Genomic DNA, 72089 nt, shown 5'->3' with positions numbered 1-72089 from the left:
GTGCCGAGATCCTGAGGCCCATTGCTGTGCCATTCATCCGCCGCCATCACTTCATGTTTCAGCATGATAATGCATGGCCTCATGTCACAAGGATCGGTACACAATTCCTAGATGCTGAAGATTTGAGTTCTTCCATGGCCTGCATACTCACCAGACATGTCACCCATTGAGCATGTTTGGGATGCTCTGGATTGATGTGTTTCAATTCCTGCAATTTCCTGCATCCAGCAATTTCGCACAGCCATTGAAGTGGAGTGGTACAATATTCCACAGGCCACAATCAACAGTCTGATCAACTTGATGCGAAGGAGATGTGTCGTGCTGCATAAGGCAAATGGTGGTCACACCAGATACTGAGTGGTTTTCTGATCCACGCCCCTACCTTTTTTTAAGGTACTGTGTCAGTGGCCAACAGATTCATATTTGTATTCCCAGTCATGTGAAATCCATAGATTAGGACCTAATGAATTTATTTAAATTAACTGATTCCTTATATGAACTGTTACTCAGTAAAATCTTTGAAATTGTTGCATGTTGCGTTTGTATTTTTGATAAGTATATATTTGTGTCAAAGACCTTGAATACTGTGGGAAGTATAACTGCTATGTTTGCTGTGCATCATACAGATCACCCACTCTCACCAATGAACACAACACAAGGTCAGTGTGAAATGGCGGAGCAGTACAATAATGTGTGTCGACAAGCTAAAACCTAGTACGATAGCATTAGTTGATAGGACACTAAAGCTGTGAGAAACACACAGCATAACACAGGTGCTCTGATAGTGGTTGGTGGCGTTAGATACAAAAGGGTCAGGTTTGATGGTTTTATGATGTTGACGTTGTGGATGTATAAAGTTTGCATCCTGATTTCTGTGGTGTTTGTGTACTCGCATGTCTTGTCAAACGAAATGTGTCAATATGATGCTGGGAAATGCTTAGGGAGTTAATTAAAGCCAAGTAAACCGTTTTACATCCAGAGCAAGGAGCTACGAACACAGGGCTGAATACTGATCTGGGATATTAATCACATCTCAAACATCCATATAAATCATAAATATTTAGGTAAGTCCTTTAGAAGACTTTACATAAATATATCAAGGCCAAGATTTCAACACTTACTGCATAGTGAGAAGAAAAACTGCTGATGCATTATGGGTCTAAACCAGGCTTAAAACTTGTGAAATTGATACATCTATAACTCAGCAAGTTGGGAAGACAGGTTATTAAGTAAGCTCTCCACTTAGAGAGATTAATTCATTTTTTTCCCTGGCTGCCTTTTATGTACTACATGAACATGTGGCAGAGAACAAGGGTTATGTCCCAAATGGCACCCTATTCCCTTACTAGTGCACTACCTATGACCAGGGTATATCGGGGGCTCTGGTCAAAAGAGGTGAACGATATAGGGAATGAAGGGGAGAGCATCAAGCTTCTAAATTATCCAACAGGACATTCTTTCTCCTGCAAGATATTTTTCCAAGTGATTACACTGTGGGCACCTGTAAAAATAATCTCCAGGTATGTAACAGTGTTAACACCAGGTACATTAGAGAGAATAGAGTGAGGGATGGAAATGATGTTCTTGGACATTGATATTTGCTGTTGTCCTTGGCTGGTGAGAAATAGGCTTCAAGCAAATAGATAATGTAGAATAGAGTAGAAAATGAATGATTGTATTTGAATTATTTGGTCATGGATGTGTATGAAGTTGAAACATCACATGCGTTTGTCTGTGTTGCGTATTTCTTTCATTCATGTTCATAGCAGGCCTTCCAATTGTATGTGTGAATTCTGAATGTTCATGTATCATCTTTTATTATTGCAAGATTTGAAATTCTTGTCTCACACAGTGGAAACTAATATCTCTCTATCATGTGATTTTAGATGCCCACTGTATTTGTGGCATCAGCAATGATATGTTTGAGTGATAGTGATGTTTTCGTGGTTTTTCTTTTTTGTTTATTTTACACAAACACTTTCTGTCCAAACAATTAGCCAATGTCTGTTTGAACTGTATACTTCCTGAAGTTCAAAGTGTACTTTTCGTTGATTTTGATTTCTTCATTTGATTTCAGTAGGCTACTATTCTGAGCTGTATGAGGCATTTTGGAAAATAAAAAAGCATTGGTCTACTGACTAACTATTTGTATTGTTGTGTTGTTGTGGGACTGACATGTTTCTGCAGACTGGTCTCATAGACTAGACTTAACATACTAAACGCAAATCCGGGACACTCAAATTAGTATGATATGTTACTTTTGAAATGCTTACATAAGATAGAACAGTGTTCACCAACCGGTCGCCAAACATTTCTGTAAAAAACTCAATGATAAAGCCTTGCGTTCCTATTTATTATATTCGTTTCGCACTGTTGGCGGTAGGTGCCCTACCTCCGGGAAGGACTATTTCATGTGTCTGAAGGTAGAACGCACAGCAAAGTTAATACTGTGTGATTTCAAAACCATGACTAGAAAGATACTCAAGGAATATAGCAAAGAGCTGCTGTTTTTATGAGTAAGTTCATGACTTATTCAGCACTGTCAACACTGTTCAACCCTTTTATAAGCCATAAAATGTGAGTTCTCCCTCCTTCCACTCACGCTACAACCAACACTGCAACTGCACTGAATGACTATAGCAAAGTGTACCGATAAGCTTGCGTTATTATTAACGGATTGTGTCTATTTTACTTTTGAGTTTTGACATCAGCTGGAAGACTGTGTCCTCTTTTCTCAGTACAGGGAGGAGGGAGAGCGGAGGGACGATGAGTCAGGTGAGAGGTAGCCTCACTGCTGCTCCCTCCCTCCCCTCAGACTGACCATCAGATGCAGGCCATCAAATTAAACTAATTGTTATGCTCACTCAGCTGTGCCTCACAGGTAATACTACAAATTATCTATGATCATATACCTACATTTAAAAAATATATAATAAAAAAATTATATGAGAAGAACAACATTGGCAGGGCAATTCAAGCATAGACAATATGCAGTGATAATGTATTGGGCCTATAGCCTACTGCACAAACCTCATCGCTACAGAACTGTTTTTAATTGGTTAATAGTGCATAGGCTTACGTTTTCTAAGTCATGCTTTAAAAAATCTGAGCGGCAGATCTCTGCTTGCATTTTGTCTTAAAGTGATCTAGACTCAGAAAAGGTTGGTGGCAACTGAGATAGAAGGTTTCTAAACAAGGCAAAAACAAAAGGAGTCTGGTTGGTTGGGGTGGATGGGTGGGTGTATAACGCACTGGGCATATAACATCTAGCAACCCAAAGGTTGTGTGTTTGAATCATCACAGAAAACGTTTGCATTTGATCTAATTAGCAACTAATTAGCTGTATCACAACCGGCTGTGATTGGGAGTCCCGTAGGGCTGCGCACAATTGGCCCAGCGTCGTCTGGGTTTGGCCTGTGTAGGCCGTTATTGTAAATAAGAATTTGTTCTTAACTGACTTGCCTAGTTAAATAAAGGTTAAATAAAAACATTTAGAATAATTAATTAAAAATAAATTACTTTTTAGCTACTTTGTATGTTAGCTAACCCTTCCCCTAACCCCTAGATCTAGCACTAGCCACCTAGCTAACATCAGCCAAAACAAATTGGGATTCGTAACATATCACATGTTTAGCAAATTCGTAACACATTGTACGTGTTGCAAATTCATAAAATATTTTCTACGAATTGCAATTATAACATATTGTATGAATTGTAATCCATAACATATCCTATGAAATGGATGATGGACATCCACAAATGAATACATACCATATGAAATGTTACATATCATACTAAATGGAGTGTCTCAGATTTACAGACAGAATAATACAAAATGTTCTGAGACAACATTGGTTTCTAAGTTACTCCATTTCAATTAATTCCAGTTGTCATCTAGATACCATCAAACATTTGAATGTAGTCACTACATTGTTGTTTTTGTGCTACTGGTAGACCATTTATTTATTTATAGGGGACAATGCACATTAATCAACATCAATATTACAAAAATGTAACATCCGTGACAATGTGCCAGGGTTAGCCAAAAGCTAATTCGCACCCTGTGTCCCTGGGCAGGTAACGGCCTTTACACAACCACTATACAAATACCCACTAAATCAATACAAAATACAAAAACATTGCATCCAATAAAATATAATTCTAACAACAATCATCAACTGTCGTCTTACATATGAGGAACCACAGATAGCTCATGTGTACAGGTTTGGATAAATTTGAGCCATGTTTTCAGTTTAAATGTAAAAATACAATAATCAGTGCAGCTTCTGAAGTCCATGGGCATTGTATTCCAGTATATTGTAGCTCTAACAGAGAAGGCCGACGGGCCGATTTTACTGTGTCGAAAAGGGACAACGCAATCCCCTCTAGTTACTGCCCTTGCTATCCTGGAGGTGCTTTCCTTGAGCATGATGTGCCGGCATATGGGTGAAGGGGCAAGACCATGTAGGACCTTAAAGACAAGGCTTGCATCTACAGTTGAAGTCGGAAGTTTACATACACTTAGGTTGGAGTCATTAAAACCCGTTTTTCAACCACTCCACAAATTTCTTGTTAACAAACTATAGTTTTGGCAGGTCGGTTAGGACATCTACTTTGTGCATGACACAAGTCATTTTTTCCAGTAATTGTTTACAGATAGATTATTTCACTTATAATTCACTGTATCACAATTCCAGTGGGTCAGAAGTTTACATACACTAAGTTGACTGTGCCTTTAAACAGCTTGAAAATTCAAGAAAATTGTGTCATGGCTTTAGAGGCTTCTGATAGGATAATTGACATAATTTGAGTCAATTTGAGGTGTACCTGTAGATGTATTTCAAGGCCTACCTTCAAACTCAGTGCCTCTTTGCTTGACATCGTTGGAAAACCAAAAGAAATCAGCCAAAACCTCTGATTCTTTTTTTAGACCCCCACAAGTCTTGTTCATCCTTGGGAGCAATTTCCAAACGCCTGAAGGTACCACGTTCATCTGTACAAACAATAGTAAGCAAGTATAAACACCATGGGACCACGCAGCCATCATACCGCTCAGGAAGGGGACGCGTTCTGTCTCCTAGAGATGAACGTACTTTGGTGCGAAAAGTGCAAATCAATCACAGAACAACAGCAAAGGACCTTGTGAAGATGCTGGAGGAAACAGGTACAAAAGTATATACATCCACAGTAAAACGATTCCTATTTCGACATAACCTGAAAGGTCGCTCAGCAAGGAAGAAGCCACTGCTCCAAAACCGCCATAAAAAAGCCAGACTACGGTTTGCAACTGCACATAGGGACAAAGTGGCAGCATCATGTTGTGGGGGTGCTTTGCTGCAGGAGGGACTGGTGCACTTCACAAAATAGATGGCATCATGAGGAGGGGAAATAATGTGGATATTGTGGCATACAGCAGGTCAGCCACCAGGGGGAGACTCGTTGAGGCCTGGTGAAAGATGGAGTTTACATCACGAGGTGATCTCTCTCCGGCCAGGACTAATTGGGGCTGATTGTGGTTGGTGAGTCAATCAAGGACTGATTGCTCACCAGCTGTACGTGTCTCATAAAGCTGCCAGAAGGGCAGCACATCAGAGAAGGGACGAAGAAAGGTAACTCCTGTATAGTTGGGTACGGTTCCAGAGATAAAAGGTGGAAGCTCAGTTTTTGTTCCCCACAGGATACAGCAAGACCCGGAGGCCAGAAGACGGTCTCATGGGGAAGATATGGTTTGTCATTCAAATAAACACCCTTGAAACCGAGCTAATCCTACTCTGTCCGTGTCTGATCTGTGTAAACGTTTTGACCAAACCCCCTGGTCTGCCACAATATATTGAAGCAACATCTCAAGACATCAGTCAGGACGTTAAAGCTTGGTTGGAAATGGGTCTTAAAAATGGACAATGACACCAAGCATACTTCCAAAGTTGTGGCAAAATGGCTTAAGGACAACAAAGTTAAGGTATTGGAGTGGCCATCACAAAGGCCAACCCTCAATCCTATAGAACATTTGTGGGCAGAACTGAAAAAGCGTGTGTGAGCAAGGAGGCCTACAAACCTGACTCAGTTACACCAGCTCGGTCAGGAGGAATGGGACAAATTTCACTTAACTTATTGTGGGAAGCTTGTGGAAGGCTACCTGAAACGTTTGACCTAAGTTAAACAATTTAAATGCAATGCTGCCAAATGCTAATTGGGTGTACGTAAACTTCTGACCCGCTGGGAATGTGATGAATGAAATAAAAGCTGAAATAAATAATTCTCTCTACTATTATTCTAACATTTCACATTCTTAAAATAAAGTGGTGATCCTAACTGACCGAAGACAGGGAATTGTTATTCTGATTAAATGTCAGGAATTGTGAAAACGGAGTTTAAATGTATTTGGCTATGGTGTATGTAAACTTCCGACTTCAACTGTACATACTGCTTAAAGCTATTCAGACTAAAAATATTATGTTTGTAAATGATATCACAATGGTGATAACTGTTTAGTTTATCAAAAATGTTAAGTGTTTGTTTGTAGAGTGATTCAATTGGTTTCAGAATAGCAGCTCCTACTTGTGACCAGCATGTGAGGCAATATCTCAGATGTGAGAAAATCATAGCATGCATATATAGTTTGGCGGCCTCCAGAGGAAGGAAAGGTCTTATAAACCTAAGGATGGACAATCCAAACTTGACCGTGTTAACCACCTTCTTCACATGTTTCCTAAATGTCAAGCTGGAGTCCAAAATGATGCCGAGATACATGAAGTTAGACACAACTTTCAGATCCTCTCCATTAACAAGAACAGCTCATTGGGAAGAATCAATGGATTTTGTAGAGAAGCACATACTGTCTTATCGATATTTAAATGCAGGCAAGAATTAGGCAACCATTTAGAAACATGTACCATGGCTTCAGTTAACTTGTTAACAACTAGTTTTCCATTTTTTTTGTGTACATACAGAACTGTATCGCCTGCATGTTAACTTGTGGGCAAGCAGGTTGGAGATCATTTATATAGATTGCAAACAGAAGTGGGCCTAATATTGACCCTTGTGGGACCCCAATGTTATAGTAAAGAGAGTCCGACTGAGTGTCCCCCAAACGAACTCTTTGACTTCTGTTTGTCAGATAGGAATAAGTCCATGTGTTGCTAACATATGTGTGCAGCTCTGTGCTTGATGTTTAGTCACTTCAAGTCATACACTATATATCCATAAAGCCCCACAGTGGACAAGTCATAATACCCATAAAACCAAGAGGTCAAACACGGAAATGGTTCCAATCACTTTTAAACCCTTCATTATTCCCATAGGGGATTTTAGAACCACTTCAAACAAGTACTATGTTTCATGTAAGCTTTCCCTGGCGTGACTTTTTGATAACCGTGTAAATCTCTTGGACAAGATGACTTTTAATAAATTTGGTTCAATTTACTCAGATTCGAAAATGCTAATTAGCATCAAAGTAGACATGCACGACTACAAATCTGTGCAAGCTCCTGCATGTCATTTCTAGCTGACACCTTTGCTGTCAGCTAGCTAGCTACCTTGACTCAAAATTAAATATATATTGAACATTTTCATTTACTGTTCAATATTTTATTTAACTCATATTTGTTGTCTTATTTATGCATTTGGTCTTGTACCAAATACTATCCTAATAGCAGTTAGCTATTTACAAAGTGGCATGAATACTAGGCAAGTTTTTTGAAAAGAAGCTAGCTATCTACCTAGATGATATTAGCAACATACCCTTATTGTACTAGTTCCTCTTCTCCTTCAGCTGGTGTAGGTCTATATTTAATCCCTTCTGCCAGCTATATGAACGAGATTAAATCTATTTCAGTTAACGGTATCCGAATGCACTGCTGTATTAAAGGAATGGCAATGGTAATCCAAGATGGCGTAGCAGTCAGATGTCCTTTGTCCTCGTCTTGTCCCGTGTATATATATTTTATATATTTTTCTTCGCATATCTTTTTACATATATATTTTTTTCTTCTTAAAAACTCAACTTCAAAACACTCTCCTGCAACCCACCTCACCAAATGTGGTGCGGATCTGTTATATTCAAAGTATTATTCACCTCGTATCCGAAATCTACAACAGAAGCTAGCCAGAAGTTAGCCAGCTCACAAGCTAACGTTAGTAGTTCAGCTAACCACAGCTAGCGCTCATCAGCTATCCTTTAGCTCGGAAAACTATTGCCAGTTTTGTACAACGCGACTCAGACCAGAGCATACCAGACCTATTTTCTCTCCATATCCCCGGATTTTTACCGCAAGCTCTGGACATTTACACCTGGATCTTGCAGCTAACTAGCTGCTATCCGAGTGACTATTGGCTAACATCAATTCCGGAGCAAACACCAATTATCCCGGAGCTAGCCAGCTGAAGAGTTCCATCAGCCACTCCTGGGCTACAATCACCTATCCGGACCCGTTTTACTGCCGATGCGGAGCCCCACCGGGCCTTCACGACTGGGATACCGACGTTATCTGCCCGAGGGAGTATTTCAACTGGCCCCTCCATCGCGACGTAACCTGAACGTCCATATGCTAACTGCGGCCCGCTAATCGTTAGCTGTCTTGAGCATATCGGCTGCTATCTGAACAGGTCTATCGAACAATCTTCTTAGGCCACTATAACTATTTTGACAATTGGATTGGTCCCCTCTACCACACAGAACCCCACTAATCTACCGACGGAATTGCACGGCGTGGCTAAAAACAGACCATCTTCTGCTAGCTTGCTACCCATGGCTAGCTGTCTGAATCACGAAGCTAGCACCAGTTAGCAAACACAATTCTACAATTCACAACCTCTCTTTCGCCATCCGGCTTGGATTCTCTGTCGACACGACCACGTCTGGTCTGCAGACAAATACCCCATCCGCTGTGCCCTCAACCGGCCTCCGTCTGAGCAGACCCCCTCCGTCTGAGCAGACCACCCCCCGGGCTACTAACTTTAAACGCCGCGGGTTAGCTTAGTGGAGGCCTCACTGCTCCATCTACGGCTGCCCCCTGGACACTATGATCACTCGGCTACATAGCTGATGCCTGCTTGACTGTCCATTAATTCACGGTACTCCATTCCGTTTATTTGTGTTTTATCTGTCGGCTCTGTGCTTTAACTCAGGATCTGTGTGTAGTTAATCCGACCCTCTCTGCCTGGTCGTCGCCATTTTTACCTGCTGTTGCTGTGTTAGCTGACTAGCTGCTGTTATCTCACCTGTTGTTTTAGCTAGCTCTCCCAATCAAGACCTGCAATCACTTTATGCCTTATTGTATGTCTCTCTCAAATATCAATATGCCTTGCATACTGTTGTTCAGGCTAGTTATCATTGTTTTGGTTTGCAATGGACCCCGTAGTTCCACTCTCCGTACCTCTGATACCTCCTTTGTCCCACCCCCCACACATGCGGTGACCTCACCCATTGAGACCAGCATGTCCAGAGATACAACCTCTCTTATCATCACCCAGTGCCTGGGCTTGCCTCCGCTGTACCCGTGCCCCACCATACCCTGGTCTGCACATTATGCCCAGAATCTATTCTACCACGCCCATAAATCTGCTCCTTTTATTCCTTGTCCCCAACGCTCTAGGCGACCAGTTTTGATAGCCTTTAGCCGCACCCTCATCCTACTACTCCTCTGTTCCTCGGGTGATGTGGAGGTAAACCCAGGCCCTGCATGTCCCCAGTCACCCTCATTTGTTGACTTCTGTGATCGAAAAAGCCTTGGCCTCATGCATGTCAACATCAGAAGCCTCCTCCCCAAGTTTGCCTTACTCACCGCTTTAGCACACTCTGCCAACCCTGATGTCCTTGCCGTTTCCGAATCCTGGCTTAGGAAGGCCACCAAAAATTCTGAGATTTCCATACCCAACTATAACACTTTCCGTCAAGATAGAACTGCCAAAGGGGGAGGAGTTGCAATCTACTGCAGAGATAGCCTGCAAAGTTATGTCATACTTTCCAGGTCTATGCCCAAACAGTTCGAACTTCTAATTTTAAAAATTAATCTCTCCAGAAATAAGTCTCTCACTGTTGCCGCCTGCTACCGACCCCCCTCAGCTCCCAGCTGTGCCCTGGACACCATCTGTGAATTGATCGCTCCCCATCTAGCTTCAGAGTTTGTTCTGTTAGGTGACCTAAACTGGGATATGCTTAACACCCCGGCAGTCCTACAATCTAAGCTTGATGCCCTCAATCTCACTCAAAGGAACCCACCAGGTACAACCCTAAATCCGTAAACATGGGCACCCTAATAGACATTATCCTGACCAACTTGCCCTCCAAATACACCTCTGCTGTCTTCAATCAAGATCTCAGCGATCACTGCCTCATTGCCTGTATCCGCCACGGGTCCGCGGCCAAACGACCACCCCTCATCACTGTCAAACGCTCCCTAAAACACTTCTGCGAGCAGGCCTTTCTAATCGACCTGGCCCGGGTACCCTGGAAGGATATTGACCTCATCCCGTCAGTTGAGGATGCCTGGTCATTCTTTAAAAGTTACTTCCTCACCATATTAGACAAGCATGCTCCGTTCAAAAAATGCAGAACCAAGAACAGATATAGCCCTTGGTTCACTCCAGACCTGACTGCCCTCGACCAGCACAAAAACATCCTGTGGCGAACTGCAATAGCATCGAAGAGCCCCCGCGATATGCAACTGTTCAGGGAAGTCAGGAACCAATACACGCAGAAAGTCAGGAAAGCAAAGGCCAGCTTTTTCAAGCAGAAATTTGCATCCTGTAGCTCTAACTCCAAAAAGTTCTGGGATACTGTAAAGTCCATGGAAAACAAGAGCACCTCCTCCCAGCTGCCCACTTCACTGAGGCTAGGTAACACGGTCACCACTGATAAGTCCGTGATAATCGAAAACTTCAACAAACATTTCTCAATGGCTGGCCATGCCTTCCTCCTGGCGACTCCAACCTTGGCCAATAGCCCCGCCCCCCCCCCCCGCTGCTACTCGCCCAAGCCTCCCCAGCTTCTCCTTTACCCATATCCAGATAGCAGATGTTCTGAAAGAGCTGGAAAACCTGGACCCATACAAATCAGCTGGGCTTGACAATCTGGACCCCCTATTTCTGAAACTGTCCGCCGCCATTGTCGCACCCCCATTACCAGCCTGTTCAACCTCTCCTTCGTATCATCTGAGATCCCCAAGGATTGGAAAGCTGCCGCTGTCATCCCCCTCTTCAAAGGGGGAGACACCCTGGACCCAAACTGTTACAGACCTATATCCATCCTGCCCTGCCTAGCTAAGGTCTTCGAAAGCCAAGTCAACAAACAGATCACTGACCATCTCGAATCCCACCGTACCTTCTCCGCTGTGCAATCCGGTTTCCGAGCCGGTCACGGGTGCACATCAGCCACGCTCAAGGTACTAAACGATATCATAACCGCCATCGATAAAAGACATTACTGTGCAGCCGTCTTCATCGACCTGGCCAAGGCTTTCGACTCTGTCAATCACCATATTCTTATCGGCAGACTCAATAGCCTCGGTTTTTCTAATGACTGCCTTGCCTGGTTCACCAACTACTTTGCAGACAGAGTTCAGTGTGTCAAATCGGAGGGCATGTTGTCCGGTCCTCTGGCAGTCTCTATAGGGGTACCACAGGGTTCAATTCTCGGGCCGACTCTTTTCTCTGTATACATCAATGATGTTGCTCTTGCTGCGGGCGATTCCCTGATCCACCTCTACGCAGACGACACCATTCTGTATACTTCCGGCCCTTCCCTGGACACTGTGCTATCTAACCTCCAAACGAGCTTCAATGCCATACAACACTCCTTCCGTGGCCTCCAACTGCTCTTAAACGCTAGTAAAACCAAATGCATGCTTTTCAACCGTTCGCTGCCTACACCCGCACGCCCGACTAGCATCACCACCCTGGACGGTTCCGACCTAGAATATGTGGACATCTATAAGTACCTAGGTGTCTGGCTAGACTGCAAACTCTCCTTCCAGACTCATATCAAACATCTCCAATCCAAAATCAAATCTAGAGTCGGCTTTCTATTCCGGAACAAAGCCTCCTTCACTCACACCGCCAAACTTTCCCTAGTAAAACTGACTATCCTACCGATCCTCGACTTCGGCGATGTCATCTACAAAATAGCTTCCAATACTCTACTCAGCAAACTGGATGCAGTTTATCACAGTGCCATCCGTTTTGTTACTAAAGCACCTTATACGACCCACCACTGCGACCTGTATGCCCTAGTCGGCTGGCCCTCGCTACATGTTCGTCGTCAGACCCACTGGCTCCAGGTCATCTACAAGGCTATGCTAGGTAAAGTGCCGCCTTATCTCAGTTCACTGGTCACGATGGCTACACCCACCCGTAGCACGCGCTCCAGCAGGTGTATCTCACTGATCATCCCTAAAGCCAAAACCTAATTTGGACGCCTTTCCTTCCAGTTCTCTGCTGCCTGCGACTGGAACGAATTGCAAAAATCTCTGAAGTTGGAGACTTTTATCTCCCTCAACAACTTTAAAAATCTGCTATCCGAGCAGCTAACCGATCGCTGCAGCTGTACATAGTCCATCTGTAAACTACCTACCCAATTTACCTACCTCACCCCCCATACTGCTTTTATTTATTTACTTTTCTGCTCTTTTGCACACCAGTATCTCTTCTTGCACATGATCATCTGATGATTTATCACTCCAGTGTTAATCTGCTAAATTGTAATTAATCGATTTATTGCCTACCTCATGCCTTTTGCACACATTGTATATAGATTCTCTTTTTTTTCCTACCATGTTATTGACTTGTTTATTGTTTACTCCATGTGTAACTCTGTGTTGTTGTCTGTTCACACTGCTATGCTTTATCTTGGCCAGGTCGCAGTTGCAAATGAGAACTTGTTCTCAACTAGCCTACCTGGTTAAATAAAGGTGAAATAAAATAAAAAAATAAAAAAAATTCTGAACTAAATTGTTGACATGTTCTGTTCCAGACTCAAAGCCAGATTAACTAATTGCAGAATGTATCCATAATCATGAATGAATAAGCATATTTATTTGACAAGAATGCACCTAGTCGGCCTCCCGAGCAGTATAGTGGTCTAAGGCAATGCATTGCAGTGCTTGAGGTATCACTTCAGACCCGGGTTCGATCCCAGGCTGTGTCACAGCCGGCCGTGCCCGGGAGACCCATGAGGTGGCGCACAATTGGACCAGCATCGTCCTGGTCAGGAGAGAGTTTGGCCGGCCGGTATTTTCTTGTCCCATCGCGCTCTAGCGACTCCTTGTGGCGGGCCTGCAAGTTGGCTTCGGTCGCCAGCTGGACGGTGTTTCCTCCGACACATTGGTGCGGCTGGCTTCCGGGTTAAGCGAGCAGTGTGTCAAGAAGCAGTGTGGCTTGGCAGGGTCTGTCACGTTCCTGACCTATTTCTGTTAGTTTGTTGTATGTGTTAGTTGGTCAGGACGTGAGTTTGGGTGGGCATTCTATGTTTTCTGTTTCTATGTTGGTTTAAGAGTTGCCTGGTATGGCTCTCAATTAGTGGCAGGTGTTTGGTGTTTCCTCTAATTGAGAGTCATATTTAGGTAGGTTGTTTCACAGTGTTCGTTGTGGGTGGTTGTCTCCTGTGTCAGTGTTTGTCGCACCATACGGGACTGTTCGGTTTGTTTGTACATCGTTCTTTTTGTGTAGTCTATTTTTCCCTGTTTGTGCGTTCTTCGTGTTTTATGTAAGTTCGTATAGTTCAGGTCTGTCTACACATTCGTTTTGTTATTTTCTTAGTTAATTCAAGTATAGTCCGTTTTCTGTCTTCGTTGTTTTGTCGTGTCTTAAATAAATCATGTCATTTCACAACGCTGCGCCTTGGTTCAATCCATGCTCATCCTCTTCGGATGAAGAGGAGGAGGACTACCGTTACAGGGTCGTGTTTCGGAGGATGCATGGCTCTCGACCTTCGCCTCGCCCGAGTCCTTTGGGGAGTTGCAGCGATGGGACAAAACTGTAACTACCAATTGGGGAGAAAAAGGGGTTATGGTTAAGGGGTTATGGCTTATGGTAGAGAAATTAACATTCAACTCTCTGGAAACCAATCTGGTGGACATTCCTGCAGTCAGCATGCCAATTGCACGCTCCCTCAAAACTTATCTGTGGCATTGTGTTGTGACAAAACTGCACATTTTTGAGTGGCCTTTTATTGTCCCCAGCACTAGATGCACCTGTGTAATGATCATGCTGTTAAATCAGCTTCTTTATATGCCACACATGTCAGGTGGCTGGATAATCTTAGCAAAGGAGAAACTCTCTCTAATATTTGATAGAAATAAGCTTTTTGTGTGTATGGAAAAGATCTGGGATCTTTTATTCGGGCTCATGAAACCAGCACTTCACATGTTGTGTTTATATTATTGGTCAGTATAGGTTAGTATTGTGGAGTAACTAATATGTTGTTGATCCATCCTCCGTTTTCTCCTATCACAGTCATTGAACTCTAACTGTTTTAATGTCACCATTGGCCTCATGGTGAAATCACTGAGCAGTTTCCTTCCTCTCAATATTCATATATGTATACAGTGCATTCAGAAAGTATTCAGACCCATTCCCTTTTCCAAATTTTGTTAAGTTACAGCCTTATTCTTATATTTTTTTTGTATTGTATTTTACCCCAATTTCATCATATCCAACTCCACAACGAGGTCAGGATAGGCGAAGATCGAATCACACGGCCTCCGAAACATAAACCGCCAAACCGCGCTCCTTAACACCCGCCCGCTTAACCCAGAAGCCAGCCGCACCAATGTGTGTGGCCTGCTGGAGGTCATTTTGCAGGGCTCTGGCAGTGCTCCTCCTTGCACAAAGGCGGAGGTAGCGGTCCTGCTGCTGGGTTGTTGCCCTCCTACGGCCTCCTCCACGTCTCCTGATGTACTGGCCTGTCTACTGGTAGCGCCTCCATGCTCTGGACACTACGCTGACAGACACAGCAAACCTCCTTGCCACAGCTCGCATTGATGTGCCTTTCTGGATGAGCTGCACTACCTGAGCTACTTGTGTGGGTTGTAGACTCCGTCTCATGCTACCACTAGAGTGAGAGCACCGCCAGCATTCAAAAGTGACCAAAACATCAGCCAGGAAGCATAGGAACTGAGAAGTGGTCTGTGGTCACCACCTGCAAAACCACTCCTTTATTGGGGGTGTCTTGCTAATTGCCTATAATTTCCACCTTTTGTCTATTCCATTTGCACAACAGCATGTGAAATTTATTGTCAATCAGTGTTGCTTCCTAAGTGGACAGTTTGATTTCACAGAAGTGTGATTGACTTGGAGTTACATTGTGTTGTTTAAGTGTTCCCTTTATTTTTTTGAGCAGTGTATAACACTTATTTCATTAATTTCATGTAATATCTTATGTTGTTATTTTCTATTGATGTTGGGTACTTTGCCATGTATTTGTACTCTTTATGTGGACCTCAGGAAGAGTAGTTGCTGCATGTGAAGTAGCTAATGTGGATCCTAATAAACTAAACTAAATTCCGGCAACTGAGTTAGGAAGGACGCTCGTATCTTTATAGTGACTGGGTGTATTGATACACCATTCAAAGTGTAACTAATAACTTCACCATGCTCAAAGGGATATTCAAATTCTGCTTTATTCTTTATTTTTACCCATCTATGATCTACCAATAGGTGCCCTTCTTTGTGAGGCATTGGAAAACGTCCCTGGTCTTTGTGGTTGAATCTGTGGTTGAAACTCAAAGCTCGACCGAGGGACATTACAGATAATTGTATGTGTGGGGTACAGCGATGAGATACTCATTCAAGTCCATTCAACTTCTTATGTGACTTAAGCAAATGTCTATAACTGAACCGATTTAGGCATGACTTAACAAAGGGGTTGAATACTTATTGACTCAAGACATTTCAGCTTGTTATTTTTAATTAATACAGTAGGCCAGTGTGTAGGCCAGTGACCAAAAAAAAATCCAAATAAAATCCATTTTAATTCAGGCTGTAACACAATATGTGGAAAAAGGTCAAGGGGTGTAATTACTTTCTCAAGGCACTCTATATCAACATCATTCTTGTCAATTCAAAAATCCCATGTTGCTGCTGTCAATTGTGAGCAGCACATTTAACACTGCATTCAGTCTGAAACCCAGAATATGCAGCAGGAGGACATCATTACACAAAAACAGTACACCACAACACTTTTAAATGTGTTACTCAGTCTAGAAGTGATCAAAAGTGAAGGAAGCAGCATAGGGGAAATAAGTGTAGGTTCCAAAGTGTCCAAAGTTGAGGGACCACGGGACATAAAATATAGGGTGGAATAAGGAGTAGCTAGAGGGATGGTTGGCCATGGATTAAACATAACATGGGGTGCTGGTGTGCTTCTGCACCCCTTTTAGGTTATTGTCTCAAATATCCGTTCCATGTCCAGTCATACTCGGGGTCTCAGCGTGTGTTCCTACATTCATTCCCTATCAGTTGCAGCATGAAAATCGTGGTCATCGTGTGTCTGTGAATCACAACTTTAAAGACGATGAGTGATCACAGCATTTCCATAAATTGAGTCATACATAATAACATTTAAGCAATGACAACAGTATTTTGTTGACAACATGGTGGTTTCCACTGTGTGTGAATGATGGAATAGTCTTACCCCAGCTGTAGGTCCATTTGAGTGTGTTTGGTCACTTAGGCCTGCACATCAACCAGTACTGGGACCATTGGAGACTTGGGATGCTTGCTTTCAAAGTGCTGCTTGAATGTTGTTGGGTTTGCGTCAGTAAAGATCAATTACAAAATGGAGGAAGTTCATCTGTGGCTTATATTGAATTCAAAGTTGACACAAATGATAAGCTAAGCAATACGATGCAACAACCTACTACACATATGAAAGACTGTATCACACAGGCCAGTCCAATAGCCTACACATTCAGTACCAACCAATACTACTCACCCGACAGACAGGGCAGGTGTGGACCGGCGCTGCCTTGGCTGCAGTCTTCTGGTCTGCAGCTGCTTCCTTCTAAGCAGCCGCCGCCTTGGCATCAGTCAACAAATGAAACTTCAACGAAAGAGTGAAGCATGTGTTATATATCAATACCATCTAAATTAATCCCCCCAACCAATTATACCCATAGTACAGAATAATACCTTACAATCATAGCCTATCGCCGTGTTTCGTTATGTTGATTATTTAAGTTAGGTGTTAGAGCTGGGCTGAGCCCTTCACACACTCCTGCTCTTCAGGACTTCCTGCAATGACTGAAACAGACCAAAGCAGGAGTATTGTTGAAGGTTGAAACAGCATACCTAGTTGAGAGGTGATAAGACTCAGGCACACCCATTGCTTCTGGAGTAGAGAAGGTAGAAATAAGGTTTGCAATTTGGCATCAATAACATGACAGTAATTCTACCTGGAAAAACAAATGTGTGAATACCAATTCAATTAAAACCCACCATAGCAAGTAGATAAATGTCTTCCTTCAGTAAAGTAAGTACACTGTTGACTGAAGAGATACTAAATCAGGCCATTTCTGAAACCCCTCAAAAAGCCAGACCAAAATAATGCAGCTAGCGAGGTTAGCTACAAGTCAAGTACTGGAGAAGTCTACTTGAAGTAGGCTACCCACCCCTCAGCCACAGACACAAACAAACAGTATCAAGAATGCTAACTAACCATGAGCTAGCTAGCTAGATAACAGCTATTGTGTAAATGTTAAACTTTCCCAATACAGTTCACATAATTGTCAATTTAAACACATTTAGCCAATTTATTATTTACTAAATTTAGCTACCATTAGATAGTTAATCGAGAGATTCATAACTGCCTCGATTCGGCAGTCTCGTCCAGATAATCATGGCCTTGAGACAGGCATTTCTAGTTATGTATGATGGCCAAATTAGCAGCTAATTAGCATTTCATTTTTTTGCCGTGAATATATGGATAAAAGTCACCTTGTCCAAGAGAGATTTACACGGTTATCAAAATGTTACGGCAGGGTAAGCCTCCATGAAACACAGCCCTTATTAGAAGTGTTTCTAAAGTCCTGTATGGGAAAAGTTTATGGTGGAAGAATTATTGGAACCATTTCAATTTAAGGGCTTTATTGGCATGGGAAACACATGTGAACATAGCCAAAGCAAGTGAAGTACAGTTGAAGTCGTAAGTTTACATACACCTTAGCCAAATAGATTTAAACTCAGTTTTTCACAATTTCTGACATTTAATCAGAGTAAAAATTCCCTGTCTTCGGTCAGTTAGGCTCACCACTTTATTTTAAGAATGTGAAATGTCAGAATAATAGTAGAGAGAATGATTTATTTCAGCTTTTATTTCTTTCATTACATTCCCAGTGGGTCAGACGTTTACATACAATCAATTAGTATTTGGTAGCATTGCATTTAAATTGCTTAACTTGGGTCAAACGTTTCAGGTAGCCACAAGCCACAAGCTTCCCACAATAAGTTGGGTGAATTTTGGCACATTTCTCCTGACAGAGCTGGTGTAACTGAGTCAGGTTTGTAGGCCTCCTTGCTCGCGCACACTTTTTCAGTTCTGCCCACAAATGTTCTATAGGATTGAGGTCAGGGCTTTGTGATGGCCACTCCAATACCATGACTTTGTTGTCCTTAAGCCATTTTGCCACAACTTTGGAAGTATGCTTGGGGTCATTGTCCATTTGGAAGACCTATTTGCGACCAAGCTTTAACATCCTGACTGATGTCTTGAGATGTTGCTTCAATATATCCACATAATTTTCCTCCCTCATGATGCCATCTATTTTGTGAAGTGCACCAGTCCCTCCTGCAGCAAAGCACCCCCACAACATGATGCTGCTACCCCCGTGCTTCACGGTTGGGATGGTGTTTTTCGGCTTGCAAGCAACCCCCTTTTCCCTCCAAACATAACGATGGTCATTATGGCCAAACAGTTCTATTTTTTGTTTCATCAGACCAGAGAACAATTCTCCTAAATGTACGATCTTTGTCCCCATGTGCAGTTGCAAACCGTAGTCTGGCTTTTTTTATGGCGGTTTTGGAGCAGTGGCTTCTTCCTTGCTGTGCGGCCTTTCAGGTTATGTCGATATAGGACTCGTTTTACTGTGGATATAGATAGTTTTGTACCTGTTTCCTCCAGCAACTTCCCAAGATCCTTTGCTGTTATTCTGGGATTGATTCGCACTTTTCGCACCAAAGTATGTTCATCTCTAGGAGACAGAACGCGTCTCCTTCCTGAGTGGTATGACAGCTGCGAGGTCCCATGGTGTTTATGCTTGCATACTATTGTTTGTACAGATGAACGTGGTACCTTCAGGCGTTTGGAAATTGCTCCCAAGGATGAACCAGACTTGTGGAGCTCTAGAATTTGGTTTTGGCCGATTTCTTTTGGTTTTCCCATGATGTCAAGCAGAGTTTGAAGGTAGGCCTTGAAATACATCCACAGGTACACCTCCAATTGACTCAAATGATGTCAGTTAGCCTATCAGAAGCTTCTAAAGCCATGACATCATTTTCTGGAATTTTCCAAGCTGTTTAAAGGCACAGTCAACTTAGTGTATGTAAACTTCTGACCCACTGGAATTGTGATACAGTGAATTATAAGTGAAATAATCTATCTGTAAACAATTGTTGGAAAAATGACTTGTCATGCACAAAGTAGATGTCCTAACTGACTTGCCAAAACTATAGTTTGTTAACAATAAATTTGTGAAGTGGTTGAAAAACGGGTTTTAATGACTCCAACCTAAGTGTATGTAAACTTCCGACTTCAACTATAGATAATAAACAAAAGGGAAATAAACAATCAAAATTAACAGTAAACTTTACACTCACAGAAGTTCCAAAAGAATAAAGACATTTCAAGTGTCATATTATGTCTTTATTTAGTGTTGTAATGATGTGCAAATAATTAAAGTTCAAAAGGGAAAATAAAGAAACATAAATATGGGTTGTATTTACAATGGTGTTTGTTTATCACTGGTTTCCCTTTTCTTGTGGGAACAGGTCACAAATCTTTCTGCTGTGATGACACACTGTGGTATTTCACATGGTAGATATGGGAGTTTATAAAAATTGGGTTTATTTTCAAATTCTTTGTGGACCTGTGTAATCTGAGGGAAATATATGTCTCTAATTTGGTCAATGATTTGGCAGGAGGTTAGGAAGTGCTGCTCAGTTTCCACCCCATTTTGTGGGCAGTGTGCACATAGCCTGTCTTCTTTTGAGAGTCAGGTCTGCCTACAGCTTTCCTTAAGTTTGAGTCTGTCACAGTGGTCAGGTATTTTGCTCAGTTTTTTTGTTCATTCTTTCAAATGTGTCAAGAAATTATATTTTTGGTTGGGTCTAATTGTGTTGCTGTCCTGGGGATCTGTGGGGTCTGTTTGTGTTTGTGAACAGAGCTCCAGGACCAGCTTGCTTAGGGGACTCTTCTCCAGGTTCATCTCCCTGTAGGTGATGGCTTTGTTATGGAAGGTTTGGGAATCGCTTCCTTTCAGTTGGATAGACTAGAATAGATGTATTGAAGAACTGTGAATGTTGTTCAATACACCCTGAACATCCTAAATCTTTGGGTATTTGTAATACCCTTTGAAAGTAACCGCCCCTTCAGTTTTACTTTCGGATCATGTCTCCTAAACGTTTGAACAATAATATCACAACAGTTGTAACAACTTGGTTATTTAAAAGGTGCAATCTGCAATTAACACAATAACAAAGCGGGAACCCCGCTTCGGTTTTGGTAAAGCGCTGAGCGATGGGTCTGGAGAAATGTAACTACTCTCAAATTCATAGACAGAGCCATGGATGCATGGACAGACCATCCAATATATTTAAATAATAGTTTTAAGCATGTTATGAGGCTAAACAGTATTTGGTTACATTTGAAATGTCTACAAATATATAAAACAAGCTTATATTTTAGGTTCTAAGCTCATAAGGCATATTTGTATTAATTTATTTGTATTTTCATAGCGTACTGGTAGTCCCATAGTCATTGATGCATTTGGTGCACCGGAAATATAAAACTCCTCTCAATGATCTCTCCTGCCACCTAGGGCCCAATACCAAACAGCTCCAATCAGCGGCTTAGGTGCAGTTCATACTTATCCAATCGTTTCAGCTCCATGGGCAGACCATTGAGATCTACACTATAAATACATATGAGGAGTAATATAAGGGTTTGCAAACTTGGTTCAGCTGGGGGGAGGGAGATTTACAACATTCCCACAGGTCCTTGCTTGTCAAACGGGGAGGGGGGAGATGGTATGGAATCAAAAAGGGGTTGGGGGAAGTAGTGGCTAAGACTGAGCTAGTCTGGTAGTGACCTCCATCTAAGCTACTGTACAGACACCGGTCCACGAGAGAGCGGGAAGTGAAGTGGTAGCCAAGGCCTGCTATATTTAGCCACCTCCCACGCTGGCCAAACCACATACCAATGACAACAGACACTGACACCCACCCAGTCACTCACCCATCCCAGCCAGCCACCGATCCCCATCCCCTCCCCCTCTTTCCCACCCACACCCGCAACATCTTCAGAGCTGGGGAGCGCAAGGACCCGTCTAGGCCGCACTACCCAGTCTGACCTCCTCGCCCCACGCCTTCCTAGCTTCCGTAAGGATACAGACATATCTTGAGACCCCCCTAAAGGGACCTACACACAGGTAAGGTTTCATAACCATGGGGCCACTTCTTAGGTGTTGTGCCTATATGTTTTGCTGTGTGATTGTACAGGGTGACATTGATGTTTCAAGTCAAGCTTGTTGGGGACACTCAATAGACCGTCGCGACAGAGCTGCCCTCCGCACTACTGTCAATCTAACAAGTTCTTTGCATCCCAATGTCTTGCTAATATGTAAGGTCCATTTGATCCCCCTAAGATTTAATAGAGCCTGGCATTATGTGAATGACCAACCTGGACTCAGGGGTAGACGTAACATAGTACATGTAAATCTGTCTCCCACCATTTAGTATATGTTACATATGTATTAATTAGTGGATGTCTATCATCCATTTCATATGATATGTTACGAATTACAATTGGTATGATATGTTCCCAATTGCAATTTGTACAATATGTTACTAATTTGCAATGCGTTTGATATGTTTCGAATTAGTTGTGGCTAACGTTAGCTAGGTGGTCAACTCTAACATTAGCTTGGTGGCTAACTTAGGGTTAAGGTTAGGAGTTAGGTTGAAGGGTTAGCTAACCTGCTAAGTACTGTAGCTGCAAAGTAGCTAAAAAGTAGTAAGTAAGTTGTAAAGTTGCTAATTAAAGTTGTCCGTAATGAGATTTGAAAACTCAACCTTTGCGTTGCTAGACATTGAGTCTATGAGACCAGGCTGGAATGACTTACTCTATGTTTATTAATTTAATTATGCATGACAACGTGGAGCAATTTCACATTATTTGTTAATTCTCCATACATCTTTTGTTGGTGCTATTCCCTTAACATTTTTACATTTACAACAGAGTATGAATGAACATTGAGAAGTTCTTTGGAGGTGGATTTACTTCTTGGAGTTGACACTAAAGCTATGAATGAACATGTGAGCATGCTTTAATCAACTGGTCAGATAGCTATGATTGGCTCTAAGGCCAAATTAGTGGACAAGATCAGTTTTGAGTTGTTTTACTTTACTTATGAGTACCTATTCATAAAATACTGTACATACAAGTATATATATTCATTCAGATTTGAATGAAAACAAGATGGTGCATACAGTGTTTCCCAACTCTGGTGCTCGATTACCCCCAACAGCACAAATTTCTGTTGTAGCCCCAGACAGAAAATGACTGATTCAACTTGTCAAGGGGTTGATAATTAGCTGACAAGTTGAATCAGGTTTGCTTCTCTGGGGCCACAACAAAAATATGTACTGTTTGGGGTACTCGAGGACCAGAATTGGGAAATTGCAGTAGGCTATAGCTTGACTTGGCCAACATTTGTATTTTGCTGTGGACTGTTGCTTGCCCCATCTTCTCAACTGTCACATCTGTTTGTTGTGTCCTGTCCTGTACCCCTGTCCATTTTCGACCAACATGGGTAATTCCAATTATATCGATTCTTGTTCTACCGTGGTTCGCTCCTGCCATGTCTGATGAGTATGTGCTCAGCGTTTAATGGCCCAAGGTTATTTAAAGTGATGCCAAGGTTATTTAAAGGGATGTGCTAACTTTGCCCTTTTAGCGCCTCCAATAAATGCAACCGGCTCCGGCGCGTGTTTGTGTGTTGCAGGGGGAGTGTAATGTTAGCGATCAATAGCATGCTGCACAGTGTTGCCTCCTTTGGAGTGATGTTAAGCTAGCTGTCATTGAACAAGGTGTGCCGTAACATTCTGTCCCTTGTGATATTGTGTTTCCCCAGCGGCAGCAATGTCACAGTTCTCTACCATGACAACCAATGAGAGGAAGCTGCAAGCAGCAGCCATCTGTAGGGAGATACAGGGTCCTGAAGGTACTCTCTCACTCTCTGAATAAATGTAACTGCAGTCATAGTGTACATACTGCACAGACATTAATACACTCACGTGAGTGCCTGTGAACAAACACAAACGCGTATGTACACACACACACACCAAAGGAGGCTGGTGGGAGGCGCTATAGAAGGAAAGGCTCATTGTAATGGCTGGAATAGAATGAATAGAACGGTCTCAATCATATGGAAACCACATGTTTGTTGCCATTCCATTAATTCCATTGCTCCCAACACCAGCCTCCTCTGACACACACACTGAACACTCTCGCTTTGTAGCGGTGTATCATCTAGTTCGCCACCATCTAAGGCCCTGTATATAAATAAGAATTTTATTTGCTCAAAGTAACTAATCTCTTTGTCGTTGTCCTTTGAACAAGCTATTTCTGGGCGTGGACAACTGCATGGCTTGCCGCGGTAGGGAGGGAGGGATGGGGGGGGGGGGGGGGGGCTGAGGGTCACTGACAGCTGAAGCATATTCTGGCAGGCTAGATTGCTTTGGCTGATTTGATAGGCCTATGACACCTCCATGATCAGCATGCATTAGGTATTAATCGCAAACCAGGGGGCCAACATGAGAGGCTGGCTGACATGAGAAAATGATTCATCATTACTCATATTGACAGTATACACTATATCTGTAACGGCGTTCCTCTCTCTCTTCATAAGAAGAGGAGGTGTAGTGATCAAGCCAAGGCGCAGCGGGTTGTGAATACATGTTGAGTTTTATTTAATAATTCAAAACGAAAACAAACTATACTTGAATAAACTAACAAAATAACAAAACGAAAATAGACAGACTAGTACGACGAACTGACATAACACACGCAGAACGAACGAACAAGTACTTACTACAAAAAACGCACGAACAAACCGAAACAATCCCGTATGGTGTAACATCGACACAGACACAGGAGACAATCACCCACAAACAAACAGTGAGAACACCCTACCTAAATATGACTCTTAATTAGAGGAGAACGCAAAACACCTGCCTCTAATTAAGAGCCATACCAGGCAACCAAAACCAACATAGAAACAGATAACATAGACTGCCCACCCAAAACACATGCCCTGACCTAAACACATACAAAAACAACATAAAACAGGTCAGGACCGTTACAGAACCCCCCCCCCTCAAGGTGCGAACTCCGGGCGCACCAGCACAAAGTCCAGGGGAGGGTCTGGGTGGGCAGTTGACCACGGTGGTGGCTCCGGCTCTGGACGCTGTCCCCACACCACCATAGTCACTCCCCGTTTCTGTCTTCCCCTCCCAATGACCACCCTAAAACTCACATCCCCTAAATAAACGGCCAGCACCGAGACAAGGGGCAGCACCGGGACAAGGGGCAGCACCGGGACAAGGGGCAGCACCGGGACAAGGGGCAGCACCGGGACAAGGGGCAGCACCGGGACAAGGGGCAGCACCGGGACAAAGACCAGCACCGGGACAAGGGGCAGCACCGGGACAAGGGGCAGCACCGGGACAAGGGGCAGCACCGGGACAAGGGGCAGCACCGGGACAAGGGGCAGGTCCCGGCTGATATACTCTGGCAGATCCCGGCTGTGGGACTCTGGCAGGTCTATGCAGGCTGACGGCTCTCGACGCTCATGGCAGGCTGACGGCTCTCGACGCTCATGGCAGGCTGACGGCTCTCGACGCTCATGGCAGGCTGACGGCTCTCGACGCTCATGGCAGGCTGACGGCTCTCGACGCTCATGGCAGGCTGACGGCTCTCGACGCTCATGGCAGGCTGACGGCTCTCGACGCTCATGGCAGGCTGACGGCTCTCGACGCTCATGGCAGGCTGACGGCTCTCGACGCTCATGGCTCGCTGGCGGCTCTGGCAGATCCTGTCTGGTTGGCGGCTCTGGCAGATCCTGTCTGGTTGGCGGCTCTGGCAGATCCTGTCTGGTTGGCGGCTCTGGCAGATCCTGTCTGGTTGGCGGCTCTGGCAGATCCTGTCTGGCGGGCGGCTCTGGCGGCTCCTGTCTGGCGGACGGCTCTGTAGGCTCATGGCAGACGGGCGGCTTTGCAGGCTCATGGCAGACGGGCGGCTTTGCAGGCTCATGGCAGACGGATGGCTCAGATGGCGCTGGGGAGACGGATGGCTCAGATGGCGCTGGGGAGACGGATGGCTCAGATGGCGCTGGGGAGACGGATGGCTCAGATGGCGCTGGGGAGACGGATGGCTCAGATGGCGCTGGGGAGACGGATGGCTCTGGCCGGATACGGCGCACTGTAGACCTGGTGCGTGGTGCCGGAACTGGAGGCACCGGGCTAAGGATAAGCACCTTCCTACTAGAGCGGGGAGCAGGGACAGGGCACACTGTATTCTCAAAGCCCACTCTATACCTGATGCGAGGTACCGGCACTGGTGACACCGGGCTGAGGACAAGCACATCAGGATTAGTAGGGGGAGAAGATACAGTGTGTTCAGGGCTCTGGAGACGCACAGGAGGCTTTGTGCGTGGTGCCGGAACTGGAGGCACCGAACTGGATACACGCACTACAGAGAGAATGCGTGGAGGAGGAACTGGGCTCAGGAGACGCACTGGTAGCCTAGTGCGTAGTGTAGGCACTGTAGGTACTAGGCTGGGGCGGGGAGGTGGCGCCGGAAATACCGGACCGTGGAGGCGTACTGGCACTCTTGAGCATTGAGCCTGCCCAACCTTACCTGGTTGAATGCTCCCGGTCGCCCGACCAGTGCGGGGAGGTGGAATAACCCGCACCGGCCTATGTAGGCGAACCGGGGAAACCATGCGTAAGGCCGGTGCCATGTATGCCGGCCCGAGGAGACGCACTGGAGACCAGACGCGCTGAGCCGGCCTCATGACACCTGGCTCAATACCCAATCTAGCCCTACCAGTGCGGGGAGGTGGAATAACCCGCACTGGGCTATGCACTCGTACAGGAGACACCGTGCGCTCTACTGCGTAACACGGCGCCTGCCCGTACTCCCGCTCTCCACGGTAAGCCTGGGAAGTGGGCGCAGGTCTCCTACCTGCCCTTGGCCCACTACCTCTTAGCCCCCCCCCCAAGAAATTTTTGGGAATTACTTACGGGCTTTTTGGGCTTCCGTGCCAGACGCGTTCCCTCATAGCTCCGGTTCCTCTCTCCGGTAGCCTCTGCTCTCCTCAGTGCCTCCAGCTGTTCCCATGGGAGGCGATCCCTACCAGCCAGGATCTCCTCCCATGTGTAGCAACCCTTTCCGTCCAATATATCGTCCCATGTCCATTGCTCCTTCTTTTCCTGTCCCTTACTCCATTTACTCCGCTGCTTGGCTCTAGACTGGTGGGTGATTCTGTAACGGCGTTCCTCTCTCTCTTCATAAGAAGAGGAGGTGTAGTGATCAAGCCAAGGCGCAGCGGGTTGTGAGTTGAGTTTTATTTAATAATTCAAAACGAAAACAAACTATACTTGAATAAACTAACAAAATAACAAAACGAAAATAGACAGACTAGTACGACGAACTGACATAACACACGCAGAACGAACGAACAAGTACTTACTACAAAAAACGCACGAACAAACCGAAACAATCCCGTATGGTGTAACATCGACACAGACACAGGAGACAATCACCCACAAACAAACAGTGAGAAAACCCTACCTAAATATGACTCTTAATTAGAGGAGAACGCAAAACACCTGCCTCTAATTAAGAGCCATACCAGGCAACCAAAACCAACATAGAAACAGATAACATAGACTGCCCACCCAAAACACATGCCCTGACCTAAACACATACAAAAACAACATAAAACAGGTCAGGACCGTTACAATATCAAAGTATATCAAACATTAGGAACACCTAAATTTGTCGGGTTATAGACACTACAAGGTGTTCGAAAGTGTTCCACTGGGATGCTGGCCCATGTTGACTCCAATACTTCCCACAGTTGTGTCAAGTTGGCTGGATGTCCTTTGGGTGGTGGACCATAGTTGATACACACAGGTAAACTGTTGAGTGTTAAAAACCCAGCAGCATTGCAGTTCTTGACACAAACCGGTGTGCCTGGTACCTACTGTACTACCATATCCCGTTCAAAAGCACTTCAATCTTTTGTCTTGCCCATTCACCCTCTGAATGGCACACATACACAGTCCATGTCTCAATTGTCTCAATACTTAAAAATCATTTTTTAACCTGTCTCCTCCCCTTCATATACACTGATAGAAGTGGATTTAACAAGGGTCATCAATAAGGGATCATAGCTTGCTCAATGTAATGTTTTGTATACTCAGTGTATACTAAGTTAGTGAGATGGGTATTGGGAATGTGTAAAATGTGTTTTACATTGAAAGCAAAATGTGCATATTGTCAGTATAATGAGAAACTACTTTGACAGAATTTGCATAATAGGGTCATTTAAAAGTAATGGAGTATGGGACATTAGCTCAGCCAAACACAGATAAACCGACAACTACACATAATAAGGGCATATACAGGTGAGGTGCAGTATGACACAATACACACACACCAGAACCCCCCCCCCCCCCCCACACACACACTTTCTCAGAGCTGTTGTGTCTCTTCCAGATGCAGAGATGGACCTGGGGAAGAAGATGAGTGTCCCTAAGGATGTGATGCTGGAGGAGCTGTCTCTGGCCTCCAACAGGGGTTCCCTCCTCTTCGAAAAGCGCAAGAGGCGCTCCGAGAAATACACCTTCGAGAACATCCAGAATGTAACCAACACACAGATCAATGTAAGCAACACAAACCACTTGCATGTGCATCCTTGAATGTGAACACTAACTACTAACTACAAGGACAATCAAAACACTGGAACAAAGTTGCTGTTTCAACAAGAACATTTAAGGGAAACTGAGCGATGAGGGTGATGACTGTTACCAGTTGTTTTGGTACTTTATGTGATTGTAATGAGAGACGCAAATAAGGCTCAGAGTTTCCATTAAACGGTTCAATCAGACCATTATCAATAAGCATTTTCTACATTATCAGTAACTTATCAGCTGTTGAACTGTAGGAGACTGTTCTGCACGGCTAGTACATCTAGTGATTTATTCTCCCCAATCCTATAGCAGGCTATGGTCCTAAAAAAAAGAAATTGAGGAACACAATATCTAATTTTCTAATAAAATACATAGGCACTTGAAATGCATTGCAGACTGCAGCCCTACTGCTGCTCAAGACTTGGACCCGTTCCAGAAACAACCCCTTGACCCTACCTCCTAGGCACGTGTATAGAGTACAGTAGATCTATAGTAGCTCTGCCCTTTGATAGGCTAGGTGGATTTGGTATCGTATATTGCTACATGAAGATTTATAATGAGGTCATAGAGGATATGGGGGCAGGACATATGGGTTGTTTTTGGACAAGGCCTTGGACTTGCATAATAGGTGTGATATTCTTACAACGGGCATACGTCAAAGTCCTGTTTACATGCTTTGTGGGCAGTGTACAAAGTCATCGTCTTCGCAGCAATATAGGCTACATAGGCCCTATAGTCGATTTTAGGCCCTAGTAAGCTACTAGACTACTTAGGCCACATAGGGACATTTCCCATATAGCTTTTAAAACAGAAAGTCCAAATGCCAAGGGTCTAATAATCTGTTACTTTGCATTTAGTAATTGTTATATCTAGCTTAGCTGGAGAAGAACGCACATCTGCACGGTTTCACATTGTACATCACTCTGATGTTTTATGACATGTGCCACTCATTCTGACAACCCATTCATACGTAAAGCAGCGCACTGTTGTAAACCATAACGTACAGTACGACGTACCATACACAACAGTAATGTCATGCAGTACACTTCCTCTGATAGTTGCTTGAGCCTTTGGAATGTACACACACAGTCATACCTGTTCAACTCTGAGTGTTGTTTTGGGCCCGGTACCGGGCCTCCGGAGCTTAAGAAAGTGACATATCATTTGAAAGCTAAAGCACTTGTCTTTTTGAAAATTGAGCTCAAATCTTACTGCTGGTGATGTCATAAGAATGCCCCCATGAGCTATGGTCATATTCATAGGGTATGTAGTTTAGGTCAAGTCACCAAAAGTTCAAAAATGTTGTATGTGTGGAAAGGGTAGACCCTGGTAGTCATCGTAATGCAATGCATTTATTTGTTGATCCACATTTAATATGACATTGCCTCAAATGCATCTGTTGATCCATCTCATTTGTTTCCAATGAGAAATATGAATGGGAAAATAAGTTTGAGGGTTTCCTCGCCTGTCTGTCTGTTATTTACAACAACAAAAAAGAATAACTCAAAAGTCCCGATCACTAGGGTGATTGGATGTCAGGCTTGAGGTGAGGTATTACCCAAACCAGATCAAACCAGATGCATCTGGTTTCAACTGTTTAAAAAAAAAATGGGTGTGTTCCTATGGGAATTTGCAAATGTGTAGAGCATACCATCAGGTAAAATATATGACAATGTTTTTCTGAATGGTAATTGGAAACATATTTTACTTCAAATCTAGACTTTAAATTCTCTTATTCTCCAACATGGGGACAATTTGGAACCAAAACCCCCCCAAAATATTTATTTTATTTAGCTTTTCTTTGCCTGCTGTTTCTCTGGCTCTGTAATAGTCACATTGTTGCTGTACACCTGTAATAGAATGCCACGGTTATTAAGTTTCTATCAGTACTAAGCATGTGTTTGTAGGACATTTTAATTTTTAAAATAGCTTTTAAATGTATCTAATGAAAGTCGCTAAGAAAATGCCACCAGAGGGCGTCATAGTATGACAGGTTGTTTGGAATATATTTGCAATATATTTGAATATGATGAAATTCTTTTAAAAAGAATATCTCCCCCCAGTTTGTTTACCATTGGGGGCAAAGGGGAACTGCTATTTCAAGTTGTCGACATTTCCTGAGGAAGTCCTGGCGTAAATCATTCCAAATATCACTGGGAAGATGAAAGTTACCCACTGTGGACCACATCACAGGATATTCAAGCATGAGAAAACAATGCTCTTTATATTACTGGCTCTGCATAAGACACTCACTGACCTCTCAATGTCTCTCCCCCTCTCCTCTTTCTGTCCCTCTCGCTCTCCCTCACTCTTTCTCTCCATCTCTTTGACCCCATGCTCTAAACCGTATTTCTCCCTCTCCTTCCCTCCCTCTCCCCTTAGAATGGTGTAACTCTTCAAACGGAGAGTCAGGAAACCAAAGAAAACAGCTTAAGTGTGGAGCAGCAGTTGTCTAAAACGCCCCAGAACATGCCTGACCTGAGCACAGCCCCTAACCCAGACAACATCGCACCAGGTGGGTGCTGCAACTGTGAAATAACCTCTGCTCGAAACTCATGACCCTTATGACTCAGTAGCCTGGAGGTCAGTGGAGTCATTAGCATGACTTATAACCGGGTGAGCCAGTGACGTTGGAGTCAGCCTTGATCAGTTGAAAATGTGTGTTGTATCACCTGAATCGCACACAGAATAAAAAGCCTTGGTCCAAATTAAAAGTAGCGCAGCCTGGCCTGGCCTGATAGCAAGCCTAATTTAGACTGAGACTTATATCCAGTCAAGGAACTAACCCTAGCCCCTTACTGCCTAGACAGGATTTTACTTGTATTAAGTAATACAGTCATAGCTCAACCTTGCCCTCTGATAGGCTAGGTAGGACTTTGTTACTAGGAGTGCGTTCTCCATTATTCACTCATGGTGCTGTATATGTATGGTCCAGCTGGATATAACAAACAATGAAATGCTTTGCTAAGGCTTCATAGGGGAAAGCATTTTATCCTTGTGTGGAATCTTCTGGCTTAAGGGCATGAGCCATCTTTCTTCTTCTCCTCCTCCTCCTTGTTCTCCCTCTCCCTCTTTTTCTCTTTCAATGGATCTCCCCTAACTTTCTGTATCTATCCCTCATTCTCCCTCTCTCTTTCCCCCCTTCCCCTCCCTCTCTTTTTACTGGCGACCATGGGCATAGTTTGATAACAGTCCAGATTCCCCACAGGAAATGTATAGAGTATTTCCTGTGTCCACTGCTCGCTGTCCCCTGATACCATCAGGGAGAGACTGGCTCTCAGATCATGCTCGCACTCCCGATCCAGCACCGTCAACATAATATGGACACCAGTTTAGCCGATGAGCACATGGAGACAGTACGTGTTGCTATTTCGGGAACTTACGACTACGCCACCACCTTGAGGGGGAGTCGGAGGAAAAGTCAGTGGATACAGCATGGAACATTTTGGATGGACCTTGTGTGCAATTGACCAATAACGTTGAAAAAAATGGGAAATCATAACAGTCACAAACCACAGTTGGGTCACCTGCTACTGTCCTCCATTCCACTGGCATATTGTTACAGTGCCTTCGGAAATTATTCAGACCCCTTGACTTTTTTCACATTTTGTTATGTTACAGCCTTATTTTAAAATGTATTCAATATTTTTTTTTGTGCTAATTTATAAAAATAAAAAACTGAAATATAATATTTACATAAGTATTCAGATCCTTTACTCAGAACTTTGTTGAAGCACCTTTGGCAGTGATTACAGCATTGCGTCTTCTTGGGTATGACGTTACAAGCTTGGCACACCTGTATTGGGGAGCTTCACCCATTCTTCTCTGCAGATGCTCTCAAGCTCTCTCTGGTTGGATGGGGAGCGTTGCTGCACAGCGATTTCCAGATCTCTCCAGAGATGTTCGATCAGGTTCAAGTCCGGGCTCTGGCTGGGCAACTTAAGGACATTCGGAGACTTGTCTCGATGCCACTCCTGCGTTGTCTTGATTGTGTGCTTAGGGTTGTTGTACACGTTGGAAAGTGAACCTTTTCCCCAGTCTGAGGTCCTGAGCACTCTGGAGCAGGTTTTCATCAAGGATCTCTCTGTACTTTTCTCCTTTCATCTTTGCCTCGATCCTGACTAGTCTACCAGTCCCTGCCGCTGAAAAACATCCCCACAGCATGATGCTTCCACCACCATGCTTCACTATAGGCATGGCTTCCTCTCGACGCGACGCTTGGCATTCATGCCAAAGAGTTCTTTAGGTGCCCTTAGGAAAAATGCAAGTGGGCTGTCATGCTTTTGACTGAGGAGTGGCTTCTGTCTGGCCACTCTACCATAAAAGCCTAATTGGTGGAGTGCTGCAGAGATGGTTGTCCTTCTAGAACAGGAGTGGGCAATTCCAGTCCTCGAGGGCCTGATTGGTGTCACAGTTTTTCCCCAGCCCCAGCTAACACCCCTGACTCCAATAATCACCTCATCTTGATCTTCAGTTTAGAATGCAATTTGATTAATCAGCTGTGTTTTCTAGGGTGTGACACCAATCAGGCCCCCGAGGACTGGAGTTGCCCACCCCTGTTCTAGAAGGTTCTCCCATCTCCACAGAAGAACTCTGGAGCTCTGTCAGAGTGACCATCCGGTTCTTGGTCACTTCCCTGACCAAAGCCTTCTCCCCGGATTGCTCAGTTTGTCTGGGCGGCCAGCTCTTTGAAGAGTCTTGGTGGTTCCAAACTTCTTCCATTTAAGAATGATGTGGGCCACTGTGTTATTGGGGACCACCACCTTGAGGGGGAGTCGGAGGAAAAGTCAGTGGATACAGCATGGAACATTTTGGATGGACCTTGTGTGCAATTGACCAATAAAGTAAAACAAATAAAAAATGATTTGCTAAAATGGGAAATCATAACAGTCACAAACCACAGTTGGGTCACCTGCTACTGTCCTCCATTCCACTGGCATATTGTTACAGTGCTTTCGGAAATTATTCAGACCCCTTGACTTCTTCCACATTCTGTTACGTTACAGACTTATTCTAAAATTGATTAAATATACTTTTTTTTATCTGCAATCTACCCACAATACCCCATAATGTTGAAGCAAAAACAGTTTTTTAGAAAATGTTTAAAATCTATAAACAAATAAAACAAATACCTTATTTACATAAGTATTCAGATCTTTTGCTCTGAGACTTTAAATTTAGCTCAGGTGCTTCCTGTTTCCATTGATCATCCTTGAGATGTTTCTACAACTTGATTGGAGTCCGCCTGTGGTAAATTCCATTGATTGGACATGATTTGGAAAGGCACACACCTGTCTATATAAGGTTCCACAGTTGACAGCGCATGTCAGAGCAAAAACCAATCCATGAGGTCGAAGGAATTGTCCGTAAAGCTCCGAGACAGGATTGTGTCGAGGCACAGATCTGGGGAAGGGTACCATAAAAACATGTGCATCATTGAAGGTCCCCAATAACACAGTGGCCCACATCATTCTTAAATGGAAGAAGTTTGGAACCACCAAGACTCTTCAAAGAGCTGGCCGCCCAGACAAACTGAGCAATCCGGGGAGAAGGCTTTGGTCAGGGAAGTGACCAAGAACCGGATGGTCACTCTGACAGAGCTCCAGAGTTCTTCTGTGGAGATGGGAGAACCTTCTAGAACAGGGGTGGGCAACTCCAGTCCTCGGGGGCCTGATTGGTGTCACACCCTAGAAAACACAGCTGATTAATCAAATTGCATTCTAAACTGAAGATCAAGATGAGGTGATTATTGGAGTCAGGGGTGTTAGCTGGGGCTGGGGAAAAACTGTGACACCAATCAGGCCCTCGAGGACTGGAATTGCCCACTCCTGTTCTAGAAGGACAACCATCTCTGCAGCACTCCACCAATTAGGCTTTTATGGTAGAGTGGCCAGACAGAAGCCACTCCTCAGTCAAAAGCATGACAGCCCACTTGCATTTTTCCTAAGGGCACCTAAAGAACTCTTTGGCATGAATGCCAAGCGTCGCGTCGAGAGGAAGCCATGCCTATAGTGAAGCATGGTGGTGGAAGCATCATGCTGTGGGGATGTTTTTCAGCGGCAGGGACTGGTAGACTAGTCAGGATCGAGGCAAAGATGAAAGGAGAAAAGTACAGAGAGATCCTTGATGAAAACCTGCTCCAGAGTGCTCAGGACCTCAGACTGGGGAAAAGGTTCACTTTCCAACGTGTACAACAACCCTAAGCACACAATCAAGACAACGCAGGAGTGGCATCGAGACAAGTCTCCGAATGTCCTTAAGTTGCCCAGCCAGAGCCCGGACTTGAACCTGATCGAACATCTCTGGAGAGATCTGGAAATCGCTGTGCAGCAACGCTCCCCATCCAACCAGAGAGAGCTTGAGAGCATCTGCAGAGAAGAATGGGTGAAGCTCCCCAATACAGGTGTGCCAAGCTTGTAACGTCATACCCAAGAAGACGCAATGCTGTAATCACTGCCAAAGGTGCTTCAACAAAGTTCTGAGTAAAGGATCTGAATACTTATGTAAATATTATATTTCAGTTTTTTATTTTTATAAATTAGCACAAAAAAAAATATTGAATACATTTTAAAATAAGGCTGTAACATAACAAAATGTGAAAAAAGTCAAGGGGTCTGAATAATTTCCGAAGGCACTGTAACAATATGCCAGTGGAATGGAGGACAGTAGCAGGTGACCCAACTGTGGTTTGTGACTGTTATGATTTCCCATTTTTTTCAACGTTATTGGTCAATTGCACACAAGGTCCATCCAAAATGTTCCATGCTGTATCCACTGACTTTTCCTCCGACTCCCCCTCAAGGTGGTGGCGTAGTCGTAAGTTCCCGAAATAGCAACACGTACTGTCTCCATGTGCTCATCGGCTAAACTGGTGTCCATATTATGTTGACGGTGCTGGATCGGGAGTGCGAGCATGATCTGAGAGCCAGTCTCTCCCTGATGGTATCAGGGGACAGCGAGCAGTGGACACAGGAAATACTCTATACATTTCCTGTGGGGAATCTGGACTGTTATCAAACTATGCCCATGGTCGCCAGTAAAAAGAGAGGGAGGGGAAGGGGGGAAAGAGAGAGGGAGAATGAGGGATAGATACAGAAAGTTAGGGGGGATCCATTGAAAGAGAAAAAGAGGGAGAGGGAGAACAAGGAGGAGGAGGAGAAGAAGAAAGATGGCTCATGCCCTTAAGCCAGAAGATTCCACACAAGGATAAAATGCTTTCCCCTATGAAGCCTTAGCAAAGCATTTCATTGTTTGTTATATCCAGCTGGACCATACATATACAGCACCATGAGGGAATAATGGAGAACGCACTCCTAGTAACAAAGTCCTACCTAGCCTATCAGAGGGCAAGGTTGAGCTATGACTATATTACTTAATACAAGTAAAATCCTGTCTAGGCAGTAAGGGGCTAGGGTTAGTTTCTTGACTGGATATAAGTCTTAGCATATAAGATCCGAACTGTTTTCTTAAGATCAGAAGTGTTTTCTTTCTCATCTGGTTGTCTAATCACCAGTCTGGAACACCCCTTCCTCTCTCTGCCTCTCTACTTTCCAATGAATGTAAACTCTCCCAGCTCTTACTTCCACCTCTTACTGACACCTAATGCCCTCTCTCTTTCCATTTACTTTAAGCAGCATCCTCACCCACTGAGCACCGACCGACACTGGCCGTCCATGGATGTTGAAAAGTAGTTGAAATTTGGTGTCCAAAGACGGACCGGACCAAATTTGAACCTATCATAGAGTTTGGATAACACAGTACAGTGAGTGGAGCTCAATACAGTACTGAACTCTACTATGCTCTGCTGTATTGTACTACACGGTACTTCACTGTGTTCTGCTGTGTTGTACTACACGGTACTTCACTGTGTTCTGCTGTATTGTACTACACGGTACTTCACTGTGTTCTGCTGTGTTGTACTACACGGTACTTCACTGTGTTCTGCTGTGTTGTACTACACGGTACTTCACTGTGTTCTGCTGTGTTGTACTACACGGTACTTCACTGTGTTCTGCTGTGTTGTACTACACGGTACTTCACTGTGTTCTGCTGTGTTGTACTACACGGTACTTCACTGTGTTCTGCTGTGTTGTACTACACGGTACTTCACTGTGTTCTGCTGTGTTGTACTACACGGTACTTCACTGTGTTCTGCTGTGTTGTACTACACGGTACTTCACTGTGTTCTGCTGTGTTGTACTACACGGTACTTCACTGTGTTCTGCTGTGTTGTACTACACGGTACTTCACTGTGTTCTGCTGTGTTGTACTACACGGTACTTCACTGTGTTCTGCTGTGTTGTACTACACGGTACTTCACTGTGTTCTGCTGTGTTGTACTACACGGTACTTCACTGTGTTCTGCTGTATTGTACTACACGGTACTTCACTGTGTTCTGCTGTGTTGTACTACACGGTACTTCACTGTGTTCTGCTGTGTTGTACTACACGGTACTTCACTGTGTTCTGCTGTGTTGCGCTGTGATGTCAAAAATTGTGAAACATGAGGAGAATGATATTCATATCCATAATTATGCATGTCTGTGCAGTACAGATCAGGGACCCATGATGTAATTCCGTTACCGGGTGTAAATCCACTTCACTTACTGTAGTTCAATAACCAAAACTGTAGTTCACTTACTGTAGTTCAAAGTCAAGGTGCCATGTCATAACGGACACCCCATTCTTTTTGCAGATATTTTTTATACCTTAATTCGGGAACAGATACTTAAGCTTTTTTTGGTTGCATAAAAACATGAGGGAGATTTTACCGTAATTCCATTACCAAAGTTTGCATCTGTACAGTTCTTCCACTACATTCGTTTTTGTACATTTTTCAGTGGACATTTTTAAAAGTAGTCCTTGTGCATGGAGTTGTATGGTTTGTTAAACTTTTAAATCAATGGTTTCTGTTTGGCATATATTTTAAAGTAAAAAAATAAATAAATGACCTTAGTCAAAGCGTAATTCTGTTACTAACCAAGCTTTGGGGCAACCATGTCACTTATACACAAATCATCCTCTTATCTCCTCCAACCCCCAGTGTTTCCTGAAGTGCGGCAGTCACAGTACATTTCCTACAACACATTGGAGCAACTAAATGCGCAACCATGCACGTGAGCACTCTATGTGACCGGTGTAAATCTCTTGTGGTGTGCGTTTTGTGAAAAACAGCAGAACTCCCCTGAGGGGCCAATGTTTGGTCTTTCCCATTTCCTTCTCGAGCAACCATCAATTCAGGAAGAGGGATTGTTTGTTATAAGAGGGTTGGACGTGACAGCGCAACACCCCACGTTATGTAACACCTGCTTGCAAGCTGCCCTTGGCGAAGAACACTCGTTTTGAAGGATAGTTCTTTGGATAGGCCTTCCCTGTCACCCTTACACCACACAGTAAGAAGTCCTTCTTGTTGGTTCACTGTTAAACTTGACCATATTTTCTTCTGGAGGCAACACGGGGAGGACCCATGCGGTGCTTCATGGGGTTTATATTGAGCTTTGTGTTAGGAAAAATCAGGTTGGTAGTATAATATATATGGCCTGATGGATGCCTCAAAGGTCATTGTGAATAATTTCTAATAGTCTATTACATCATTTTGCTGTTATGCAGTTTCTCACTAATTCTCTCTCTCCGTCTTTCTCTCCCTCCCCACCTCTTTTTCACTCACTCTACTTCTTGAACCACAAGCTGTACCAAAGAAAGGTTATGTGGAATCCCAGGGCCCTTTCACCAGATTCTCTCTCCCTCTCTTTCGCCCAGGTTATGGTGGCCCTCTGAAAGAAATGGAACCAGAGAAGTTCAACAGAACATGCCTCCCGAAGTCCTACCACTCCCCCTGGGACCAGGCCATCTACCACCACGACCCCTCCCTGGCCGATAGCCTCGTCACCTGCCTGCAAGAGCCCGAGGCCAAGCCAGAAGGACCAGGGTACAAGAGCTTCAACAGGTATAGCTGATGATGGACCCAGACCACACCTTGGTTGAAATAGTACTTGCGCAGCGTGTAACACTTCTGACTTCGGAAAACATATGTCAACGTGATTTTGTAATGAGCATAACATACTCAATGTCTTCTATGTCGAAATGTACTAAAATGTCAACTTGATTTTACACATTTGTAGTAGATGAAGAGAGTCCACTGACATGCTTTCCTTTATCTGGGTCACAACATAGTCAACAGACATACCATGCATGATCATTTCAACAGAACGTCCTCCAGACAGTGGCTCATACCTTTGATGGGATGAGCAAATCTGTCACTTCCCTCTGCATTGTTAGTGGTGCAAGGTTAACATTAACATTGTCAATCCTCTATCTATCTCCAGGGTGGCTACTCCGTTCAGAGGCTTCGGAGGCAAGTCCACCAGACCGGCCCCAATTTTCAAGGCCCCCGAGGTGGAACACAACCCCATGCCGGAGCTGTACCCCGAGCTCCAGGCGGAGCCGGCAGTGCAGAGGCCCACATTCAACAGGGTGGCCTGTGGCTGGGCGGGGACCAGCGCCCCACTTATCCTTCCCACAGTGCCGCTGGTTCCCATGATTATCCCGGAGTCCGATGACCTTTGAAACTCTGGCTGTTGCTGTGTCTCCCGAGACGCTTCCTGGTTTGCTACCCACAAGTCCTTTTTGGTGGGTTAGGGTCAGAATAGGGTGAGAGTGAGGGAAGGAGGTATTTTGGTTTTCCGCTTAGGGCAAGTTAGCTACTTCTTTGTGGCGAAAACACACGTTTCTCTGATTAACTGGTTGGCCCATGCCCAAGGTATTCTGCCCATCTTCAAACTGCACTTAAAATAAGTCAACCATACTTGCCAGAGCTACTAAATACAGTAGAGGAGCATTTATGGATGTGTATGAGTGAAATTGTATTTGCCTGATGACATTTGATTATTGGTATTAGTTGTTTTTTGAGGTAAATACAATTATGTAAAGCATAATGCTGTTATTTCAGTTTTCCTTTAATGATTTTATGCTTGCATTGCTGCTTTTCCTGCTGAATTTGTCCCTTTCCTTGTGATTGAGTGACACAAATTGCTTTAACATATTCACAGAGAAACGCTTGAATAAGTGTCTGCACTTGATCTACAGTGAAGGATCCATTGCCTCATGACATTGCACCTGTGTTCTCTTCTATGTAGTCTTCCATCACCACTCACATCCTATGTCAGTCTAAGTTACAGTGCTATAACACACCTCAAGGTTACACTGCCCGAGCTGATAAATCAAATATGCTTCCCCGAGGCGAGCGAGATGGCGCCCCTCACCTTTTGGTGACAATGCGGCCACTCGCATCACATCAGCCAGTCTCCTACCCACTCCTCTCTGTCGCTACATCTTTCAGCTGTCCCACTCAAAATAATATAGGGTATTCATGAACAGGATGTGACCATTGTTGGGAGTACTCAGATTACTTTTTTTGTGGTAACGGGAAACTTAACGGGTTCGTTTTTCAATTTAGGTTATCAGTTACTTAATTACTTCTTCAAATAAGCAAGTAATTATTTTTACAACATTAATTCCCTTTTTCTTTGTTGGCGCAAATAAAAAATAAAAATCCCTCACTGTACGTTCGCCCTTTTCCTGTTTCTGCACAAACAAGTATTATTCTATTTACAGTTTTTGACAATTGCTTACACGATTTCTGAAACGAGGGCTCCTTTTCTCTAGACTCTACACACAAAACTCCAAAACACACACACAACATGCAAAACGTCACACATCTCTTGCGAAACCGAACACATAATTCAAAACTATTTTTAACTCTTTTCAAAATTGTGTTTTTGCATCAAAACTCTACACACAAACCCTCACATGATTAGCTCTTATACACGCGAACTACACACGGATGTGACAAATGGAAAACACTACTATCTTGTGTCCTTTGCATGTTCAGTGTGCAGTGGAGTCTACGGCAGTTTGTCATAACACTCACACGTACATGTATATGCACAAATATATACAGTATGTATGCATATTCAATATATATTTACACTATAAACAGAAATGCAAGGGGGGGAAATAAAATGCAGTAGAAGATAAACAAATAGGCTTGTTACTATAAAGAAAAAAACTATTAGGGTGCATCCGGTCTCCTATTTGGGTCTGGCCACAGCACCTCATCAACATCACAAGCAATGTTTTCTCTGGCTAAACAGTGGGGTAAGTAGCGTCTGGAGTGACGTCTCCAGCCCTGGCATGCCCACTCGTCTATGTCAACACAGGCCTCCTCTATCGCCTGGAGAAGGAGTATGCGTTGGTGGGGTTGGCAATCGTATACCTTCCAACGCCATGCCCGAAAATAACTCATCTATTGGGTTTAGAAATGGAGAATATGTTGGCAGGTTGAGCATCAAAACTTGCGGATGGTCAATGAACCAATGGTGGAACAGAGCAGCCAGGTGGAAACTTACGTTGTCCCAGATAACAACAAACCTCGACTGCTCTGGCCCATTCCTCTGGTCATTGAGAATGAGGATATTATGCAGGGTGTCAAGGAAGGTGATAATGTGGGCAGCATTGTAAGGAGGTAGAGTGACATGATGAAGAAGGACACCGTTCTGACAAATGGCTGCACACATTGTGATAAATCCAAGATGGCGTAGATGGCGTAGCAGTAAGGCGTCTTTGTCTTCGTCTTGTCGTGTCCCGTGTATATATCTTTTTATATCCTTTTTCTTCGCATATATTTTTAAAATATTTTTTCTTAACCTCAACTGCCTCACCCAATGGGAGGCAACCTGCCTCACCCAATGTGGTATGTATCTGCTATTTTCTTTACTTTAGAACCGGAACCCCCAACAGAAGCTAGCCAGCTAACGAGCTACTAGCTAGTAGTCAGCTAGCCACTGCTTGCGGTCATCAGCTAACCTTTAGCCCGGACAACTCCTGCCAACCTTTTCACCTGGATCATCGCAGTTAGCTAGCTGCTATCTGAGTGGCTACTCCTGGCTAACGTCTCTGTCCCAAAGCAAGCACCAATTGGCCTAGAGCTAGCCTATTCTAGCTGAAGAGGTCCATCAGCCACTCCTTGGGCTACAATACCTATTTTGCCAATTGGCCTAAACCCCTTTTACTGCCGATATGGAGCCCCGCCGATTCTTCACGACTGGACTACCGACGTAATCCGCCCGTGGGGGTTTTTCAACAGGCTCCTCCGTTGCGACGTGCCCTGAATGCCCATCTGCTAGCCGCGGCCCGCTAGCTGTCTAGAGCATATCGGACTGTTAGCTGAAGAGGTCCATCAGCCAATTTCATTGGCTACTATACCTATTTTGTCAATTGGCCTGGACCCTTTTACTACACTGAGCCCTGGTGATCCGTCACGACTGGTCTGCCAACGTAACCGCACGAGTAGGCTACAACAGACTTCTGCCATCACGACGTCCCTCTAAGGCCCTTCTGCTAGCCTGCTAGCCCTAGCCCGCTAGCTGTCTAAATCGCCGTGTCTCCAGCCCGCCTAGCTACTCACTGGACCCTATGATCACTCGGCTACGCATGCCTCTCCCTAATGTCAATATTCCATGTTCATTGCTGTTTTGGTTTGTGATTGTCATATTTCACTGTAGAGCCTCCAGCCCTGCTCAATATGCCCTAGCTAACCCTTTTGTTCCACCTCCTACACATGCGGTGACCTCAGCTGGTTTAAATGGTGTCTCTAGAGACAATACCTCTCTCATCGTCACTCAATGCCTAGGTTTACCTCCACTGTATTCACATCCTATCATACCCACATCCTATCATACGTATGTTGACTTCTGTAACCATAAAAGCCTTGGTTTCATGCATGTTAACATTAGAAGCCTTCTCCATAAGTTTGTTTTATTCACTGATTTAGCACCTTCTGCCAACCCGGATATCCTAGCCGTGTCTGAATCCTGGCTTAGGAAGGCAATCAAAAACCCTGAAATTTCCATCCCTAACTATAACATTTTCCGACAAGAGAGAACTGCCAAAGGGAGCGGAGTTGCAAACTACTGCAGAGATAGACTGCAGAGCTCTGTCTTACTATCCAGGACTGTGCCCAAACTATTTGAGCTTCTACTTTTAAAAATCTACCTTTCCAGAAACAAGTATCTCACTGTTGCCGCTTGCTATAGATCACCTTCTGCCTCCAGCTATGCCCTGGACACCATATGTGAATTGATTGCCCCCCATCTTTCAGAGCTTGTGCTGTTAGGTGACCTAAACTGGGACATGCTTAACACCCCGGCCATCCTACAATCTAAGCTTGATGCCCTCAATCTCACACAAATGATCAATGAACCTACCAGATACAACCCCAAATCCGTAAATACGGGCACCCTCATAGATATCATCCTAACCAACCTGCCCTCCAAATACACCTCTGCTGTCTTCAACCAAGATCTCAGCAATCACTGCCTCTTTGCCTGCGTCCGTAATGGGTCTGCGGTCAAACGACCACCCCTCATCACTGTCAAACGCTCCCTAAAACACTTCAGCGAGCAGGCCTTTCTATTCGACCTGGCCCGGGTATCCTGGAAGGATATTGACCTTATTCCATCAGTAGAGGATGCCTGGTTATTCTTTAAAAGTGCTTTCCTCACCATATTAAATAAGCATACCCCATAAAAAATGTTTTTGAACCAGGAACAGATATAGCCCTTGGTTCACTCCAGACCTGACTGCCCTTGACCAGCACAAAAACATCATGTGGCGTACTTCATTAGCATCAAATAGCCCCCGTGATATGCGACTTTTCAGGGAAGTTAGGAACCAATATACACAGGCAGTTAGGAAAGCAAAGGCTAGCTTTTTCAAACAGAAATTTGCACTCCAAAAAGTTCTGGGACACTGTAAAGTCCATTGAGAATAAGAGCACCTCCTCTCAGCTGCTCACTGCACTGAGGCTAGGAAACACTGTCACCACCGATAAATCCACAATAATCACCTTGTTGTGCTGTGCTCACTTGAACAGGAAGGTGGCGAGGCGGTCCTTCATGGGCAAATTTTGCCATCAAAGTCTGACATTCTCTGGATTTATGGTGCTTTCAAAACAACTGGGAACTCTGAAAAAAAACAACATTGAATCATGTTACCGTTATTGATCTTCACGTCGAAGCTCTAGAAAGAGGCCGGATTTTCAATTCCGAGTTGGATGACTGTTCAAAAGCTCCCAGTCGGAGCTTGTTTATTCCCGACTTCCCAGTTGTCTTGAACTCACTGAAGTCAAGTTTTCGCAGTTCCCGAGTTAACAGTTTTGAGTGTGGCACAAATCAGGTTTCATTGACAGCATGGCCGATGATGAATGTTTATCATTTTAAACTTGGAAAAGAGCTCCTTAATCCCAGATTTGGGACCACACAGCCACTCTACTGAATAGCAGGCTAGTGATTGCTTTGCAATGCTTGCAGTTAGCCACTGTCACTGATTCATTCCAAACCACTCATTGGTAAAAGAATGAATATGCGATTTCCAACTTGTTGTGGAATGTTAAGTCCAATGGCCAATGAGCACTGATATGTTTTATCTATAATTTCTCTTCATATGACAAGGATTAGAAAGGATTTGCCAGTAGATTGTCGACTAGATTCATGATGATGACTGCTAGCTAAGATTTTGAAAGTAGGATGTTGACATGATCAGTCCAATCAAAGCTACTGTACATATAACGTGATTTGACGTCATTTTATCTGTGGAAAATGACCTTGAGCCTTCTTGGATAGGCACTTCTAATGTAAATCCATGGCAGCACCCAAGGGGCTAGAATTTTCTAGCTCTACCCTTAGACTTGGCGGTGACGTAGTGTCCCCATGAGTGACAGAACACTGAGCCAATCACGGCGCAACACTCCGTATTTTCTGCTGGCTTGCCCTACCACCACAGAAAACACTGAGCTAGGCTGAAATACCTGCATTTTGGAGCTGCCTTACTCAAGAAAACAAAAATGTTTGTATGTGGATTTATTCATTATATATATTTTTTACATTATTTGCAAAGTGATTTGTGACACGTATTAATGCCAAAATAACATGCAAAACAGGCTCTGCCCCACCTGCTCTGAATGACGGGTCGCCATTGGCTAGCATTCAAGGGATAAGAACTTTGCCAGCCAGTATGGCAATGGACTATTTAGAACGAATGACTGGTTCGCGTCCATAGATACAGAACAAAAAGACTAAGCGACTGGGTCGCATCTCTGGCAACCGAACTGATAGAACGAGCAACCAGCCGGCTTGGGTAGCAACTGTAGATTTGTGTCGGGACTATATCTTGTGGAAGGATGAAACAGTATGAATAAATTCATCAAAATAACGAATTCAAATATGTCAATCATTATTTGAGCATGTTGGTAACCCGTTGCATAAAAGTGATAATGCCCTGTTTGGAGGATATATTGGCACATATCCTATATCCTTTGCCATACTGGCTGGCAAAGTTCTTATCCTTTGCTTGCTAACCAGTGGCGACCCGTCACTCCAAAAGGTTCTGGGACACTGTAAAGTCCATAAAGAATAAGAGCACCTCATCCCAACTGCCCACTGCACTGAGGCTAGGAAACACTGTCACCACCGATGAATCCACAATAATTGAGAATTTCAATAAGCATTTTTCTACGGCTGGCCATGCTTTCCACCTGGTTACCGTTACCCCGGTCAACAGCCCTGCAATCCCCGCAGCAACTTTCCCAAGCCTCCCCATTTCTCCTTCACCCAAATCCAGATAGCTGATGTTCTGAAAGAGCTGAAAAATCTGGACTCCTACAAATCAGCCGGGCTAGACAATCTGGACCCTCTCTTTCTAAAATTATACATTGAAATTGTTGGAACCCCTATTACTAGCATGTTGAACCTCTCTTTCGTATCATCTGAGATCCCCAAAGATTGGAAAGCTGCCGCGGTCATCCCACTCTTCAAAGGGGGAGACACTCTAGACCCAAACTGCTACAGACCTATATCTATCCTACCCTGCCTTTCTAATGTCTTCAAAAGCCAAGTTAACAAACAGATCACCGGCCATTTCGAATCCCACCGTACCTTCTCCGCAATGCAATCTGGTTTCCGAACTGGTCAAGGGTGTACCTCAGCCAAGCTCAAGGTCCTAAACGATATCATAACCACCATCGATAAGAGACTATACTGTGCAGCTTTATTCATCAACCTGGCCAAGTCTTTCGACTGTCAATCACCACATTCTAATCGGCAGACTCAACAGCCTTGGTTTCTCAAATGACTCGCCTGTCTCACCAACTACTTCTCTGATAGAGTTCAGTGTGTCAAATCGGAGGGCCTGTTGTCCGGACCTCTGGCAATCTCTATGGGGGTGCCACAGGGTTCAATTCTTGTGGCGACTCTTCTCTGTATACATCAATGATGCCGCTCTTGTTGCTGGTGATTCTCTGATCCACCTCTACGCAGACGACACCATTCTGCATACTTCTGGCCCTTCTTTGGACACTGTGTTAACTAACCTCCAAATGAGCTTCAATGTCATACAACTCTCCTTCCGTGGCCTCCAACTGCTCTTAAATGCAAGTAAAACTAAATGCATGCTATTCAACCGATCGCTGCCCACACCTTCCCGCCCGTCCAGCATCACTACTCTGGACGGTTCTGACTTAGAATATGTGGACAACTACAAATACCTAGGTGTCTGGTTAGACTGTAAACTCTCCTTCCAGACTCACATTAAGCATCTCCAATCCAAAATTAAATCTAGAATCAGCTTCCTATTTCGCAACAAAGCATCCTTCACTCATGCTGCCAAACATACCTCGTAAAACTGACTATCCTGCCGAGCCTTGACTTCGGCGATGTCATTTACAAAATAGCCTCCAACACTACTCAGCAAATTAGATGCAGTCTATCACAGAGCCATCCATTTTGTCACCAAAGCCCCATATACTACCCACCACTGCGACCTGTATGCTCTCGTTGGCTGGCACTCGCTTCATATTTGTCGCCAAACCCACTGGCTCCGGGACATCTATAAGTCTTTGCTAGGTAAAGCCCCGCCTTATCTCAGCTCACTGGTCACCATAGCAGCAGCCACACGTAGCATGCGCTCCAGGAGGTATATTTCACTGGTCACCCCCCAAAGCCAATTCCTCCTTTGGCCGCCTTCTCTTCCAGTTCTCTGCTGCCAATGACTGGAACGAATTGCAAATATCACTGAAGCTGGAGACTCATAACTCCCTCACTAATTTTAAGCACCAGCTGTCAGAGCAGCTCACAGATCACTGCACCTGTACATAGCCCATCCAACTACCTCATCCCCATACTGTTATTTATTTTTTTGCTCCTTTGCACCCCAGTATCTCTACTTGCACATTCATCTTCTGCACATCTATCACACCAGTGTTTAATTGCTAAATTGTAGTTATTTTGCCGCTATGGCCTATTTATTGCCTTGCCTCCCTTATCTTACCTCATTTGCACACACTGTATATAGACTTTTTCTATTGTGTTATTGACTGTATGTTTGTTTATTCCATGAGTAACTCTGTGTTGTTGTTTGTGTCGCACTGCTTTGCTTTATCTTGGCCAGGTCGCAGTTGTAAATGAGAACTTGTTCTCAACTAGCCTACCTGGTTAAATAAAGTTGAAAAAGTATATATGTTGCCACCACGCTGTCCAGGGACATTGATGATGGCGCGGTGTCCTATGAGGTTTCTTCCCCTGCGACTTGTTTTGGCTAGTTTAAAGTCGACCTCATCAACATAGAGTAAATCATGATGCTCTGCAGCAGCATCTAGTTCCATAACTCTCTGAAACAGACAAGACAAAACATTATTGTATATCAGTATGAATAGACATAGAGCAGTCACTATGTAGCACAATACACTGGAATACAGTACCAATGACAGGATAGTATAGCTTACTTGTACATCTTCATAGCGCAGTTGTTTCACTCTGTCAGAATTTTGCTCAAATAGTACTCCGTCGAGCTGCTTCATACGAATCTGATGGCGTTTCAGGAGACGGCCAAGTGCGGATAAACTCACCCTATTTATGTTACTGAATGTTGTGTTGTCAGTGATGATGTGGTGTTGCAGTTGTCGTGAACATATGCTGTTGTTTGAAATGACCGTATTCACTATGTGTTGTTCCTGCTCTTCCTCCATTGAAGGGTCGTCGTCTAGCAATTCTGCAAAAACATGATGTGAATGGTTAGGGTGCAAGATTTCTTTCAGTATGAAATGACATGTTACTGTAGTGCTGTAAGTGCTGCGAGTACAGTAGCATGGTATAGAGGGTAGGTTAACTTACCTGTTCTCATTTCAAAATGTCCGGATGACACTTGCTGCAGTGTAGCAGCTCATGTTAGGCCTCCCTGAAACTCAAACCATGGTTGACCAAAGTGGCCCAGATCTCATCTGTGATTGTTCTCCTTCCTTCTCTTTATTGTCCCACTCCTCATCCTCATCCTCTTCCTCGTCTCCTCCTCATCCTCGTCCCCCTCTTACTTTCACTCCTTTTCCTCTAACTCTCTCTCTAAAATTGGCCTCCATCCAAGAAAGCCAATTTATAGTGCTCAAGCTCTGATTTCTAAGTGAAGAAATGAGCTATACGTGTTTTCACACGTGAGCACTGGGTGTATGTAATCGGTAAATGAGTGTGGCATTTTGAATGGGAGTGTTTTCCAAACGAAACACAAGACCTGTTAGTTTTGAATGATGTGTTGAATGTAGAGAACTGTGTTTAGTGTTTAGCAAAAAGTGTTTTACAATTGCAAACTGAGTGTAAAGCAGATAATGTGCTTGCAGTTTTGCAGAATTGGTCTGAAGGTTAGGCACATGAGTTAATGGTTTCAATGAGTGTGCCTCAAGTACTGCAATACCAACATTTTTAAGTTGACCACCATAGTGCCTGTGCCCAAGAACACTAAGGTAACCTGCCTAAATGTCTACTGACCCGTAGCACTGACGTCTGTAGCCATGAAGGGCTTTGAAAGGATGGTCATGGCTCACATCAGCACCATTATCCCAGAAACCCCAGACCCACTCCAATTTGCATACCGCCCCAACAGATCCACAGATGATGCAATCTCTATTGCACTCCACCCTGCCCTTTCCCACCTGGACAAAAGGAACACCTATGTGAGAATGCTATTCATTGACTACAGCTCAGCTTTCAACACCATAGTGCCCTCAAAGATCATCAATAAGCTAAGGACCCTGGGACTAAACACCTCCCTCTGCAACTGGATCCTGGACTTCCTGACGCGCCACCCCAGGTGGTAAGGGTAGGTAACAACACATCCGCCACACTGATCCTCAACACAGCCCCTCAAGGGTGCGTGCTCAGTCCCCTCCTGTACTCCTTGTTCACTCATGACTGCACGGCCAGGCACGACTCCAACACCATCATTGAGTTTGCCGATGACACAACAGTGGTAGGCCCGATCACTGACAACGATGAGACAGACAGCCTATAGAGAGGAGGTCAGAGACCTGGCCGTGTGGTGCCAGGACAACAACCTCTCCCTCAACGTGAGCAAGACAAAGGAGATGATTGTGGACTACAGGAAAAAAAGGACCGAGCACGCCCCCATTCTCGTCGACGGGGCTGCAGTGGAGCAGGTTGAGAGTTTCAATTCCTTGGTGTCCACATCACCAACAAACTAACATGGTCCAAGCACACCAAGACAGTCGGGAAGAGGGTACGACAAAACCCATTCCCCCCAGGAGACTGAAAAGATTTGGCATGGGTCCCCAGATCCTCAAAAGGTTCTACAACTGCACCATCGAGGCAGTTAACCCACTGTTCCTAGGCCGTCATTTAAAATAAGAATTTATTTTTAACTGACTTGCCTAGTTAAATAAAGTTAAAATAAAAATTAAAAATGATTTAAAAAATCCTGACTGGTTGCATAACTGGGTGGTTTGGCAACTGCTCGGCCTCCGACTGCAAGGCACTACAGAGGGTAGTGCGAACGGCCCAGTACATCACTGGGGCCAAGCTTCCTGCCATCCAGGACCTCTGTACCTGGTCAGAGGAAGGCCCTAAAAATTGTCAAAGATTCCAGCCAACCTAGTCATAGACTGTTCTTTCTGCTACCGCAGAGCAAGCGGTACCGGAGCGCCAAGTCTAGGTCAAAGAGGCTTCTAAACAGCTTGTACCCCCAAGCCATAAGACTCCTGAACACCTAATCAAATGGCACGCCAGAATATTTGCATTGCCCCCCCCCCTCTTTTACACCGCTGCTACTCTCTGTTGTTATCATCTATGCATATTCACTTTAATAACTCTACCTACATGTACATATTATCTCAACTAACTGGTGTTCCCGCACATTGACTCTGTACCGATACCCACCCGTATATAGTTTCGCTATTGTAAATTTACTGCTGCTTTTTAATTACTTGTTGCTTTTATTTCTTATTCTAATCCATATTTTTTGGTTAGGTGCTCATAAGTAAGTATGTCACTGTTAGGTCTACACCTGTTGTATTTGGCGCATGTGACTAATAAAATTTGAAGTACAACTTTTAGTTCGTAAGCGATTGTACTAACTGTGCATACTATGCTTCAACTGCAGTTCTTACTTTCACCACTAGGGTAGTTAATTTCTTGGGGGTCTGTACTCCCAAAGTTACTCACGTGCTTGCAAGTTATCTAGCAGTTCCCAGCTGTTAGCAGTTTATACTGGCGATAAAAACAATTTATACTGGCGATTTAAAGTCCTTACTGAATGATTTAATGAAACAAATCAAACATTAAAACACAGTTATAGAAGGTAAAGATATTGCATCTGTCATTACTGGAGTTAGTACAGCTTGAGTTATAGATTAGGCAATGCAAGCCATTCAAAGGATAATGTGCACCCTCTATTGGGCATAAGAAATAGCAACACGCGCAAGGCATCTTCAGAGGGATTTCTGTTTTTGGTAATGCAAACGTAATGTAACAAGTTACTTTCCACAGTAACAACTAACATTCAATGGAAGTAACATTGCAACGAGTTACTTTTAAAAGTAACTTTCCCCAACACTGGAAGTGACATACAAGTGTGGTGAGTCTTCCCGCCACTTATGTTGGAAAGCGTGTTGAGCACTTGGGAAAGTATACTCCATAAATACAAAATATTACATAGTTGCGTTTTTTCACTTAAGTTGTTTCTAGTACATATAGCTATCACTGGATGTATACCAACACCGTTTCAAACTCAGTGATAAAAATGACACATTCACTGTGACATATTTTTCAGGTACTTAAAAAAAAAATCCTTCTTATCTACAAAATGTCACATACAACTTAATTCAAATTTAAAATGAGATTCTTTCATAGTTTCATGAATAATAATTACCATGTGGAGTCATTATTTTTCACTTTTTTCTCCATTGCCCATCAAGCATGGCTTCAAGCACTCCATGAAAGCAAGGAAAGTATAGCACACATGATATGGCGATGTACTGGAAGAAAATAACACCCATATGTAAAAGACAGCTTTTGTTTTAGCTGCCCATCATCACAAGAGCAGTGTGTGGTAGGTCAGAGACCATGTGGTGTAAATTTACTGTCTTGTCACTGGTGGATATGAAAAATGGGGCCTCAGCAAGCGCCAGCTTTCGGAGACTGTTTTTGGTCCTTGTTCTCTCCTTACATTTGGCTATAAAATCTACTGAACAGCTGAGAATATAGTCCGAAAATAAATACTGCATGAACACCTGGATGAATAACAGATGAATTATTTCAGCCTTACTTCATTTCTCAAGATGAAAGGAACAATGGACATCAGCTACCACAAAGAGAGAACTTTGGAATGTGTTGTGTTTTATGAGCCACATGCCAAAGACAAAAAGACAAAAGGTCCATCATGTAAATCGGATGGACAATAAAGCTTTATGAATTTGAATACTAGACAGACGCTGCAAACCCACTCCCTATTGCTCCATAACGACGTGGGCCCAGTGGCTGCATGCATTCCTAGCCTCTGTTTTACACTCTTTGGAATGCACTGGAACACATGAACCCCGCCTTTAGCTGTCCTATTGATTTTCTCTCCATCAGTCTCCTCCGCGCTCGGTGTACACCCAGCATGTCAGCATTGCCAAGACTGTTACGCTATATCCAGCCTGTTTATCAAGAACGGCCTGGACTCTCTTTGAACTTCGATTGTGCACAGTATCAAATCTCGGAAAGGAAATATTATTGGCTGGTGGTGGGGTTGGGGGGGGTCATTCAGTCTTTAATCTCCACCAGTTTCCCCCAGGGGTGTATTATTTGGCACGGGATAGCACAGTGGGAGGTGGGCTGAGCAAATCGAGGGGCTTTGGTTGGCAGACCAAGATGTCCAGGAACGTATTGGTCTGCTGCACCAGCAGCACCAGAAGGTCCAAGACGAGGCCTTCCCAATCACTGTACACACTGTGCTCTGGGAGTACTGTAGCTGAGAAGATATTCAGCAACTCTTGGCAGGGCAATGGAAGTTCAAAAATACCTATTTCATTGTCAAAACCGCCACGTTTCTGGATGTACTGTAAAATTTAACAAACACCCGACCGATAGACATCTAGGGACTATTACACATGTTCTCTGGGGCATTGCAGATAAGACGAGAGCACTTTTGCCTTTCAATCATGTGATTGCCTGTGATTGTAGAATGCAGGACAAGCATACACAACAATCACAATTCTTGTTGGTTTTTGTAACTTCATAACTACTACATAAACATGACAATGGTGTTTTTCTTGGTGTTGCAGTACTTCAAAAGTGTTTCATATCATGTTACCCTGCCATCTGAATATATATATATAGCACTCTCAATGTCTTTGCGAAGCTACTAACATTTGGTGCTGTTGCTACTGCACCCAGTCCATCAGTCCCCAGAGAATCCTTCTGCACACACAGCAACAAAAGCCAATGTTTGATGCAGAGTCTGACACACAGACAGACTCAAAAAGGGTGAGACTTATCTCCAAAAGGGTTTCCTCAAGCATTTCAATGTCTCATGGAAAGAGCTAGCCTGAAACACAGCAATATCAGTGGGGATTCCAGGCTACTAGTAGGATATTCTATAGGCTAAACTGCAAGGTATCACAAGCACAGCTAGAGGGAGGTGTTTTGAAAGTGAACGCTTTACATTTGCTCTCATAGGCACCTGTTTCTGTCTGAGAATTTGCTTCATCAGAGGACCGAGGGACATATTTGGAGGGTTTGACTGGAAATATTTTATACCCCTTTCCTAACTATACAGACAATGATCTCTAACATATAACGTTGGATTTGGGACATTGGATAAATAGTCATTGATATTTGACCTCCACACATGTTCTTAAATAATTGATATCCAACCATTGGGATTGTGTGGTGACCATGTGTTTTCATACTCTATGGGTTGGTTTTCCAGACCCAGAGAAAGCATAAGTTGTACTTTAACAAAAAGAGAATCTCCATTAAGTGAGTTTTGGTCCAGGAGCAGGCCTAATCTGTCTGGGAAACAGGTCCTTTCTTCAGTATAGAGTCTACATTACTATTGTTATTATTATTATTATTAACAATACTGTAGATATGTAAATAATATAGTGTACTGTAAATTTACTGTACTGTAGACTTTGGCCCGGTGCTAGTAAATGGATACAGCAGGTGGTCTATCTCGCAGCGGGTGACCTCGGGAAAATATCCCGAGGTCAATGGGTTGGTATAGGGTTACTAATGAGGTGGGGTGAAAGGGTGAGAGGGAATAGGCTTCACGGGTGGTGTGACTCAAAATGTCATAAAGGGCGGACCTGTATTTGACTGTCAATACGTTTTCGACCAATCATTGTAGTCGTTTTTTGGGAGCGATGTCATGGGGTCAAATAGTGATCGACAGGATGACACGTATTAAAGCTTCAGTCCCCCATCATTAATGATTAGCTTACTACAAATAAAATAAACACAAAGATAGATGGGGGAAATTGTCACGCCCTGACCTTAGTATTCTTTGTTTTCTTTATTATTGTTGGTTAGGTCAGGGTGTGACAAGGGGGATATATGTTTTTTGCCCTGTCTAGGGTTTTTGTATGTTTATGGGGTTGGTATTAGTCTAGGTGTTTTGTATGTCTATGGTTGCCTAGATTGGTTCTCAATTAGAGGCAGATGTTTATTGTTGGGGGGGGGGGGGGGGGGGGGGGGGCACTGTAACGACCTGACCTTAGTTTTCTTTATTATTGTTGGTTAGGTCAGGGTGTTACAAGGGTGATATATGTTTTTTGTCCTGTCTAGGTGTTTTGTATGTCTATGGTTGCCTAGATTGGTTCTCAATTAGAGGCAGCTGTTTATCGTTGTCTCTGATTGGGAACCATATTTAGGCAGCCATATTCCTTGAGTATTTCGTGGGTGATTGTCTATGGTTAGTTGCCTGTGTCAGCACTATTATATTATAGCTTCACGTTCGTTTTGTTGTTTTTGTATAGTTCGTTCTGTGTTCTTTCTTCATTAAAGAAGATGTAATCAAATCACGCTGCGCTTTGGTCTCATCGCTATAACGAACGTGACAGAAATGAGGGAGGTGGAATAAAAGAGAGAACAAATCCAAAACTGGTAGGAGCGGAAGTAGGAAGATGAGGAAGCTTGGTCGGTAAGGAAAAACAAAACATATGGATAAAAAAAATGGCTTTGGCAAGACCTTAACCCCAAGGACACATCACAATCCACAAAGAAATGGTTAATTGACCCCAAAAATCGTAGTCTCCATTGAAAATGTGTGGTTTGAATTGAAGAGGGCAGTCCATAAGCACAGACGAAGGAAATCAATGTTCCGGAAGGTTTCTGTATGGAGGAATGGTCAAGATCCCTCCCAATGTGATCTCCAAATATTTTTGAAAAAGGCTGAGATTTGTTTTTATTACTTGTTAACAAAATCTCTTTCTCTGAGCAATTGTATTAGTATAACATAATATAACGTACACATTTTTTTGAGCATACATTATAGCTCAATATTTGAATTACTTATTTTATACAGTCATTTTTGCTCATCTTTATCAAGGGTGTCAATCATTTCAGACCCCACTGTATATTAACCTCTCATTGGTTAACGGCCTGGAAATAGTGATGGACTTATTAGCGACTGACATGCTTTCTAGGCAAACAAACGCATGGCTTGGAATTAAGACAACAGCTTCCCCTTGGACAATCGAATGCCCTTTCGTTCAAGAGCAGAAATTTGAGGATAAAAAAATCCTGTGGAATTCCAGGAGCTTTTGTCCATACAAAGCAACATGAATGGGAATGAGGAACCGCCCCTGATTTCTGAAGACGTCTCAGTGGAAAGAATAATAAATGTCGTTACTCATAAATGGCCTCCGCCAACCATGATGGCGGAGGCCATTTATTTCCTTAACAGACCGTACTGAGGAGACGGCATCACTTCCGCGACTAGTGCCGGAGCCCGGGCTGCCACGGATACAGCAAACACAGCAGCAAAATATATCACAGTCACCCCTTGGCTGCGAGCCAAAGTTAACATGGTCAATTGCCCATTTTTTTTGCTTACGTCACCCCCTTTACTCCCCTCCCTGCAGCAGTTAACAGCTAACGGCAGCGGTGCAAGTCTACTCAACGGTGAGAGAGCAGGCGAATAATGTGAATTTGTGCTTTTTCTAAAAAGGCAGATAAAGATGTTGGAGATGAATGATTAAAGTAAATGAATATAGCTACTGTATGTCTACACTTTTCGCAGTCGTCCCTGTTGACTTAACACTTGTTATCAAGATACTTCACCTACACCAGCGGTTTCTTTGTACTAATTTCTTTGATTTCACACTGCTGTCATGCTACATGCAAATTCATGGTGATGCATGTTGAACTGATATACATTCCACTATGTTAAGCAATATCTATGCCTACCTTGTTCTTGCTTATTAAAGATGCACTATGGGATCTTAAGCACAACAAATTCATATATCACACGAAATTGATGACATGGTACACAATTGGATAACATGGTACACAAACAACGGGACTCGTTTCGGCTCGTGAGCCCGCCCTTTCAAAACTACTGGCTGAAATTAGACAAAAGTTTGAGTGCCTCTTCAAGATCCTCAACACACTTGGACTACTTGTCCTGTGCATTATATGATACATTCATACTAGAGGTCGACCGATTATGATTTTTCAACGCCGATACCGATTATTGGAGCACCAAAAAAGGCTGATTAATCGGCCGATTTTTTAAAATGTATTTATTTGTAATAATGACATTTACAACAATAATGAATGAACACTTTTATTTTAACTTAATATAATACATCATTAAAATCTATTTTCATTTAAATAAATAATGAAACATGTTCAATTTGGTTTAAATAATGCAAAAACAAAGTGCTGGAGAAGAAAGTAAAAGTGCAATATTTGCCATGTAAAAAAGCTAACGTTTAAGTTCCTTGCTCAGAACATGAGAACATATAAAAGCTGGTGGTTCCTTTTAACACGAGTCTTCAATATTCCCAGGTAAGAAGTTTTAGGTTGTAGTTATTATAGGAATAATAGGACTATTTCTCTCTATACCATTTGTATTTCATATACCTTTGACTATTGGATGTTCTTATAGGCACTTTAGTATTGCCAGTGTAACAGTATAGCTTCCATCCCTCTCCTCGCCGCTACCTGGGCTCGAACCAGCAACACATCGACAACAGCCACACTCGAAGCAACGTTACCCATGCAGAGCAAGGGCAACAACTACTTCAAGGTCTCAGAGCGAGTGACGGCACCGATTGAAACGCTATTAGCGTGCACCCCGCTAACTAGCTAGCCATTTCACATCGGTTACACCAGCCTAATCTCGGGAGTTGATAGGATTTGAGTCATAAAAAGTGCAATGCTATAAGCACAGCGAAGAGCTGCTGGCAAACGCACGAAAGTGCTGTTTGAATGAATGCTTACGAGCATGCTGCTGCCTACCACCGCTCAGTCAGACTGCTCTATCAAATCATAGACTTAATTATAACATAATAACACACAGAAATACGAGCCTTAGGTCATTAATATGGTCATATCCAGAAACTATAATTTCGAAAACAAAACGTTTATTCTTTCAGTGAAATACGAAACCGTTCCATATTTTATCTAACGGGTGGCATCCATAAGTCTAAATATTCCTGTTACATTGCACAACCTTCAATGTTATGTCCTAATTACGTAACATTCTGGCAAATTAGTTCGCAACGAGCCAGGCGGCCCAAACTGTTGCATATACCCTGACTCTGCGTGCAATGAACGCAAGAGAAGTGACACAATTTCCCTAGTTTAATATTGCTTGCTAACCTGGATTTCTTTTAACGAAATATGCAGGTTTAAAAAAATATACTTCTGTGTATTGATTTTAAGAAAGGCATTGATGTTTATGGTTAGGTACATTCGTGCAACGATTGCACCTTACCTTGGCTCCTTGCTGCACTCGCATAACAGGTAGTCAGCCTGCCACGCAGTCTCCTCGTGGAATGCAATGTAATCAGCCATGATCAGTGTCCAAAAATGGCAATTACCGACTGTTATGAAAACTTGAAATCGTCCCTAATTAATCGGCCATTCTGATTAATCGGTCGACCTCTAATTCATACATCCAAATTATGTTATTTGATGGATCAATGTGTTCCAGGGACAAAACCAGTCAAGAGAACGTACAATCCTCCCCCAAAAATGTATCTATTCTTCTTTTCTATGAGAAAGCTGACAAGTGGTTTTGTTTCAAAACCATTATCATTACCAGATTATAATTCCTGGATAAATATAGGCCTAGCAGTTTCCCAGTCAATAGCCGCATTACCTCCCATGGCCTCAATTGTGGCAATGAACCATCTCTAATCTCTTTCTTATGTAACTAGGGGTATTCACATTGTATGAGCTGCTAGTTAGTGGTAATTCAATAATAGCACTACCCATAGTGTTTTAGAGGAAACAACATGTTCTGATGCCTTGGTTTGGACATTGGTGGGTACATTGTGAATAAGAAGGGCGTTTTGGAGAATTCGTTCGGAGTCCTGTCATGAATTAGTTTGGTCGATGTCAATCATGATTACTAACAGCCAATGGTCTCTGAATGGTTCCTTGGTGAATGGGCAGAGCTGGTTAACCGGGTTGATTTAGACACACCCTTTTCTGTGAGTACCGGCAATCCCACAAAGGGGCACTTCTGTGTTTGCTAACTAGGCAGAGGTTGTAGAAGGAATGCACCTCAATGTGATGGCTAATTTCCTAAAACCTGACAGTAACTAATGGACATGTATATTTTATTGTAGCTTTTATACTTTGTACCTATAATCACATGTACAGTAGATAGGAGAGTCAAGTAATATAATTTGAAAAGCAAAATGCATTCTCCAGTCAATAGGTTTAGTAGGCCACAACATCTGGTTTATATGCCACAACATCAACAGCCTGTATTACGTCTTTTCTTGTACGTTTTAACAGTTCTGAAAGGAGCAAGCCCGACAATGTGGCCATGTTTTTTAACGGTAGCGGTTGTCCCCGTTTCCAAACAACATCTGCCCATTACCAATAATAGAAACAAGTATGGGTTTGAAAAACCAGACAGTGATGCTGAAAATATCCCAGCTGTCCATCAAATGGCTGCATTTGGGGTGAAACAGCATTTAGCCGCATGGTGACCAGCCCAACTAATCCAAAAATAAACATGAGCTGATTTCTCTCCACCAAGGGGATTGGTCAATATGTTTGTTTGGCATATTGGGTCATGCTAACCTAAATGGCTAGCTGTGAGAGAAACATCAACAGTTCAAACTAAGTGAATGAAAACATAGCATTTGGATCTGAGAGGTGTAAGATGTTATTTTCCTGATAACTCCAAATGATTGAATGCAGCTTATTGCTTTTATCTACAGTGTTGGGAATTGTGGTAAAATGGCTTGGGTTGGTGGGGCGCCAGAGGAGATGGGTTTGTCATTTGAGCCTCTGGGCAAGGCACTGTGTTCAGCAAATCACTAGCTGTTCACTGGGGGATTTTCTCAAGGTGAGAAGTCAGGGCAAGCAGAGGCAGAAATTCTCAGCGGGCCATTTACTATATACTGTACAGTCAGTGTCTCCTTGCAGAGCTGGCAAAGTCTAAGTAATTAATTTTCTATTAAAATGCTCCTCACAACCCAGCCAAAGCAGGGTAGTATTGACTATCAATGGCTTGGTTTGATGTTAGATTTGCAGTCACTAACTGTTTGGTCTCTAATTCGGAAAGCTATACTTTGCATGGGTTGGTTGTGTGTGTGGGTAGAAAAACTCACTAATTCGGAGCTTAACAAACTTGAAAAGTATGTAAAGGCAAATAAAATTGGCTGCTTTCACGGCAGTTTAATGCCTATCCTCATTGTTATGAAATATGGCATAGATCTAAAAAAAAGCTCCTGAAATTCTAGCAACACATCTACTGTGGTACACACAGAGACCACGCTTGACCATTGTTACTCTCCCTTCCGGGATGGCTACAAGGCCCTCGCTTCAGCAAATCATGCCACGCCTCTATCTGCTCCTCCCCGCCTATAGGCAGAAACGTATGCATGAAGCAACCGTGGTAAGGACTGTTCAATGTTGGTCTGACCAATCGGAATCTATGCTTCAAGACTGTTTTGATCACGTAGACTGGGAAATGTTCCGGGTTACCTCTGAGAATAGTATCGATGTATACACATACTCGGTGACTGGGTTTATCAGGAAGTGCATAGAAGATGTTGTTTCTACCGTGATGATTAGAACTTATGCAAACCAAACCAAAAACTGTGGATAGATAGCAGCATTTGCGCAAAAACTGAATTTAACCACAGCAAGGTGACTGGGAATATGGACATGTACAAACAGACCAGCTATGACCTCAGTAAGGCAATCAAAGAGGCAAAACATCAGTACAGGGACAGACACAAGACGCATGTGACAGGGACTCCACATAATCATGGATTGTAAAGGGAAAGGCAGCCTGACGCCTCGCTCCCGTACAAGCTAAAACACCTGTTCTCCTTCAAGAAAAACAACACGTGGACCCCAGCCGCTCATGACGACTGTGTGCTCCCGATCTCTGTGGCCCACGTGAGTAAAACATTCAAGCATGTTAACCCTCGCAAGCCTGCCCGGACCAGACAGCATTCCAAGTCATGTCCTCAGAGCATGTGCAGACCAGCTGGCTTGAGTGTTACCTGACATATTTACTCCCTATCCCAGTCTGTTAGAAGCTAGTTAAGGATCATATCACCTCGACCTTACCTGACACCCACTACAATTTGCATAGTGCTTCAACAGACGACACAATCGCCACGGAGTGAGGGAGTAACGTCCACTCCCACGCTGTAAAAAGCCAGTGTCCTTTGCATGGTTTTGAATTGGTGATTATAGATAAGGACTCAGTGGCGTGGGCTCTTAGCTCATATCGCTTAAAATGATTAACACACTGATAAACTTGTTCCCTGGTCTGAGAGGAAGCACTATGTGTCTCCCAGGGAAATGTTGGCTGAGGGACAAGACATTGCCTCATCTATGGCTCACAAGTATTTCCTGGGGAAAGCCTGGGCCACTCAGATACACTATGACCCCCTTTAATCGCACAGTCAAATCAAATCAATTGATCACCACGTCCAATTTCCTTGACCACTCTTTGCCATTGGACAGCATTGTTTGAAAGACAATGTCTATCAAGCACGAGCTTGTGAGACCTTTGGCCCACCTGAAAATAATTAGCCCATATTGGATTGTACAACCAATTGTATCTAGAGTGGGATCTTCACTGCATTAAAGTGGATCGATAGAACCTGAGCCCAAAGCAGCGAAAATTACATTTCATCTCTTTAAACTGTTCCAAATTCAGGTAGCTGATAACACTTATAACACTTCTTCAGAACCTTCAAGATTATCAACAAAATTAATTGCACCCTAAAAAAACTGTTAAGCAGTATATGGAAGCCATTCAAAGAGCTTCCGAATCTGGGAATTAAGAAGAAACAGATGGTGGAAAGCTGTGGTTAGATTAACTTTGCAAGTCTGTGGCCATTTATAAAAAGAGTGCCTAAATGTATTTTTCCTGTCATGAGATAATAAAGCCACAGCCAAATTGTGTTTCTGAGTGACAATCATGTAGTATTCGTGTTTGGTCAACAATTCAAAGAATGACCCGTAAAAGTTGTATTTGATTTTAATTACGAGATCTTTAAATGACCTCACGGTTTGTCTCTGGGATGGATGTGACCTTGTTTAACCCCTCTTTCTCCAAGCGCTATGGGTTAATGAGTTACATTTTCTATTTCCATGAAGGAAATAAGAATGGCATCAACACAGAGGAACTTCTAACAGACGTGCACACATGTGTAAGGACTGGGTGTCGGAGTGCGAAGTCAAGTGCAGGAAACAGCAGGTGCAATAACAAATGTTCTTTAATGAACACTGAGAAACTAGGCCACCCTTCTATACACTGGATGTTCTCATAAAACAACCCCAGACACGGGGGGAACCGAAAACAGTCCAGATACAACGTAGATCGAAAACAAACACCACTCTTACCAACTAACAATCCCGCACAAAGAAACGGGCGGGCCGGCTGACTGATAAGCCCAACTAATTACAAACCTAATACAAAACAGGTGTAACCAATAAACACATAAGGAGGGGGAGAAAAGGATCAGTGGCAGCTAATAGGCCGGTGACGACGACCGCCGAGCGCCACCCGAACGGGAAGGAGAGCCTGCCTCGGTCGGAGTCGTGACACATGCCCTCTCACACACAAAATAGAGACACACAGACAGACAGACACATCTGCATAGTGTGAACAAGCACTGTTAAAGGCTACTAGTAAAATACAGACGTGTGGCAAAGTAGCCTATACTAAAGAATATAATACAAGAATTGAATGCACAATATTTGCGCTCAACAAAAACATGCTTTAATTGTATTCCATTGCTTTCTTTATATAACAGGATTGGGCAGATGGTGTTTGGGTAACAGGAGTCCTATATCACATTGTTGTACAACTGATTTCAGTTCTTCATAATCTTCAAGCAGTGTTGTAGGCCTAATAGTCGCCACATTGCTGGCGTCCGTAGACTGTGTGTAGCTTATAAGCAGTAGGCAACCTGTACAAATAATATAAAATGCATATGACTCTTTTCCACACCTGAAACCAGTAGGGTAACCGACTTGAAACCACATTAGTAAAGGCATATCCCAGTGGGCATACAATGTGATGAAGACATATTTTTTTGGTTAGTATCTGGTCGAGACGCCCTTATAACCAGATCACAAACAGATTAAGACATATTTTTCATGACACCAATTAATAGACACCAACCTACATAAAACATGTGCATAGTGTTTGTGGGCCATGGACCCAGTGGATATTAGACACTATAACCATTATAATGATTCAAATGAGAGTGTTTTTTTCCAGCAGGGTTTGCATGACTCAGTTTAGCACAGTTGGCAAACAACAGCTGGCAGAGCGCATCAAAGTGGGTAAGGGTCTCAAGGCATAAGGTACCCAATGAACACGGTGTGCTCAGGCCTATTCCGTTTGAGACTCGACACTACATTTTAGTAATTTAGCAGACACTCTTATCCAGAGTGACTTACAGTTAGTGCATTCATCTTACGATAGCTAGGTGGGACAACACCATATCACTGTCACATTTCTCCTCAATAAAGTAGCTATCAACAGTCAGAGCTAGTAAGGGGGGAAAAGTGTGAGTTAATTCACGAAAGGAAAAACATATATACAGTTGAAGTCAGAAGTTTACATACACTTAGGTTGGAGTCATTAAAACTCGTTTTTCAACCACTCAATTTCCAAACGCCTGAAGGTACCACATTCATCTGTACAAACAATAGTACGCAAGTATAAACACCATGGGACCACACAGCCGACATACCGCTCAGGAAGGAGACGCGTTCTGTCTCTTAGAGATGAACGTACTTTGGTGCGAAAAGTGCAAATCAATACCAGAACAACAGCAAAGGACCTTGTGAAGAAGCTGGAGGAAACAGGTACAAAAGTATCTATATCCACAGTAAAACTAGTCCTATATCGACATAACCTGAAAGGCTGCTCAGAAAGGAAGAAGCCACTGCTCCAAAACCGCCATAAAAAAGCCAGACTACAGTTTGCAACTGCACATGTGGACAAAGATCGTACGTGTTGGAGAAATGTCCTCTGGTCTGATGAAACAAAAATAGAACTGTTTGGCCATAATGACCATCGTTATGTTTGGAGGAAAAAGGGTCAGGCTTGCAAGCTGAAGAACACCATCCCAACCGTGAAGCACGGGGGTGGCAGCATCATGTTGTGGGGGTGCTTTGCTGCAGGAGGGACTGGTGCACTTCACAAAATAGATGGCATCATGAGGGAGGAAAATTATGTGGATGTATTGAAGCAACATCTCAAGACATCAGTCAGGAAGTTAAAGCTTGGTCGCAAATGGGTCTTCCAAATGGACAATGACCCCAAGCATACTTCCAAAGTTGTGGCAAAATGGCTTAAGGACAACAAAGTCAAGATATTGGAGTGGCCATCACAAAGCCCTGGCCTGAATCCTATCGAAAAATTTGTGGGCAGATCTGAAAAAAGCATGTGCGAGCAAGGAGGCCTACAAACCTGACTCAGTTACACCAGCTCTGTCAGGAGGAATGGGCCAAAATTCACCCAACTTATTGTGGGAAGCTTGTGGAAGGCTACCTGAAACGTTTGACCCGAGTTAAACAATTTAAATGCAATGCTACCAAATACTAATTGAGTGTATGTAAACGTTTGACCCACTGGGAATGTGATGAAAGAAATAAAAGCTGAAATAAATAATTCTCTCTCCTATTATTCTGACATTTCACATTCATAAAATAAAGTGGTGATACTAACTGACCTAAGACAGGGAATTTGTACTCTGATTAAATGTCAGGAATTGTGAAAAACTGAGTTTAAATGTATTTGGCTAAGGTGTATGTAAACTTCCGACTTCAACTGTATATATATATATTTAGCTGTTGTAGCCATTGGTTGTAGCTAGCTATCTTTTTGATATAGGTTTAGTTAATGACAGTAAATGTGTGTGTGTGTGTGTGTGTGTGTGTGTGTGTGTGTGTGTGTGTGTGTGTGTGTGTGTGTGTGTGTGTGTGTGTGTGTGTTCGGGAGGGAGAGGTAGGAAGAAAGAGAGATGATCACAATAACTTTAGAAAACATTGTTATGTCAACATTGTGTGTGTGAGAGAGAGAGAGAGATGGTTGATAAATACACATATAGGAAACATTGATTTTGTGTGTGTACCCCAATATGGATGTGAAGATTCTCTTGATTCATCAGGGTCTCTTGTATTTTTGTGTATTTTGTTTTTGACAATAGGATATATTTTAAGATACTATCCCTGCCCCCCAACACTCATTCTAACTTTACACCTCTCTACTGCCTTTATCCATTCATGATTCTCTTTTGTTGCAGGAATCTTCTATCGTGGATGGAAGGATGGAACAAAGGGAAGAAGTACAGAAGTTATTCAGCCTGCTGACAAAGTAATGTAAATAGACAGTACAACATAGGCTCTCTTTCAATATGTCTGTCTGTCTCTGTCTGTCTGCCAGATTGCTGAGGGGCAACATAGTCAATGTACTTGCTAGACTAAGTGAAGACTTTAGGTAATGGCTATTCATGATCCATCTCCATCTTTACAGTTCCTAAAACATGTCAATGACCTGATGCATGGCCTCTACAGCAGTCCTTGGCTACCCTCTCAGTTATTAGTGACCTATTCTATTCCTATTCTAACATACGTTTGTAAAGCAAATAAAATCCAGCAATGATATGAAAGACAACTAGTGAAAAAAATATAATATTTTATTGTATCTATATTTTCTCTTTAAACATAAAAATGATCATTATCCAACTAGGCTAATTTTGATATCCTCTTTCTTAAAATGTTTCAGATTGATGATCAATTAATTAATGTCCCACTTCAATACAAAGGCACAGAGGACCAAACATGCCGTTGCTGCCATTCCTCCATTCCATTGCAGTTGGTAAGTTAATGTGGGGGGCTGCGACCTTACATTTTTTTGTAGAATCTGTTACAAATATTTGACTGTGCGTTACTGTTCTGTCATGTCCTGCATGCCCACATTATGCCAATTGTTTATTTATTTTATTGCTTACTGTAAGTGTCATTGATTGGTTAATGTGTTGCGGGCCTCTGACCGCCATGGTGGAGGAGAATGCAAAGTATGTATATGAGCAAGTTGCTCTTTTTTGAAAACATCTCTAAGCTATAACTGCCACAAACTTCTTTAACTAGTACCATGGAAATACTTTTAGCCAGCTAAGTCCAAAGTTTTGTCAAGAATGTCATTTTCGAGTTATTTTACAATCTCAAATTGATGACGTTGTAATGCGCTGATTCGCTTCACTGCAGATCTGACCCATCACACCTCTCTTCAAGAGGGCCACTACGCTCCAGATCTGACCCATCACACCAGTCTTCAAGAGGGCCACTACGCTCCAGATCTGACCCATCACACCACTCTATAAGAGGGCCACTATGCTCCAGATCTGACCCATCACACCACTCTTCAAGAGGACCACTACGCTCCAGATCTGACCCATCACACCAGTCTTCAAGAGGGCCACTATGCTCCAGATCTGACCCATCACACCACTCTTCAAGAGGACCACTATGCCTCAGATCTGACCCATCACACCACTCTTCAAGAGGGCCACTACGCTCCAGATCTGACCCATCACACCACTCTTCAAGAGGGCCACTACGCTCCAGATCTGACCCATCACACCACTCTTCAAGAGGACCACTATGCTCCAGATCTGACCCATCACACCACTCTTCAAGAGGGCCACTACGCTCCAGATCTGACCCATCACACCACTCTTCAAGAGGGCCACTACGCTCCAGATCTGACCCATCACACCTCTCTTCAGAGGGCCACTACGCTCCAGATCTGACCCATCACACCACTCTTCAAGAGGAACACTATGCTCCAGATCTGACCCATCACACCTCTCTTCAAGAGGGCCACTATGCTCCAGATCTGACCCATCACACCACTCGTCAAGAGGGCCACTACGCTCCAGATCTGACCCATCACACCACTCTTCAAGAGGGCCACTATGCTCCAGATCTGACCCATCACACCACTCTTCAAGAGGGCCACTACGCTCCAGATCTGACCCATCACACCACTCTTCAAGAGGGCCACTATGCTCCAGATTTGACCCATCACACCACTCTTCAAGAGGACCACTATGCTCCAGATCTGACCCATCACACCACTCTTCAAGAGGAACACTATGCTCCAGATCTGACCCATCACACCTCTCTTCAAGAGGGCCACTATGCTCCAGATCTGACCCATCACACCACTCTTCAAGAGGGCCACTACGCTCCAGATCTGACCCATCACACCACTCTTCAAGAGGGCCACTATGCTCCAGATCTGACCCATCACACCTCTCTTCAAGAGGACCACTATGCTCCAGATCTGACCCATCACACCTCTCTTCAAGAGGGCCACTATGCTCCAGATCGCCTTCTGTGCTCAGAGGGCCTTGATGAGGATCACACCATTCTAATTAGTATAACAAAACAAATGGCTTTATATAGTCTGGCTATTCTTATTTTATTGTGTTATTACTACATATTTTCTTACTACTGCATTGTTGGTTAAGGGCTTGTAAGTAAGCATTTCACTGTAAGGTCTACATGTTGTATTCAGCGCATGTGACAGAAACATTTTGATTTAATTTGATTATATATATATATATATATATATATTCTGTCCCAGTCTCTCTATGCATGTAATGTCTGTGGGTGAATTATGAAACAACTACTGTATGCAGATGTGCAAAAAATGGTGATGTAGATTTGTTTTTGCCATTGCTTGATCTATTTCTAAATGTAAGAAGATGTTGCAGATCTAAACTTGAATTGGTGCCTATGGTAACACATAGAAATGTAATTATCAATGTTTTCAATATCAAACTTTGTCTTCTGCAATACTTTTTACAGTAGGTAATAAACTGTAGTCAGTTGGTGGTCATTACGTGCATAATATAGCACTGACAATATAGTGGTAAAAATTATGACCAGCTGGTCATATGGTGGTCAGAAAAAAAGTCACATAACATCTATTTTTTTTCCAACTAGTTTGCGACCAGAACAAGACGTATTAAAAAGACGTTAAACTAACATATTCCGAACCACAGTTTTGCCTACTGGGTATTACCTGCTTGATTGACGGTGAAAAGTACCGTGAAACTCCTCCCTTCGCTCGCAGGCAGTTGGGATTGCTTCCTATGCAAACGTGTCTCAGTAGAGTACAGCACAGTACAGACGGTTGCAGTAAATACAGTGCTCCAGAGGCGGGGTTTGACCTCGCAGCTCTGAAAACATCACTAATCCAATATTTCAGGTGCGGAAGCCGACCATTGCTCAAACTGCAACAGAAACACACACGACTCTTAAAACCGGTATACTGCAAGTGAATGGGAGGGCTAGTGACAAAAACTGGAATTCCGATTGAAGAAAGAGTCCGTAACCGTAAAGACGATTACAGCTAAATTGTTACACGTGCTATTCTTTTAGTTATTTGGTTTAATTTATAACGCGACATCTAAGAATTGTAACCACGCGCAACGACTGCTGGAATTGGGACACTAGGCTACGTCAATTTCCACTCTGGTTTCACTGAAACTCCAGCCGTTCCCAGTTCAAGAATTAACACAAAATACATTTGGAAGATCCTGCCGATTAACTACCTTGGATATACCTACTGCTGGAGATATTGGTCATTATTTTAAAAGGTGAGTGTTGGGGTGTTCTTTTGGTTTAGGTTGGGTTGTTCTTCAAACTTTTCCCTGGACATTTTCCTGCATCAAATGTGTTTTCAAAACAACTGGAAACCCGGAAAAAACGATGTCAAATCATGACGTCACTGGTCTTGAGGTCGGATTTCCGAGTTCCTAGTTGTTTAGACTGTGGCACAACGCGCATGAGGCGGAAATGTACCTGAATTACAGGTAAATCATCTGAAACGTATGATATCGCTGATTAACTTCCGACGTTATTCAAAACAAAAACGTCAACAATTTGCATTATTGCGGTATCGGTAGTGCGTGAAACTGCGTGAAATAAAAGCTTACATTTTATTTCTATAAGAACCTATACTAAATATTGTGAAAGTGCCCGGCTTGACAACAGTATTTCATTATTGCCCTTGGGACATTGTAGCAACTTAACATATGAACAAAGACTAATCTAGCGTGTCACATAGCCGGTTGACACTGACAAGAATTACGCAAATTTACTTAGGTTATTGAAATTGAGCCTCCAAAACTCAAGTCCCTCATAGGCTATGCGATATTTTGTGAGCCTGGTCAATCGTATTACGTTTTAAAATCCGCTACAAGTAGGCCAAAATACTGTTGTAATTGAAACAAAATGAAACTAATAAATGTGACAGGTTATAAAAAATAATCATGCAGATCTACGCTCAAGCATTTCCATTAATTTGCACAAGTTGCATCAGACTGTCAGTTCAAGTAGGCCCGCAGTGTTTCCCAACTCCAGTCCGAGTACCCACCAACAGCGCACATTTTTTGTTGTAGCCTAGATAAACTCACCTGATTCAACTGAGGGCTTGATAATTAGTTGAGTCAGGTGTGCTGGTGATGGGTACTCGAGGACTGGAGTTGGGGTAACAGCAACATTGACTCCAGCAACATTGACTACGTAACCTGTCAAATTCAATAGTTTCATTTTGTTGAAACTATTGCATCTGTTGGGGGCACTCAAGGACTGGATCTGCGAAACACTGTTATGTATCAACCATTTAATTATAGATTTGTGCCATCTGATAGAGAAATGTGCTTGTAATAATCCGGAATGAATTGGAGAAGACTTTCCTACTTCCAAACTGATTTGACTGTACCCAATTAAAGTAACGGTCCAGTGAAAATCTCACTTTTTTAAAGTTCATATTATGATAGCTACCTAAATAATGTTGTTGACTCGTCCTATACCCGTATGTGACCAAAGCATAAATTGGAGAAAAAAACCACTTGCATCTCAAACTGACTTTCAAAAATGGTTGCTATTTCCTCATAGAGTAAGATGTCATACTCCTGAGAAGGATAAGCGGCCCAAGCAGCGGTCTACTTACATTCATATTTTTAATGACCGGTATACGCCCATACTATTCTGTAGTTGGGTAAACGCTCACACTATTCCAACCCAGAAACCACATAGGTCTTCTTAATGACCATTTTTTTTGGAAGGATAACTATTTCACTCATATAATTAATTAATTCTTGGTCATATAGAAATCTGGAAACACAAGACAGTTACTTTAGCATACCTTTTTATATTTGTCATGATGACCAGCACTAGTTTCTCAACACTGCCAATAACAAAGTTGTTTTAACATGATTATAACATGATTCACTTTTACGGAACATTCAGCAAACATCTGAGTGATAAGCAGACAGTCAATTAGTCATTTTTCCACATAGTGCCGTGCTTTTGAAATACTGTATCTTTTGTATGACCAGTGAGTACAATTTGTACTCAACTCCCGACTCCCCAGTGAGTTTCAGTGATATGCATTGTTCTACGACGCCTTCTTTACCCCCGAAAGCCTTGCTAGCAAATGAACACCTCATCCTGTCATCAAACATCAGACACCTCAAGAATATTCCCTTGATTGTGTGATTTTTGCCATTATTAGATAGCTATCTGTTTATATTCCTCACAGGCATAAAGCTCATTCAAACCTTGAGTGGTGTGTAAGGTATTACAAACTGAATGAAAATCATCTTAGCAGAAACTAATGGTTTAGAATTGAGTATATTAAATTGTACTTAATATACATTGAGGGTTTGTCTGATTGTTTGAATTATTCAGACGTGAGAAAGGGTGGTGTTCACGTTAAGATTACAACTCAATTGGAAGTTGTTACGATTAGCCTACTTATCTATTGTGGGACAAAAATAAGCCTAGAGGGTGGCAGGGCTGGATTTTCACGTTTTACGATGCTCCAATTTCAGTTTAATTGATAGGAAAGAGACTGTATTTCAGAACAAGGTAGCAAATGTCTTTCCATACCAATGCATATATTGGAAAGAAGACTTCATTCAGAAATGATGGATTACTCGTTCTCTATTTTACATCACACATACACACTCCTCAATATAACACATCAACATTTGTATTATCCTGCTGTGACATAATTACCTTTATTGTACACCGCTAGATAATGCTGTGCTGTTTTTAGCCCACAATGTATTTTCATCATACCAAACTTTACTGTGGGATATTTTGATTGGAACCAGTAAGGTAGATTAGAAGATAATGGCATGCTGAAAAAACAGCTAATGTTTGTAGCAGCATGGCCCATGTTACATAATGCATTTCCCAGAGTTGTTTCAGAGGACTATGTCAGTTCACTGTTGTTGTCTATGGAAGTTTGGGGGTGTGATATTTGTTATGTGCTTCACTGGGATAGTCAAATCAAGTACCAATCGGACAAGAGAAAGTGCTAACTCTCAATGGAGTGCAGTTCACTAGCTAGTTCCCATAGATAATCAGCACTATTGGAGGTTTGATTGAAGGGTACCTGGCATGGATGATAACTTGTGTCCCATCTGTTGGCCTATGTCAGCATCATCCATTCATTAAAGCCTCACTCTGTAGGATGTAGGACCACCAACTAAACTGAAAATCCATTAACTTTTTCACTGTAGTGCTAAAAAATGCCATTCCATGAGAGCAACATTACTTTAAAAAAAATGTTTTGAAGCTATACATATTTTGCTTATAAATTACTGAACTCTTAGACTGTGGCATTTAACAAGGGCTGTTCCAGAGTGCACTTAAACCACCTGATCTCCGCATGCAGCATTTCATTTAGCTGCTGGAACAGAATAAACTCATTAATCTGTTTTAAAAAGGGAAAGAAAGTTTTTGGCCAACACTGTCGCACTGACATTTATTGGCAAGTCATGGGAAGCAGTGAGACATTTAGGAAGTAGTCTGAACAGTCCAAGGGAGGATGTTATATTTCAATCAGAGCCTTAAAAAAAAATGCAGGGTCCGGTTTTGGGAACATGTACTTTTGTTCTCTCCCTTTTCCATTGTCGCTGTGACAGAAGGGGGTCGTTCATTGAGTGACTCAGCGAGGTGTGGGTGACCTGTTCAGTTTCACAGGGTTCAAAGTGGCGACCGTGTGCTGGAATGCAGCGAGCTTTTGGCAGGAAGGCCGCTCGAGAGACGTCCGCTTGCATTGTTTCCCCCGTCTCCAGTCCTCAGGGAATTCACACATTTTTTGTTTCGTTCTGTTATTTCATGATTTTCAACAGAATATTGTTTTATTTCCCCATAGCTGAGCAACGTTTCCAAGTAGTCAGCTTTCATTATTACATGGTCTAAAATGTTTGAGGATTTCTTTGTTTCATCAGCAACATCTAGGGATTGTGATATACACAAGCGTTTTCGACCGAAACCAATGGAAGCAAACATTTGTGTATGAAGCAAAATGAGGCAGATGCTGACTGAGTGTGAGGGACAATGTCAATAAATGTCGGTTTTCTCTTCACTTTCTCACCTCGCTGCTTTTTAGCACCGCAGTTACGCCTAGTGGCAGCTTTAAATGAATTATTTAGTGAAGTATTGAGTGCACGTTGGAAATGGTCAGCACAGAGAAGGTCAGCTTGACTGACCGGTGTCAAGTTGCTGAGACAAGTCTCTTACTAAGTGCTTTCATGCTAAATGTAGACCTATGTCACTCCATTTGGGAATATCCATCCATCTTTCCATTGATGAAGACAACACAAACAAACCTTGATGACAATGTGCAACTGTCAGCCACACATGGGAGAAATCTCTCTTGTCAACCTTAGGAAGACCGAAGCTAGTGGCAGACTCCACTAAGATGGCAGGCTGGCTAACCGACTGCTGCCTGGCCTGAACCCTATCTCATTGTGGATCTATGAGAGTTAAGAGGCCTGTCTATGTTCGTAGATAGGATGAGAGCACCCCTCCAGCTAGGATGGAGTCCCTCACTCCTCAGCAGGCCAGGCTTGGTCCTGTTTGTGGGTGAGTTCCAGAAAGCGGGCCAATTATCTACAAATTCTATCTTTTGGGAGGGGCAGAAAACAGTTTTCAACCAGCGATTGAGTTGTGACACTCTGCTGTAGAGCTCATCACTCCCCCTTACTGGGAGGGGGCCAGAGACAATTACTCGATGCCAACACATCTTTCTAACTGATTTACACGCTGAAGCTATGTTGCGCTTGGTGACCTCTGACTGTTTCAGCCTAACATTGTTGGTACCAACGTGGCTAACAATATCCCTATATTCTCTACACTCGCCAGTTTTAGCCTTAGCCAGCATCATCTTCAGATTAGCCTTAACGTCGGTAGCCCTGCCCCCTGGTAAACAGTGTATGATCGCTGGATGATTTGTTTTAAGTCTAATACTGCGGGGTAATGGAGTCACCAATGATTAGGGTTTTCAATTTGTCAGAGCTAATGGTGGGAGCCTTCAGCGTCTCAGACCCCGTAGCGGGAAGAGGAGAGACCAGAGAAGGCTTGGCCTCTGACTCCGACCCATTGCTTAATGGGGAGAACCCGTTGAAAGTTTCTGTCAGCTGAATGAGTGATACCGGTTGAGCATTCCTACAGCATTTCCTTCCAGAAGCCATGAGAAAATTGTCTGGCTGTGGGGACTGTGCGAGGGGATTTATACTACTATCTGTACTTATTGTTGGCACAGACGCTGTTTCATCCTTTCCTACACTTAAATTACCCTTGCCTAACGATTATGTCTGAAGCTGGGCTTGAAGCTGGGCTTGCAGCACGGCAATCCTCGCCATAAGGCGATCGATCTCCTGTATATTATGAGTATAGCGACTGCAATTAGAAGGTTTCCTCTGACCAATGTGTTGGAGGAAACACTGTTCACCTGATGACCAAGGTCACCCTTCAGGCTCCCGG

At 43.3% G+C, this 72089-nt stretch overlaps 3 protein-coding genes across 3 annotated transcripts in view; all 3 read left to right on the top strand.

Moving 5' to 3' along the window:
- The window catches only part of LOC129835203 (synaptopodin-2), a 4462-nt gene extending 2320 nt beyond the window's left edge, over window positions 1–2142 (top strand). The window contains exon 1 of the mRNA XM_055900692.1: window positions 1–2142. This exon is cut by the window's left edge and continues 2320 nt beyond it. The gene's annotated coding sequence lies outside the window, so the exon portion shown is untranslated.
- A 19294-nt stretch (window positions 2143–21436) lies between these two features.
- LOC129835201 (myozenin-2-like) lies at window positions 21437–39734 on the top strand. The gene is made up of 6 exons (XM_055900690.1): window positions 21437–21635; window positions 23340–23429; window positions 27992–28158; window positions 30568–30700; window positions 37945–38131; window positions 38511–39734. The coding sequence occupies exons 2-6, from the start codon at window positions 23348–23350 to the stop codon at window positions 38749–38751; spliced, it is 810 nt and encodes a 269-aa protein (XP_055756665.1). The 5' UTR covers window positions 21437–21635; window positions 23340–23347; the 3' UTR covers window positions 38752–39734.
- Window positions 39735–66403: 26669 nt separating this feature from the next.
- The window catches only part of LOC129835200 (inactive ubiquitin carboxyl-terminal hydrolase 53-like), a 59639-nt gene continuing 53953 nt past the window's right edge, over window positions 66404–72089 (top strand). The window contains exon 1 of the mRNA XM_055900687.1: window positions 66404–66901. The gene's annotated coding sequence lies outside the window, so the exon portion shown is untranslated. The remainder of the gene's footprint in view (window positions 66902–72089) is intronic.

The sequence above is a fragment of the Salvelinus fontinalis genome, chromosome 36 (genome assembly GCF_029448725.1).
Source record: "Salvelinus fontinalis isolate EN_2023a chromosome 36, ASM2944872v1, whole genome shotgun sequence".
NCBI lineage: Eukaryota > Metazoa > Chordata > Actinopteri > Salmoniformes > Salmonidae > Salvelinus > Salvelinus fontinalis.
This window is presented reverse-complemented; position numbering and strand designations above follow the sequence as displayed.

What these genes read in the sequence shown, in the direction of transcription:
- LOC129835201 (XM_055900690.1), top strand. Translation starts at nt 23,348, where the DNA reads ATGTCACAGTTCTCTACCATGACAACCAATGAGAGGAAGCTGCAAGCA. An exon ending in TAACCAACACACAGATCAAT is followed by an intron (nt 28,159 to 30,567) that starts GTAAGCAACACA and finishes CTCTCCCCTTAG; the next exon opens with AATGGTGTAACTCTTCAAAC. An exon ending in CCCAGACAACATCGCACCAG is followed by an intron (nt 30,701 to 37,944) that starts GTGGGTGCTGCA and finishes TCTTTCGCCCAG; the next exon opens with GTTATGGTGGCCCTCTGAAA.